We start from the raw sequence: 72,089 nt of genomic DNA, 5'->3' as shown, positions 1-72,089 counted from the left end.
ACATGCTTACAAGTCAATCACAAAATAAATACACATATCATACATATATATATATTTTTTAAACTTATACTTACAAAATTTGTAACAAATAACCAAGGTGTTTACTTACCTTTGTTCAAATAAATGACAAATAAATTCTTACCTGATCTATAGTTTTTTTTACACATTCGTTCTCATTATACCTCTGCCTGATGAACCATTCGGAATTGGATAGGACACTCAGATAATTACACAAGTCGTACACTGCCAACGTCCCAGACGTGGTCTTACATGTAGCCACATACCGATGTCACTGTCCCAGACAGGGTCTTACTCGTAAACACATATCGGAACCACATATCGATGCCATGGTCTTACTCGCACACATATATCAGAATCCTATGTCATGAAATATGTATCCTAACTATTCCTAAGGTTCATACGGGGCTTTTGGATTTCGTATCTCGGTCGAATTGAACTCGAAAGTGTGGTAGCCATATTTATACATATTCAGCCATAGCACAATTAAATTCTAACATTCCATAACAGCATATAATTATAACATTAATTTACTAATAAACACGTCCATTTGCTTATAAACTTAGCTCGGACGGTACAAAACAGAATCGGGCGGCTAGTCGACAACTTTCGTTTTTCCCTGACCAAATCCGATTTCTTTAGTTCTTGATCTAAAAATATTCAAATTAAGCTCATTCAAACATATTTTCATTCAATTTAGTCCAAAAACACATAAATAGGCAAATTACCATTTTACCCCTAACATTTATAATTTTTACAATTTAGTCCCTATTGCACAAAACACAAAATACACAAAATTTCCAATTACCCATGTTTAGTCGAATCTTACCCATTACCATACGAGTCCATATATTTCATTAATTTCACATTTTAGTCCCTCAAATTATTATTTTTGCAATTAAGTCCTAATTACTCAAAATTATCAAAAATTCCAATACAAAATATGTTAAGCTAAAACATATCTTTCATTTTTCATCATCAAACCACAAAAATCACAAGCTATCAACAATGGCACAACTCAAAATATTCATCAAAATAAAAAATTTAAGCATGGGTTTTGTAGTACTCGAAGCAACGATCTCAAAAACGTAAAAATTATCAAAAACCGAGCTTAACACTTACCTTAATCTAGCTTGAATAAGGTCGAACCCTACTTTGTTTTCTTTCTTTTTCTTTGTTTTAGTTTTGGTGCAAGGATGAAGAAATAACATGAATATGGCTTTTATTTTATAATATACTAACATACATTAACTTATTATTATTTTACCTTTTTTTTCTTTTTAACTTTAGTTAATATATTATAAAATCATCCATTACCGTCCAACATTTTATATATAATGGGATAATTTCACCATAAATACCCCCACTTAGAAAGCCATTAACAAATAAGCCCTTTATAAAATAAACTACCCACTTTTCAATTTACGCGATTAAGTCATTTTATTTAATCGGATACCTAAACGACAAAATTAAATCACAAAAATTTCAAAGATATAAATTCACACAAAATAAACATAGAAAATAATTTTTAAATATTTTTTTGACTCGGATTCGTGGTCCCGAAACCACCGTTTCTATTAGGGTCTAAATCGGGCTATTACAACTCTCCCCCCTTAGGGATTTTCGTCCTCGAAAATCTTACCAGTGAATAGGTTTGGACAATGTTCTTTCATTGTATCTTCTGGCTCCCATGTTGCTTCCTCAACTCCATGCTTATGCCATAATATTTTAACTAACGAGATCTTTTTATTCCGTAACTCTTTAGTCTCATGAGTCAAAATACGAATCGGTTCTTCTTCGTAGGTCATAGCAGGCTGAATTTCAATCTCAGATAGACTGATCACATGAGAAGGATCAGGTCGATACCTCCAAAGCATCGAAACGTGGAATACATTGTGGATCTTTTCTAACTCAGGTGGCAACGATAATCTGTAAGCAACTGGTCCAATACGCTCTAGTACCTCATACAGCCCAATAAATCTAAGACTCAATTTGCCTTCACGACCGAATCTGAGTATTTTCTTCCACGGTGAGACTTCCAAGAAAACTTTATCTCCAATTTGAAACTCTATATCTTTACATTTCAAGTCCGCGTAAGATTTCTGAAAATCTGACGCTGCTTTCAAATTTTCACGGATCACTTTCACTTTCTGTTCAGTTTCTCTAATCAAGTCAACCCCGTATATCTTATTTTCACTGAGCTCAGTCCAGTACAATGGCGTACGACATTTTCGACCATACAAAGATTTATAAGGTGCCATTTTCATACTCGATTGATAGCTATTATTGTACGCAAATTCAATCAGAGGCAAGTATCGTTCTCAGATACTTTTGAACTCGAGAATGCAACATCTCAACATATCCTCAAGTATCTGTATGATTCGCTCAGATTGGCTATCTGTTTATGGATGGAAAGCAGTACTGAAATGTAATTTCGTACCTAGTGCATCTTGCAATTTCTTCCAAAATCGCGATGTAAATCTCGGATCTCTATCCGAAACAATAGATATAGGCACACCATGTAGTCTCACAATCTGAGAAACATACAATTCAGCCAGCTTATCAAGTGAATAGTGTGTACGTTGGGACAAAATGAGCCAATTTGGTCAATCTATCAACAACAACCCAGATTGTATCTTTCTTGCTCAGTGTTAATGGTAAACCAGATACAAAATCCATCGTAACTCTATCCCATTTCCACTCAGGTATCATGATCGGCTGAAGTAATCCTGAAGGTCCCTGATGCTTGGCTTTTACTTGTTGACAGACTAAACATCTTGCAACAAAGTCAGAGATGTCTTGTTTCATGCCAGGCCACCAATAGAGCTGTTTCAGATCATTATACATCTTTGTACTACCTGGGTGAACAGATAACCAACTGCTGTGAGCTTCATTCAAAATCACCTGAATTAATTCTGAATTCCTAGGGATGCATATTCGGTCTCTAAACCTCAAACAGTCATCAGTATCAACTCTGAACTCTGAATCAGCATCCGTCACACACTGAGCTCATTTCGCAACCAATTCATTAGCAACTTTCTGGGCATTACATATTTGTTGAACAAACAACGGTCTAGCTTTCAATTCAGCCACTATCGAACCATCATCAGACATAGCCAAATACGTATTCATTGCACGTAAAGCAAACAGTGATTTTTAGCTTAAAGCATTAGCAACAACGTTAGCCTTTCCCGGGTGATAGTCAATCACAAACTCGTAGTCTTTTAGCAGTTCTAACCATCGGCGTTGTCTCAAATTCAGATCTTTCTAAGTCATCAAGTATTTCAGGCTTTTATGATCAGAATAAATATGACAATTCTCACTAAACAGATAGTGACGCCAAATTTTTAACGCAAACACAATGACTGCCAGTTCCAGGTCGTGTGTCGGATAATTCTTTTCATGTGGCTTCAACTGTCTCGAGACATAAGCTATCACTCTGCCTTCCTGCATCAGAACACAACCCAAACCATTTAACGATGCATCACTATAAATAAAAAATTCTTTACCCGATTCTGGCTGAACTAGCACTGGAGCTTCTGTCAAAAGGGCTTTCAACTGATCGAAGCTTTTCTGACACTTCTCTGACCACTCAAACTTAACATCTTTTCGCAATAGCTTTGTCATCGGGGCTGCAATCATAGAGAAACTTTTCACGAACCGTCTATAATAACCAGCAAGTCTCAGAAAGCTTCGGACTTCAAAAACATTCTTCGGAGGTTTCCAATCTAGTATAGCTGAAATTTTGCTCGGATCAACTCGAATACCCGATGCTGATACTACATGATCCAGAAAACTAACTTCACTTAACCAGAACTCGCATTTACTAAATTTTGCATACAACTGCTTATCTCGCAAGGTCTGCAACACAAGTCTCAAATGTTCGGCATGTTCAGCTTCATCACGAGAGTAGATCAAAATGTCATCTATAAATACAACCACAAATTGGTCCAGATACGGTCTAAAGATCCGATTCATCAAATCCATGAAAACAGCAGGTGTATTAGTGATTCCGAAAGGCATAACCAAAAATTCATAGTGTCCTTACCTCGTTCTGAAAGTAGTTTTTAGCACATTTGAATCTTTAACTTGCAACTGATAGTAGCCTGATCTCAAATCTATCTTCGAAAATACTGTGGCCCCTTTCAGTTGGTCAAACAGATCATCAATCTGTGGTAACAGATACTTATTCTTTATAGTCACCTTATTAAGCTGTCTGTAATTGATGTACATTCTCATAGTTTCATCTTTCTTTTTCACAAACAACACAGGTACACACCACGGAGAGAATCTCGGTCGCGCGAAACCTCTATCTGCCAATTCTTTTAATTGAGCTTTCAATTCTTTTAATTCTGTAGGTGCCATTCTGTACGGAGCTATGGATATCGGAGTCGTCCCAGGCATTAACTCAATACCAAACTCTACTTCCCGAATAGGTGGCAAACCCGGTAATTCTTCTGGAAACACATCCGGATACTCATATACAACAGGTATTGATTCAATGTTTCTTTCAGTCGTTTTACTGTCGAGCACATAGGAAAAATAAGCTTCACACCCTTTTCTCACATATTTCTGTGCTAACATCGAAGAAATCACTGCTGGTAACCCATACAAATCACTAGATTCAATCCGGATAATTTCATCCTTCTAGCTCCGTAGATCAATGGTCTTCCTTTTGCAGCTTACAACAGCATCATGTAAAGTCAGCCAATCTATACCCAGAATTATATCGAACTCATCAAATGGCAGCAACATCAAATCAGCCGGAAAGCACAGATCTCGAACCATCAAGGAACAATTCTTACACACTTTATCAACAATAACAAACTGGCCCAAGGGGTTTGACACTCTAATCACAAACTCAGTAGACTCAATAGGCAGAGTCTTGCTGAATACTAATGTCTCACATACATATGAATGAGTAGAACCAGGATCAATCAATGTAATTATATTAGTATCATAAAGAGTAAATGTACCAGTAATAACATCTGGGGATGAAGCCTCCTCCCGTGCACGTATAGCATAAGCTCTGGCAGGTGTACGAGCCTCAGATCTAATTGCCGTATCTTTAGTCCCTCTCTAACTGCCATTCATATTACCAACATTTCTGAGTGGTCTACCTAGAGCTGCAGTGTTACCTGATCTTGTATTCTGCACTGAATTTTCCTCGGCTAACATTGGGCAATCTTGAATATAATAATCTGTCGATCCGCATTCAAAATAGGCCCGATCATGTAACCTGCAACTGCTGAGATGTCGTTTACCATGGTGCTTACACTCGGGTTGATTTGATCTGACATTACCCACACTCGCTACTGAGGTAGCTCTCGAGCTCACTGGTGGTCTATTCTGATCCCGTCTGGAGTAACCTGAAGTGGCTTTAGAACAGCTAAAATCATCTCGGAACTTCTTTGATGCCGACTGGAATGACTTACCGGATGTTCTTTTGCGTACATCTCTAGCTTCAAAGTCAGCTTTCCTTTTCTCTTTCCCGAGCTCTTCAGCTTTGCAGGCTCGTTCAACTAGTACCACAAACTCTTTTATCTCAAGTATGCCAACTAACAGTTTGATATCTTCATTCAGCCCATCTTCAAATCTTTTGCACATTATAGCTTCAGTAGAAACACACTCTCGAGCATACCGACTGAGTCTCACGAACTTCCGTTCGTATTCCGTCACTGTCATCCTACCCTGTTTCAGCTCCAGAAATTCTTTATGCTTCTGGTCAATAAATCTATGACTGATATATTTCTTACGGAACTCAGTCTGAAAGAATTCCCATGTCACCTGCTCTCTCGGAACTACTGATACTAGGGTGTTCCACTAGTGGTATGCTGTGTCTCGAAGTAGGGATATAGCACATTATAAACATTCATCTGGAGTACAGGACAACTCATCAAACACACGGATGGTATTATCAAGCCAGAACTCAGCCTTCTCAGAGTCATCATCATCAGTGGCTTTAAACTCTTCAGCTCTATGTTTTCTGATTTAATCAACAGGTGGTCAATTCATTTGCAATGGATCACTTACTTGAGGTACAGCAGGCACGGAAGATGGATTAGTCGGGGGTGGAGATTGTTGTGCAGCCGAGTTAGTCCGGATATATTGAGTGAACCAGTCATTCATCATTTGATAGAAGGCTTATTCAGCCTCACCTTCTGGATTACTTGAAGTCGGTCGAGAATCAGCTTGCGCTGTCCCTTGCGCGGGAGCAGGCGCTACACTCTCGATATCATCAGCTACAGCTCTATCAGGACCCATTTACTATACGAAAACGCATTTCAAATGTCAGAAGTCATCACACTATCACAATATATAATTATGGCATGTATAGCTAATCTCACACACGCTACGTAGTCTTAGAACTGACTAAACCGTAGCTCTGATACCAATAAAATGTAACACCCTTGTCCTATACCCATCGTCGGATTAGGGTTATGAGGCATTACCGGTTAACACAAATCTCAGATCAACTTCTATCGTAATTTAACTAATAAAAATTTTAAATCAACTATCATGCTTCAATTTAATATTACATAAGAAATAAGAATTAAACTAATCAAATAATGCCAATAAGGAAACATGCAACATATATATATATATATATTAAACTTTTATAACCTTGAGCATTAAATGCGTAAAATGTTCTATAGTTATATAAACATCATTCGTACACCATGAATGAGCAACCACAAATTAGTTCCTTGCAAATAATTAAACTACTCAAGTAATCCATAAATATTTTAGTAATATATATATCGTGAGAGATCGGTACAAAATTTTGTTGGCCTTTCATCAAATTAACTAACAAAGTTTACCTTTGCCGAAACACAAGTAAAAATAAACCTAACACATGAATATATATATATATATATATATATATATATATATATTACTTGAAAACATATATATGCATATTACAATATCACATTATAAATCAAAACATTATCCCGGCAACTATCAAGTCACAAGCAAATCGTTTTATTATGAGCATAAATATTTATACAAACATGTGTCGAATCTCAATTTAACTAGACCATTTCATCCAAACATATCCTATAACCGAATATACCAAAACATTATTACAAAAGCCTTCTAGCCTAATTATGTAACAATTTTACCTCACCAGTATAAGTCTTTAACAACATCCATCACTTACCCTTTTAATAACTGCACATATCAAGCTAATATACAAATATCATCACTTTAACTAACATATTTAATAATTCCTTCATAACCTAACTATTATAACAAAAACAAATCACCTTTATTATCTATCATAGCCGAAATATATTATTTAAAACCACATACACACCCAAAATTTTCATCACCGAACTACTCAAGCCAAACACATCCAAAAATTATAATTAATAAAACATATAAGACTAAATCTAAGAAGTATAAGCAAGCCACTCTCCAGCACATAGTACTTATCACAAACTTTATATATATACATAACACATAGCCACGAACTAAGATAAACATAACCCATACCTAACATGACCGAATTTATATAATAAAATTTAGCCATCTTCGCATGGCTTTTATATATGCATTCATTTCCAAAGTATTTAACCTCAAAACCAGCCTATACATGCCATAATTCAAGTTCAGTTTAAAGGTACCAAAGATGTGGATAGTGTGACGAGCTTGGCTGACAATCCCCGAGCTTGTAGCTTGATTCCAAAATCTATAAAATAGAGTAAACACAACACACAGAATAAGCTATCACAGCTTAGTAAGTTTTAAACAATCAAACAATCAAATAAAATTAATTAATATAACTAAACAGAACCAAATTATTTTATCATACCACGTGTAGATCCAGTCGTTTATAAATACATATATTCATACTAAGTATGTATTTAAACATATAATAAATATTTCTCTTTTATTTATTATTTTTTTATATTATCACATTGACCTAATATTTATATCACCAAAATTCATATAAATTGCTTTTAATCTTCATAGCCGAATATATAATACATACTTAGTTTACACATACAAACACAGAACTCATGTGATTTATTATGCTCCCACTTGCATGTATTAACCATATAAGCGAATATGTACCTCATCACTTAATCACATACACATAAGAACTATTACAACATGCTTACTAGTCAATCAAAAAATAAATACACATATCATACATATATATATTTTAAACTTATACTTACAAAATTTGTAACAAATAACCAAGGTGTTTACTTACCTTTGTTTAAATAAATGACAAATAAATTCTTACCTGATCTATAGTTTGTTTTACACATTCGTTCTCATTATACCTCTGCCCGATGAACCATTCGGAATTGGATAGGACACTCAGATAATTACACAAGTCGTACACTGCCAACGTCCCAGACGTGGTCTTACATGTAGCCACATACCGATGCCACTGTCCTAGACAGGGTCTTACTCGTAAACACATATCGAAACCACATATCGATGCCATGGTATTACTCGCACACATATACCGGAATCCTATGTCATGAAATATGTATCCTAACTATTTCTAAGGTTCATACGGGGCTTTTGGACTTTGTATCTCAGTCGAATTGAACTCGAAAGTGTGGTAGCCACATTTATACATATTTGGCCATAGCACAATTAAATTCTAACATTTCATAACAGCATATAATTATAACATTAATTTACTAATAAACACGTCTATTTGCTTATAAACTTGCCTCGGATGGTACAAAACGAAATCGGGTGGCTAGTCGATAACTTTCGTTTTTCCTCGATCCAAATCCGATTTCTTTAGTTCTTGATCTAAAAATATTCAAATTAAGCTCATTCAAACATATTTTCATTCAAGTTAGTCCAAAAACACATAAATAGGCAAATTACCATTTTACCTCTAACATTTATAATTTTTACAATTTAGTCCCTATTGCACAAAACACAAAATACACAAAATTTCCAATTACCCATGTTTAGCCAAATCTTACCCATTACCATACGAGTCCATATATTTCATTAATTTCACATTTTAGTCCCTCAAATTATTATTTTTGCAATTAAGTCCTAATTACTCAAAATTATCAAAAATTCCAATACAAAATATGTTAAGCTAAAACATATCTTTCATTTTTCATCATCAAACCACAAAAATCACAAGCTATCAACAATGACACAACTCAAAATATTCATCAAAATAAAAAATTTAAGCATGAGTTTTGTAGTACTCGAAGCAACAATCTCAAAAACGTAAAAATTATCAAAAACCAAACTGAACATTTACCTTAATCTAGCTTCAATAAGGCTGAACCCTACTTTGTTTTCTTTCTTTTTCTTTGTTTTAGTTTCGGTGCAAGGATGAAGAAATAACATGGATATGGCTTTTTATTTTATAATATAATAACATACATTAACTTATTATTATTTTACCTTTTTTTTTTTAACTTTAGTTAATATATTATAAAAATCATCCACTGCCGTCTAACATTATATATATAATAGGATAATTTCACAATAAATACCCCACTTAGAAAGCCATTAACAAATAATCCCTTTACAAAATAAAATACCCACTTTTCAATTTACGCGATTAAGTCTTTTTATTTAATCGAACACCTAAACGACAAAATTAAATCATGAAAATTTCACAGATATAAATTCACATAAAATAAACATAGAAAATAATTTTTAAATATTTTTCTGACTCGAATTCGTGGTCCCGAAATTACCGTTCCGATTAGGGTCTAAATCGGGCTATTACAATGGTGCTAACAAAAACACTAAGTTTCAGTGGGTGTTTCTATGTCATGGTGTTAGTAGATGACTTCTCAAGGTATACTTGGGCGAAATTCTTAAAAGAGAAGAGTGAGGCTTTAAGAAAGTTTGTAAAATTCAGAGATGCTACAGAAAAAAATTTTGGGAAGAATATTAAGTGTCTTCGAAGTGATAATGGCGAATAATACATATTAGATGATTTTCTTCGATACTGCAATGATAATGGAATTTCAAGGCAGATGACATGTCCAAATATGTCTTAGCAGAATGACGTTTCAGAAAGGAAGTTGAAGCATCTTGTCTCTATGAGTCTTTAATGGCTGCTTGACAAAAATCTTCCTCGAAAGATGTGGGCTGAAGCTGTGCAGTGTGCATGCCATTTAATAAATTGCTTGCCTCCATGGCCAAGTAAAAAGACGTCTCCTTTTGAAATTTTACAAAATATCAAGCCAAATGTAAATTATTTTTGGGTATTTGGTTCAATTTTCTATATTCATAATCTAGAATCTAACGGGACCAAGCTTGGCCAAAAAGCAAAGAAGTGTATTTTTTATAGCTATGACCCTTGTAGGAAAGAATAGAGATGTGTAGATCCAAAAAACAAAGAAGTATGTCACTTCCAAAGATGTTATTTTCGATGAAGTATCATCCTAGTATCAAAAAGTTGTTCGTGATTATGATAAAAGTAGCTTACAACCACTACTTGAAAGCAACATGGAAGCTCCAAATAATGAAGATCCTTTAACATTTGATACCTCAAATGTGGAAGGTAGTAAGCAATAACCCCAAAAGAAATCTACAAGGGATAAGAGACAGCCACAATAACTAAAGGACTATGAGGTGTAGACCAACAATTGTTTCATTACTTTATGCTTCTTTATTAGAGCAATGGATGAAAAAAAACCAACAAGTTATGAGGAAGTTAAGGATCAACCAAAATGGCAAGCAACTATGCTAGAAGAAAATGAAGTTTTAAACAAGAATCAAACTTTGGAGTTGGTGCCAAAACCAAAGAATTGTGAGCCTATTACTTGCAAGTGGGTGTATGGTTTGAAAAGGAAATCGGATGGAACTGTTAATAAATGCAAAGCTCGACTTGTTGCACGATGATTTTCTCAAAGTTACGTGTTAAATTATAAGGAAACATTCAATTCAGTTGCAAAAATGGCAACATTAAGAACACTTTTTTTCTCTTGCAACCTTTAGGAGGTGCAAACTGTGACAACTTGATGTATAGAGTGCATTTCTTTATGGTGATCTAGATCGTGAAGTATTTATAGAACAGTCTAGAGGCTATGTTTCTATGCAGCATCCCCATCATGTCTGCAGGCTTAAGAAGGTGTTGTACGGCCTTAAGTAAGCATCACATGCTTAGTATGGTAATATGGCTTACTACTTCATATTTAGTGGTTTTAAAGTTTTAGATGCAGATTCTAGTTTGTTTGTTAAACTAGAATTAGATTTACACCTGAAAGATTCTGAGGTGCAGACCAACAAATGTTTCATTACTTCATGCTTTTTTATTGAAGTAATGGATGAAGAAAAACCAACAAGTTATGAAGAAGCTAAAGGTAAACCAGAAAGGCAAGCAACTATGCTAGAAGACATTGAAGCTTTAAACAAAAATCAAACTTGGGAGTTGGTGCCAAAACCAAAGAATTATGAGCCTATTACTTGCAAGTGGGTGCATTGCTTGAAGAGGAAATCGAATGGAACTGTTAATAATTGCAAAGCTCAACTTGTTGCATGATGATTTTTTCAAAACTACAGGTTAGATTATGAGGAAACATTCAGTCCGGTTGCAAAAATGGCAACATTAAGAAGACTTTTTTCTCTTGCAGCCTTTAGGAGGTGGAAACTATGGCAACTTGATGCAAAGCATGTGGTTCTTTACAACAATCTAGATCGTGAAGTATTTATAGAACAACCTAGAGGCTATGTTTCTATGCAGCATCCCCGCCATGTTTGTAGACTTAAGAAGGCGTTGTACGACCTTAAGCAAGCACCACATACTTGGTATGATAAAGTGGCTCAATACTTCATATTTTGTGGTTTTAAAGTTTCAGATGCAGATTCTAGTTTGTTTGTTAAATTAGAATCATATTTACACTTGTTTGTTTTGTTGTATGTGGATGATATGATAATTAATAGAGACAATGAAGCTGAAATTTCTAAGCTGAAAAGTGATTTATCTGTTCAATTTGATATGAAAAACTTGGGAAAAGTTGGCTGCTTTCTTGGTCTGGAAATAATAAAAAAAAATAGATGGTGGATACTTCATCTCCCAAAAGGCTTATGCGAAGAAACTCTTGCAGCGTTTTGGCATGAGGAAGTCAAAAGAAAAAGCAACACCAATTAAGCCACATCTCAAGCTGATGAACGATAATGGAAAGTTGTTGTAGGATGCTATAAAATTTCGGCAACTTGTCGGTAGTTTAATTTATTTAACTATCATAAGAATAGAAATTACTTATTTTGTTGGTGTAGTCTCACAATTTATGCAATGTCCAATTTGTACTCACTTAGATGCTGCAAAGAGAATCTTGCGCTACGTAAAAGGCTCTGTTGATTATGGTTTGATGTATGGAAGAAGTGAGAATTTTGTGCTAAAAGGCTTTATTGATGCAGATTAGGCGGAAGATGCAAATAACAAACATTCAACTTCTGGCTATTGTTTCAATACTGGTTTAGTTATGATATCTTAGTGTAGCAAGAAGCAGAATACGACTTCTCTATCTAACACTAAAGTTGAATATGTGGCAACAACCATTGTTGTTCAAGAACGCATGTGGTCGAGGAGTTTGATGGGAGATATGCTGTGTAAAGTTAAGCATGTTGTATAGATCCAATGTGATAATGAAAGTGCCATTAAACTTGCTTCCAATCCTATCTTTAATGCTCAAACAAAGCATAAAGAAGTTTTTCATCACTACATTTGAGAAAAAGTGTTGAATCAAGAAATTGAGTTGCAAGGGATCTCTACAAATAATCAAGTGGCAAACATTTTCACAAAAACACTGGAAAAGCCTGAATTTGAAGAGTTTAGAGTTGGAGTTGTTGATTGTAAGAATGCACGGAGGGAGAGTATAAAAAATTTAGTGCATCTTATATGATTTTTTGTTTTGATTTTTTTTTTTTATTTACAAAGTCAAATAATTTAGTTCTATGGAATTTTTTGAGTAGTTGAACCTTTTTAGGGGCAGTCGGTTAGTATTTTTAGCATGTACAATGCTTTACTATTTTTTTTTGCTAAGTTAAAAATCAATTCATTAATCTTTCTCCAGTTTGTTCATACTGCTATTTTATTCCATTTTTCAGCAGTGTTTTTTTCTCTTTTATTTCATCTCATAATTATAGGCTAAGAATTAAGAAAATATTTTGAAACACAATTAATTATCCTTGAAATTTCCATATATGTTCCTACTTTCTTTTATATAATATATATGATTCCTCGTTAGTTAGACATATTTATTAAACTCTTATTATAACATTTATTTGATTTATTCTCTACCTTAAATAATAATAAAAATGAAAATAAAGGGACATAACGAAAAAAGAAGAAGGCTATTTTCAGTTTTCTACTTTTGGAAGAAATGAAAACTTTTGTTTGTGTAAATTTTATTCCTCGACGAAAAATAATGGCCAAAATGCAATGGTGGGTCTTATTGAACATGTTAGGTCTCCAAATAAGTTTATCTTTCATAAAATAACATCAAATAAACTTGTTTTTGGTAGAAAATAAATTGAAAACATCTATAAAAGAAAACAGAAAACAAGCATATCAAATAAAATATTTTTACATAATCATGATTTAAGGTGATATTATATATCATCTTTCTTTTAATTGTGTGTTTGCTAGAGATATTGGACTTTTTATCTCGTGATTAAATTTTTTTTTTTTATCTTTAATGATCTAATTATCATGGTGATAAGTAGAAATGGCAAAAAAAATCACATTTGACGGGTTTCAACCCGATTCAATTTGTTAAAGTTTGATTATTTTTTTAAAAATTTAGATTCGAGTCAAGTGAATTTAGAAATATAGTCGGATTGGGGTCAGATTTAAGGTAAATCTGTCTTGTCTGGAAATATTTACAAAAATGTCATTGATATATATATTATTAAGTTTTAAGTCTAAACTCAAAAAATAATCTTAATTGTTTCCAAATAAAAATAAAATAATTCAAAAAATATAAATTTATTTATTTCAAAATATAAAACAAACCAATTAAATTAAATATGAATGGGGTTGGAATCAGATCTCCTGTTAAATTTCAGACTCAAAGATTTTTTTGTTTAAGAGTCAAAGCCGGGTTTTTTACCCTAATATTATAAAAAAAAAATTTATACACCAAAATGAGTTATCAGCCAGATTAATTACGAAAATAGTATACTTTTTGGGGTTGTGCCTACCTGACAGGCACAACCCATTATTTTATTATTAAATTTCTTTTTTTGTTTTAAAAAATTATTATTATATTATTTTTAATATTTATATTAATATATAGATAAAAATACGGGTTTTACACGGATAAAAAATACTTGAAACGGGTCAAGCCTATCAGGTAGGCACGACTAGTCGTGCTCGATGTGTAGGCACAACACCTGCACATTTCCTTTTTCTTTCTTTGCATTTTACAAAAAATTGTTCTTATATCACTTTTGGTCCTCTACTAGGCCTAAAATTAAAATTCAATCTTTATACTTGAATATCTACAATAATATTTGGTTCTATTTTTATAATTTTTTCCAAATAATTAACATTGTTAATTACTCGATAAAATTTTTGACGTGTTTTTTAAACAAAAATTAGTTTAACAAAACAATGATATGTTAAGTTAGAATAAGTTTTAAATAATAAAATTTCAAACAAAATTGTATTAAAATTTTTGTTAATTACTCTATAAAATTTTTGATTAGTTTAACAAAACAATGATATGTTAAGTTGGAATAAGTTTTAAATAATAAAATTTCTAACAAAATTGTCTTAAAATTTTTGTTAATTACTCGATAAAATTTTGATTTGTTTTTAAACAAAATATTAGTTTAACAAAACAATTATATGTTAAGTTGGAATACATTTTTGTTAGAAATTTTATTATTTAAAACTTATTACAACTTAACATATCATTGTTTTGTTAAACTAATATTTTGTTTAAAAAACACGTTAAAAACTTTAACAGTAATTAACAATATTAATTATTTGGAAAAAATTATAAAAATAGGACCAAATATTATTGTAGAAATTCAAGTATAAAGATTGAATTTTAATTTTAGGCCTAGTAGAGGGACCAAAAGTGATATAAGATCAATTTTTTGTAAAATGCAAATAAAGAAAAGGGAAATGTGCAGGGTGTTGTGCCTGCCTGTTAGGCACGACTAGTCGTGCCTACCGACAGTTCGAATTGCTTTATATTTTTATCCGTATAAAATCCGTATTTTTATCTATATATAAATATAAATATTAAAAATAATATAATAATAATTTTTTAAAACAAAAAAAAATTAATAATAAAATAATAGGTTGTGCCTGTCAGGTAGGCACGACCTCAAAAAGTATACCATTTTCGTAATTAATCTGACTGACAATCCATTTTGATTTATAATTTTTTTTTTTTAATATTGAGGTAAAAAACCCGTCAAAGCCAATTCAAAAACAGAGCAGGCAAAAATCCACCCCGCTTGACCCTCTTACCATCTCTACCGATAAGATTTTAGTTATATTGATAATGATAATTTTCTCTTTTTCCATGAACTTAGTATTTAAGTTGAGTTTATTTATTACAAATAATTGATTTTAAGTCTTATCCTTAATAATTTTATTAATTATGACATTTGTTATAAAATTAAAACAGATTATAGACATTCGCTTATGAAATATTTACATCAAGATTTGATGTTTATATAACTAATAATATTATGGAGGGCAAAATGCTTGAAATTACTCTTTTCTTAATAATAAGTTGTTTAAAAGGAAAATAATATATATTTTCGTTATTGAATGAATGCTTTACAGAAGTAATAACATTTTCTGTGTTTTTAATGGAACTCAGACCACGTCAATAATTAGAATATTTTAATAATTTCAAATTAGGATTAAATTAAATTGCTTAATTACATAAAACAAAGAGTTAAATATATAGAAGGTACTAAATTATTATCTAAATTTTAAATTAATTCTCAAACCTTAAAATATTTTAATTGAGTCCTTAAAGTATCAAATATTATATTAATTAAATTCTTTCATTAGCTTAGTGTTAATTTAGGTGTCAAACATTAACTCGGACTGTCATGGAGTGTATTTAAAACCTTTGGATTAAATTTTAAATATGTTTGTATATATCGCATTGACAATTTAAATACGATAAACTTTATTAAAAATAAAATAGTCCACCTAAATTTTAATAATATTATTTTTTAACACGTTAAATCTAAAGTTATTCATTTGGTAGGTATATACATATTTTAAATATAATTCATGTCATATCCGAATTACATTTAATGTCATATTTTAAAACATATATCTCATTAATTAACCCTAAAATAAATTGATTTTGAAAATTAAAGAAAATTTATTAAAATAACTCATTTTTATTTTTAAAATATAAAAACGATGATGTAAAGTCTTAATTTTAAAATCTAAATTATTGGACTATTCACTTGATAAGAATTGGACGAATGATAGCGACTATAGAAACATTCCAAAGGAAAACTACCCATAATAAGTACGTCATCATCTTATTCTTTCAAACATCCATCATTCTCCTATTTTCTAAAAGTTCTTTTTAAAAAAAAATATTGAAATCTTAAACTAATAGTCATTATAAATTTACAAGGCATGTTTTCCTTACTAAAGTTAAGTGTAATTTTATATGCATTGGCAAAATTGAATATTATTATAATTTTAAATACATCTACATTTTTTAAACTTTATCATCTTTTAAATTTCGACTAAATTCCAAATCGAATTAAATCAAACCATTTAACAATATCTTTTATATAAAAAAAATTAACCTGAAACTTCATTTGAGACACATCAAGTTTTTTGGATATCTTGGTTGTATTTTTTATTTTTTATTTAAAAAAAAAGATGGTATAGTATCTGTTAATAGCATAGTTACAAAATGCGGAACAAAACAAGCGTGTAATCCAAGCACTGTCGTTCTGTCTTCCCCACTGGCAATGGAAGCATTACGCACCCCCCAACTTTTTAAACTCCACGTAAGCTACCCGTGGATCCACAGGCACGCGGTGCTCTTTAATCTCGTCACGCTAACTTACGCTGCACTGAGTCTGAAACTCACTCTTTTGTTTTTCCTTTTTCTTTATATTATTTAATTTTAATAAATAAATAAATAAATAAAACAATTATAGTGTCATTGCTCTGCTTTTTTCCTTCTCTGTAACGGTTTTTCAAAACAGTAGATAAAAAATTCTCTCTCTTTTTTGATCTTCTAGTTTCATTTCGGTTATCAGTACCTAAAAATATGTTTAAAAAATGTATTTATTTTCTCTGGTTCAAATATTTTGTTTTCGTACTCGTTAGAAACCGCCGCATTTACTGCGCAATCAGAGGAGATTGAAACAAAATCACAAAATTCAATATGTTTTTAGATTTTTATTTTCTTGAAAATTCATTAAAGGTTCACTTTGTAGACGGCAATGAGGTGAATCATTTGTTGATTTCGGAGTTTTAGTTACTTGTTGAGCTTTTGTTTTTAAAACAGTGGGGTGATGGGCTGCGTTTACTCCAGAGCTTGCATCGGCGAGATTTGCGTGCCGAGAGATGCAAGAATCAAAGAGCCGCAAAGCGTAAGGCCAAACGCGGCGGAGCTTCCTGTTTTCTCACCCACATCTACAAATGAAGACGACGAAAACAGAGACCAAATCCACTCTCAGTTAAGCCTGAACCGACCTGGTGACCCCGAGCTTGGCATCACTCGCCTTTCTAGGGTTTCAGCTCAGTTCCTTCCGCCGGACGGCTCTCGAACAGTTACGGTGCCGTCTGGCAATTTCGAGCTTAAGTATTCTTACTTATCTCAAAGAGGTTATTATCCAGATGCCTTAGATAAAGCTAATCAAGACAGTTTTTGTATCCACACTCCCTTTGGAACAAATCCTGATGATCATTTCTTCGGCGTTTTCGACGGCCACGGTGAATTCGGAGCTGAGTGTTCGCAGTTCGTGAAAAGAAAATTATGCGAAAATTTATTAAGAAATAATAAATTCCACGTCGACGCCACCGAAGCTTGCGATGCTGCGTATTTGACGACAAACACACAGCTACACGCTGATAGTTTGGATGATAGCATGAGCGGAACGACGGCTATAACGGTTTTAGTTCGTGGTCGGACGATATACGTGGCGAATTCTGGTGATTCGAGAGCGGTTATAGCGCAAAAAAGAGGGAAAGAAATCCTGGCCGTTGATTTGTCAATTGATCAGACGCCGTTTCGAGTTGATGAGATGGAGAGAGTGAAGCTTTGCGGAGCGAGAGTGCTTACATTGGATCAAATTGAAGGGTTGAAGAATCCAGATGTACAGTGCTGGGGAACGGAAGAAGGCGATGATGGTGATCCTCCCAGGCTTTGGGTGCCGAATGGGATGTATCCTGGAACGGCTTTTACGAGGAGTATTGGAGATTCAATTGCTGAGACAATTGGTGTTGTAGCGAATCCGGAGATTGTTGTGTTGGAGCTTACTGAAGATCACCCTTTCTTTGTGCTTGCTAGTGATGGGGTTTTCGAGTTCCTTTCTAGTCAAACAGTGGTTGACATGGTAAGGGAATTATTTTAATATAAAATGTTGATTATTAGGAAATAACTTCAGCTCAGTAGTTGTTGTTACTATGATTACATGAGTTGTGTTAGTCATAATGTTCGTAGGTTGCTTAATTTTCGGTTGAACTGATGACTATTTAGGAGCTTCCTTCTGCTATGTTACCGTGCCAATCAAGTATGCATGTGCTAACAGATACTGGGATGAGAGAATGATGTATGATTCCCCAATGGTAAATATATGGAAAATTTTAGGGAAAAAATTAAGCTAACAGTGTTGGAGAGATACCTGTACGTGTATGACATTCACCCCTAAATCCAGTAACATAGTCCTTTTGTTGTTACAATTTAGTTAATGGGAATTGGTCTTCATTAGTTATATATATCTGGAAAACACTTTACTTAAGTACACTCCATGGATTTTTGGTTGTAAAAGGTTTGCTTTTTATTATCTTTTGCTACTTGTATAAACAATGATATTTCTTAATGCTTTTCATCATCTTTGTATTTAGAATGTTTTGTTTGTTCTTATTCTTAGATGCACCCTTTGCTGCAAATATTTAGATTTTCCTTGGTTCTTTTCTTTCTTCATCAGTAGCTGTCTTAATATTTTTCAGGTTGCAAAATACAAGGATCCTCGTGATGCTTGTGCTGCAATCGTTGCTGAATCTTATCGACTTTGGCTTCAGTACGAAACCCGTACTGATGATATTACTGTGATTGTTGTGCATATTAGTGGGCTATCTGGTGTAAGTGAGCAAGCTTTGTGCATCAAATGTATTTGTTGTCTTTGTATTATATTTGTTTCTCAATGGGCTCTCCCATCAGGTTAATTGTGAAACAGCTAAACCTGCTACAATTTTACGGCCTCCTGTTCCTCAAGTGTTAGAGGCAACAGGATCAGAATCTCCTTCAACCTTTAGCTGGAGCTCAAGGAACCACAAAGCAAGGCATGACTTATCACGGGCTCGTCTTCGTGCTATTGAGAGTTCATTGGAGAATGGGCAAGTCTGGGTGCCACCACCTCCATCTCACAGGAAAACTTGGGAAGAAGAAGTAAGCCATCTGTTATATTCTACTTGTTTTGTATACTCACTAAAGTGTTTCCTCGCCTAAGCTGTTCTGTATTTGTGTTACAGGCACATATAGAGCGGGCATTGCATGACCATTTCCTCTTCAGAAAATTAACGGCTTCACAGTGTCATGTTTTATTGGATTGCATGCAAAGAGTAGAGGTCCAACCAGGGGATATTGTCATTAAACAGGTTAGTTATTCTGTTTGCACTTAGTTTCATTTATTGCTACTATTTCATGTAATTCTGATGTTGCCAGTTGTTCTCTAACTGCATGAGCAATTTAATTGCTTCATTACTCTCCTGTAAGTTATTAATCCCAAACAAGATGTCTCTGTTGTTGTAATGGATAGCATAATTAAAGCTTGAAGAAGTCACCAGCAAAAAACTCCATGTACCCATTATAAATTGAATCATTATGTGTGTAAGGTTCAGAACTTCTTCCTTATAAGCATTCTGTGGCCAGTTTTGGTTTAAGTTCTCTTTCAGAAAGCTAAACCCTGGTTAAACTGCTTTGGCTTCACATACAAGGAATGAAGGAGCTGATATCTTAAATACGGTTCTAGAGGTAGTTTTGTCATAGTTACAAATAGATTTAGGACTCTGATTGTTGTTATACTTTTCAGGGTGGTGAAGGCGACTGCTTTTATGTTGTCGGAAGTGGAGAATTTGAAGTCTTAGCAGCCCAGGTTTTTTTTTTTTTTTTTTTTGTAATAGTTAAATATATATTGATTACAAGTTATCTATGTTTAAACCTATCAAATCTCTTGAGAGCCCAAGCTGTCTTATGAATTTAAACTTGTAGATTACTTACTGTGATTTGGCTCAGTCTAGTCATGTTCTATTTCTCAGTTCACACTTTTTTCTGCTATTTAATAACGAGTTCTTAGTTCATTGGTAATTGTTTATTTTCAGTTAAGTTTGTAACTAGAATCTATACTTGCAGGAAGATAAAAAAGGAGAGGTGCCAAGGGTTTTGCAGAAGTATACAGCTGAGAAGTTATCATCATTTGGGGAGCTGGCACTGATGTATAGTTTGTTCTTTTTCCTTTCTCACCTCTCTATTTTCTGAAGTTGACAAATTGTTTTGTTTAGTGAAAATTGAAGTGCACATTTAAAAGGCTTCTAGAGAATAAATGCTGAGTAGCAAACTGAAATTAGAATAACATGTTACCACCAGTTTTTTGAGGTAGCAAAAAAAGCACTAATTTGCTGAATTGGTTAGCACTTATCATTTATTATTTCGGTGAATATTTATATTTTCTTAGATATTTGCTAAACATGTTGGTTTGTTGAGGGCTGGGATATTTTACTGCTCTTTCTGGTGAAAAAAAAAATGTCATGCAACCTGCTGACCATGAAAATTTTGTTGTTGCTATACAGGTACAATAAGCCTCTCCAAGCCTCTGTGCGTTCTGTGACAAATGGAACTCTTTGGGCTCTAAAACGAGAAGATTTTCGTGGAATTTTGATGTCTGAGTTTTCTAATTTGTTATCCTTGAAGTTGCTTCGCTCTGTGGATCTTCTATCTAGATTGACAATTTTACAGCTGAGTCATGTTGCAGATTCTCTTTCTGAAATTTCCTTTTCTAATGGGCAGGCCTTAGTTAATAGGGTAGACATTCGTCCTTCCAATATTATTTTCCTTTGTTTCATTTTTCATAGTGCAATTTCTTTTTCTCTTGGTTCACATTCTTGTTTCTCATATTTCTCTTGCATGGCTACAGAATGAATGCCTCTCTGCATTGTGTATTATCCAGAAGGGGCAAGTGAGAATTACTTTTGATATGGATTTGTTAAGCTGTCCAAGCATATGTAGTCTCAAGTCTGATAACCCCAAAGAGGACAATGATCAACAGATTGGCAAGCAACTGTCTGTTGAAAAGACAGAAGGAAGCTATTTTGGAGAATGGACACTTCTTGGGGAACAGATTGGTTCTATAAGTGCCATTGCAGTGGGTGATGTAACTTGTGCTCTTTTGACGAAGGAGAAGTTTGATTCAGTTGTTGGTCCTTTGACAAAGCTTTCCCAAGATGACCATAAGTATGTCTTAGTCTCATGTACTGAATGTTGCATCTTTGAGTTCCTCCTTTTCTCTTGTTAGGATGCGTTTCATTTTATACTTCTCATCGACCTTCCATTTAAGGTTCTGTATGTAGGCTATTAGAGTTCTCTAGCCGGAAAAGAATTAACTTCTATTCTTTTCATTCTTATTTGAACTTTTAATACCTTAAATTGAGAATGGCATTATTGTTTTGTTGCTGTTCAGGTCTCGAGATTATTCTCCAGATGTGCATAAGGCTTCTCTCAAAGAAATTGATCTATCAACTCTTGCTAAAGTTAGCATCTCCCAGTTGGTAAGAAATGCTTAGTTCTGCCTTGTTAATTTTAGCAAAATGTTATCATCAATAGAGAAATCTCTTAAACTCATTTAATTTCATATGCAGGAGTGGAGAACATGTTTATATTCCACTGACTGTAGTGAGATTGGGCTTGTACTTCTAAGAGACACAGGTTGGTTTTTATTATATATCTGTATATTTGTTTTACACAGGAATGGTAATTAAAAGTTAGCCTTTTCTGTCTGTACCTTGTGATAAGTAGATCGATTGTGAATACTTACATGAAGAAACATCCCAGGGAGGTTTGGTGCAAAATGAGATTCTAGGAAAATAAGCTCGTTAAGTGCTTTGCAGTGATTTTAAAGGATGTCTTGGAACAAAAATTGATGAAATGTTCCTTTTTAATGAGTTTTTGTAGAAAATATGCTTAGTTTGAAGAGGTTTTCAAAGCAGAAGATAAAAAAACTAGGAAAAGAAGCACAAGTTTTAAAGGAGAAGGATCTGATGAAGAGTATGAGTTCTGCAGCTTGTGTGCCTGTGGTGCTATGCACTTGTGCTGATCAAATGCATGCTGCAATTCTATTGAAGACATGCCTTGCTTGCCCTTTGGCTTCAATACTTCACACACCTCTAGATGAACAATCGGCAAGGTTCTGTGCTGCCTCTATTGTTACTGCCTTAGAAGATCTACATGAGGTCAGATTTCTACAAGCAGCCCTGTTATTCGACTTCATTTCCTCATTTTTGGTGCATCTGTTATTTATTACAGTTTGTCTTTCTACATCCATTTTTCATTTGAATTTCAGAATGGCGTGCTTTACAGAGGTGTGTCTCCAGATGTTTTAATGTTGGACAAAACAGGCCATTTACAGGTCTTTGAACAGATATAATTTTATACTTGATGTCTTGATCAAAGCTAAATCATCATCATCATCTTCATCATCATTTTTTGCTTTGCTATGCTATGTTATAGCTAGTTGACTTCAGATTTGGAAAGAAGTTATCTAGTGAGAGAACATTTACAATTTGCGGAATGGCAGACTCTTTAGCACCAGAGGTAGTTCAGGGAAAGGGCCATGGTCTTCCTGCTGACTGGTAAAAACATGTACTATGTTCCTTCTGTCTATCTTGTCATAAACGTCTTCATGCTTTCTTTATCATGTAAAGGAATATAATTGAATAATACAAAGTTACAACATTACTAGCTTGTTAAAGAAGCAGAGTACTGTTTAAAAGGAGATCATTAACCAATATCATAAAGAAAAGAAATTTAATTCAACCAGGAGTTATTTAGTGCATTAGAATTGTCTTACAACAAAGGGGATGTTATATTGGCTTACTAAAGGGTAAAAACACAATTTATCTTTGGTACTATCTTTTACCTGTCAGGTAATACACCACAGGTTTCAATATTTGTTCTTGAAATCTTTTCTGCCTTTTAAAGAGGAATTTTCAACGCAGTAGACCTTTGGTTGGGTTTGTGGGGCCTTAATCTACTCTTTCTTACCATTGAGGTTAAATAGTTTCTGCAGTTTGATCAGATGTTCTCTTCTTCCTCTCTACCCCCTTAAATGACTTTAGTCTTTTGAAATATTTAACATGCAGGTGGGCCCTGGGAGTCCTGATCTATTTCTTGTTGCAAGGTGAAATGCCATTTGGGTCATGGAGACAAAGCGAGCTCGATACATTTGCAAAGATTGCAAGAGGATACTTTATTCTTTCACATAATTTAAGCCCTGAAGCTGTTGATCTAATAACTAAGGTCTTTTTATTACCATTTCTTCTTCATAACTTCCTCATAGGAATCATAGAATCCCTCACATGTTTGTACTAAAATAAAATTTCAGTTACTTGAAGTTGATGAAAAGACAAGACTGGGAAGCCATGGCTCCTCTTCTGTTAGAAGTCATCTGTGGTTTGAAGGTGTTGACTGGAAAGGGATCAGAGATCGGACTTGTCCTGTTCCACAAGAGTTAGCTTCTCGTGTAGCTCAACATTTGGAAATACATTCTGAGGATTGCCCTGTTGCTGTTGCTTCCCCACCTCAGGATATAGCAGAACTCAATGTTCCGGAGTGGCTTGATGATTGGTAGAAGAACGATTTATATGCATTTCCATCCTTTTTGCCGACAGTTTCCAAGTGGAGTTCTATTCCTTGTGGCGAGACTGACTACCAGTGCGTCAGAAACTAGGCAGAGATTTCATTGCAGTAATTCAAGTATAAAGTTGCCGGCCTTAGATTGCTTATAATTCTGTGATTCCTTTTTTCAATGCCATGAATTCAGAGTAGCATTGGAAGAATATCTCAGCTAGGTGATTGTTCTCTGTTTCCAAGTTGGCCATATAACCAATTCAGTGGATAGCTCCATTATCAGGCTTTTATTTTAAAATCTCCAATTTCTTTTTTTACATATTTCCCACTTTTTTAAATAGGTAAATATGTAAATGAGGGTTTCTTGTAAATCAAGCTATCTACATTGGTAGCAGTAGATAATTAATAGGCATTTCCCGTTTGGGGCATCATATTCGTAGATGTATGGAATATGATATGTTGTTTGAGAATTCTAATCTATGATTGACCTGTGTAATTTATATTGCAAAGATATTCCACCGTTGACTTTTTCTGCTGTGACATATGTTATTCAACTTTTTCATAAATTTGGAGGATATCTCCTAATTTATTATGTCTAAAAATGGGTCAAGAGATCAGGCACACGCTTTGGTTCAGGAACATTGGCACAGACTACGGGTTCATTGACAGATTAGCTTGGCAATTCTGCTTCAAGAAATTTAAGCAGCGTTTCTGGCAAGGAGGTATTACCTAGACCCTTCAACATGTTGATGCAAAAGTGAAGGTAGGGTTTTTTTATATTTTTCTTTTGCGGACAATAAAAGAAAAATAATCTTCATTTTGGGGTATTTTTGCCATCCATTAGTTTTACAGGTGAAATTTATCTCATATTTTGATGGTTGCATCAATTTCTTGAGATTTGACACAGTAGCTTATTATGGCTTTTATCTGAGATGTGTCATGAAAGTTTTAACTTCAGTTTCTGACATGGATGACATTATTTGGCTGAGGCTTCTCGCAAGGGAAACATGGTTACTCTTATCAAACCTCTTGGGGAAAATCCAGTTATTCTTGAAAGACAATATCAAGCATACCTCTGTTGAGACTTCTTCGAATGTAGCATCCTTCCATGGGCATGCTGATTTTAGAAGGTATATTCTCATCTCGAAACAATGATTTTCTGATATTGTAAAAATGAAAGGATACAGTCCCCTTGCATTTTGGTGCGGGACTCTAGTGGGTGGGTGGTCATTGCTTCTATTACATGGTCTTCCTTTACGGTATTCAAAATGACCACAGCCTCAGAAAATTTTCAAACAAACAGTGATAGCCCCGTTTCATGTTTATCTATAGCATTGTAAGTTTATCAGCCCTATGTTCAAGCTGGCCTTTGATAACGAGTGGCAAGATCCGGTTAAAGAAATTATGGACAAAGAAAATCCGATAATGCTAGCATTTAGATCCCAAGCAGAGGTACACCCCCATTGACCTTTTCTACAGTAACCTATGTTATTCGAATTTTTTCTAAAGTATTTTAATATATTTGAAGGATATATCTATAATTATTATGTCTAAATATTAGTCAGACACAGAGATATAAGATGGAAATGAATAGTTCAGGCATAGCTAAGCATACCCTTTAGTACAAGGGGCATTAATGATAGGTTCATTGACTGACTGACCTAGGAAATCGGCTTCAAGAAGCTACAAGTGCTTCATTTACCTACTCCATTGACATGCTCCTCCGATGCGAAGCAAAAGTAAGTTGTTTTTTCAAGACAATATGTAAAAGAAATATGATCTTTGGATTGGGATATATGTTGCCATCCAATTAGTTTCAGTCTTTTATATCCTGTTTTGATTGATTGCTTCAATTTGTTGAATTCTATCATGTTCTACTCTCAAAGTTCTATTCTCCAGTTTCCCAAATCAACGATATGCCATTTGAGTGTGGCTTCTTGCGTAGGACAGCTACTGCAATTAAACTTCTCGTGGAGACTCCTTTGAATGTGGTGTCCTGCATCCTCACATGGACATACCAATTCTGGAAGCTATTTTCTCAGCCAGAAACTAGGATTTGCTGAAGTTAAAAATGCCAAAGGCTAAACAGGTGATCATTGCTTCTATTCACATGGTCTTCCTCTATGGTATTCAAATGTCTGCTGCCTCGGAATATTTTCAAACGAGTAGTAATGGCCCCCTTTAATGTTTTCCTATGGTGTTGCGGGTTTATTAGCCCTGCGTTCAGGCTGGTCTTTGATAGCCGAGTGGTGCCAAACTGGTAAAGGGATTATGGACAAAGAAAAACACCATAGGAGCAAACATTTACATCCTTATCAATCAGCTGCAGTAAACTGAACCCCACTTTTTCAGGTACTTTCGGTGATATTTGGTCAAGTAACAATGAATTCTAAATGTTTATAGACTTATTGTATGGACAAGTTTTGCTTTCTTCCATTCAAAGAAACCTCAAGTTTACTCATTGGCATCATTTTCCGTCTTCACAAACCCTATACTTTAATGTAAATTTAAAAATGATGTTAGATATTATTATTGGTATATAAAAATCTAATCAAAATTATAATTTTATATATACAATTGTATATAAAATTAAAATTTATATAATGTTCATTTATAATTTTAAGATTTATGTTTGAATATAAATAGATGACATGCTAATAATAGCAGAGATTCCGCCAAAGCAGGACAAGAAAGAGGGACTCAGCACTTGCGTTAATACTACAACAGATGAAGTAATATCCAGATCCTATGGCAGAGATTTAGAGAGGGGAAACAATATTTTAAAAAAGGGTTTAATTTAAGAAACCGCCCGCCATTTAGATTTATTTGAATTATTTAATTTCCCTGTGAAATGATCCAAAGCAAAGGGACAAAGCATGGGTAGTGAAATCAGTTGGTGCGTAACATCTGATTTAACTTATAGCAAATTGAATTATAATCTTGTAATATAAGTTAATAAATAAAGAAGAAGATGTCTGCAGCCAAGTTGATTATTTAGATGCGAGTCAAATCTTTTGTTAATTATCTCTTATCTCATTGCTTTTTGTCTCTTTTTGTAGTTTGATTATTTTGCTCCATGTTCCCCATAATTACCACCCTACCACTACAGGTAAGCTTCCTTACACAATTTATTATTATTTTTTATTTTAAATACAAATGACTGTTTGAGAAAAACAAAAACAAATTTTGTTCTAATAATTATTATTATTCAATACATTGGATAGTGGGCGAAATTAAAAAAAATCATTTTTAAATTTTTTATTGATGTATTAAATAATTATCATTCATATATATTACATATTATCCCTTAAATGTTTTGTTTGAATTAGTTGGTTCCTAAACTCTATATGGATCAATATACAAATCACCAAATGAACATGGTTGTGAAGTTCAGTTATATATGTTTTGATAAGACCAATAAGTGTACACATTACATTCTTAAAGGGAAAACACATATTCGAACCTCAGAAGTATATTGTTAAAAGAGACAATTTCAAATCTCGAACATACATCATAAAACAAATATGGAAGATATAGGTAACTTCTCAACAAAACCAACTTTGTATCATGGGCAGATCATATGTGATCCTCTTAAATCAAGATTCCTTGGTTCAGCCAGCCACTAGAGCAATCTTTAATAAATTACATGTTTAATTCAGAAAACCAGGTTAGCAAGCAGGCTCTTTTTCATTTTTCTTTTCTAGAAGTAAAAACCAACAAACAAACAGCAATCTTAGTAAAATACTGAATTAAGAAGGAAAATGTTTTTTTGGAAATGTGTAGCTGTCTGCCTAGTGAAATTATGTACAAAATACAACTATTAGTCCATAAATCAAACATCTAAATGGTGTGTTGGACCCTGAATTTGTTGTTCACACGTTTCTCTATTGGCAAACCATTGCACTGTTCTTCTAGCTATTGGCAACCAAAGCAGCCTTCTCCTTTCCTCCTCTGTGTACCTTTCGGGCAATGAACACTCACTTGTTCTGTTCCTCCTACCATCGTCTCGAAACCTCGATAAAGCAGTGATATCCGACATTGATCTTTTCTCAACTTGGTTAGTAATCCTTGATGCAGCATGACTCGTACTAGCTGCTGAATCCGATGTGAAAGCCACATCAGGAGTTGAAACTGGCTTGTTTAACAGTCTCTTTATCTCCAATTCCCTTTTGATCTTTGTAATTCCTTCGTTTTCAATTGTCCTTGTTTTCGTACACTGCTCCTTGTTTATGTCCAGGGACACAAATCTGTTGCTCGACAAGTCGTTAAGCATCTCTGAGCTCAAGAACATCAGGTCGGATGAACTTACACTGCTCCACCGGTTTTGCAAAACTACATCAGATACAATGATCTTATGATTGACCTTATGGAATCCATCATCATCATCCTCTTGGATTAGAACTTCGGTTTCGATATTGCCCTTCTCGGATTTTCTGAAGCTGGCTCCGATGCTGAACCTTGATGAGCCATGATGCTCTTGCTCTCTCTGGACATACAGCTCTATGTTGGAGTCTCCTCTTAGCTCAGATTGGTTCCTTGAGAACCGCATGCTGTTTGTATATGTAAAAATTGTTGGGTCATTAGCGTTGACCTTCTGCCTGCAAAGGGGGCAACTTGAGTGCTTTTCTAGCCACTGATCAATACAATCAATGTGAAAGCCATGTTTGCATTGAGGCAGCAACCTTAGGATCTCAATATCTTCGAATTTTGATAAGCAGACTGCGCATTCAAGCCCTTGTTTCGATCCTTTAAGTGAAGAGAACTTAAAGAAAGGAAGCGATTCCACAACTTTCTTGTCGATCCCCGAGGACCGAGACCTTGTTCGGTTGAGTATTCGATGATTATGGTCAGCATGAACCGTTGCTGCACTGTGACAGAATTTGGCATAGACAAGCAGGAAAAACGTCAAGGCAAACATGACACAGAGTATACCTATGACAACCGCCAGGCTCGGTTGGAAATTTGAGACAGCGTCTCCTGAAATTGCATCAGTCTCACTTGAATCGGATTGTGCATCAACAACAACAAAAAAAAGGAAAATAAGAACTAAACTGATCAACGTAGATCGAATCATCGAAGAACACGTTTCTCAGAACCCAGAATTCTATTGCTTCCCTGCTAGCATTTAAGCTGAAACATGTACATATATATATACATATAAAATAGACCATGTGGGGGTAGTTTGACATTGGCTTGTTAAGCATGGTCCCAATCCTGACTAACATGTCACTCCCCCAAAAGAGCGTCCTTTTAAATGTTTGGCAGCTTCCTTTATTTTTATTTCATATTGCAATGCATGCCTTTTTGAAAATGTTAAAATTTCAGAAGTGATGACATAGTGGAGAGACTTTTTGATTGCATACAAAATTTGGACTCAGCCCTGGTGGCGTTCTCTGAGACAGCCAATATACGGTACCAAACTTGTGGTCTTATGCTGTCATAAAAAAACCAATCATGCTATAAATAAACATGGCTGCCATTAAAATTCCTCAACTGCCTGTATTATATGTATATATATATAAAAAACACGTATTGCATTCTAAAGGAGAATCATAAAACCAAAGTGGTGGGGAAGTCTCCTTTACTATAAAAGCATGTCAGAAATGATGTTTCAGATTACAATTAGACAAGGAAATGATGCTACAAATATTATTACATACAAATGCAGTATTTTACTGCAGCAGTGATACAACTGAGAAAGGAAACAAATAACTATATTCAGTGAGGAAAGCAAGATTTCAATGTCACACTCGATTGCATGTCCATTTTACGCTTCAGGTCTGGGCAGAGGCAGCAGGATTGGTACTAGGGAATATTGGCAAACGGTTTTTATTATCTGGATCAGTGCACTCTTCGCTGGCATGCCGAACAAACTCTTCAGGGGACATGTGGTTACCATGGCAAGCACAAACAATCTTTATCTGGTTTGCGCTGAACCTGTAAGTGACACCAGAAATTGTTCTACCGTGTGCGCCAGTACCTGTGGTTGAAACCCATGGTAAATTTGGAAGAGAACCAGATCCCCCAAATTTCAGGTCTGCGGCAATACCGGGCTTTATGGTTGAAAAATCAAGAGTTACTACGCCTTCTGCTGTAGGTTGATCCAATGGAGCATTTGCTCTGAGACTCATGCTGCTGCTTCCTTCTACATCTTCGTCTACCAGAGTACAGGAGCTTTCCTCTGTGGCATGCTGTTTACCTTCGCCTTTGACTTGCTCAAATGTTCCACCCTTAGATTGTGCAGCCTCAGAGGAATTGCGCACAATTGTATGCACAGAAGCTACATTTGACAAAGGGAAAGTTCATTAACAAGTAGCAGCCTTGATGATACACAAAGGTAAAATAGTATTCAAAAATTATTACAGCAGAAATGAAAAAATAATAAATTCTTAGAATAAAATGCTGAAATAAGTTTCATATAGAATTCATTCATACATTTATGTACTAGATTATTCAACACATACTAATAAGTGATTTTCCTTTTGCTTCAAGAATATTTTGATAGCCCTTAATTAATCTGACTTTCTTGTCTGGGCAAAAAGGTTTCAAAATGCATAAAAGTATATACTTGATGCTTTTAATATATGATAACTCGGAGCTCTCAATGAAGTGTAGAAAAAACAGATCAGTAGGCATATATTACAAATCTCATCCATCTATTAATCCCATCATATTGCTCTTTTTCTTTTTCTTTTCCTATCCTCAAGCTAAGGGAGAAAGAGATACCTTGTGATATTTTCAATCCATCGCTATGCTTATCAGGATTAGGTGGACCTTTTCCAACGGACAACGGGTGGGACTGTGGTGAGTGAGAGACCGTACCCCAGGGATTATCCTTATCTAACAGTGGAAGTTGAACAGGTGAATAGCCAAACATAACTGGCAAGTTTCCAGGATTCACTGACCGTTCACCATTTCCAGAAGGCCTACTATGTATCATGCCAGGTAGTGTATGACCTGATGAACTGGGGGTTCCAGGAGAGTTAGAATCATTCATTGTTAATGAAAATGGCACATTCAGGACATTTACTGATTGAACTGGGTATGGGTTGCCGTAATTCAAGTTTCCAAGCTTAACCTCCTTCGGCACTTCAGAAGAACCACTAACTCCAATAAACCGCTTGGAACCATCATCATGACGTGAAACTAGCCTCAAGGGTGAACCCTCAACTTCAGATTCAGCTACGTCTTCATTCTCCGCAGTAGAGCCATCTTCTGTTGCCATGGAGATATGTGATGTTTTGGCTTTTTCAGATAAATCAACATGGTGAGCTTCTCTCTCAAGCTTCTTTGGATTGTTTATCTCATCAAACAAAATTTACGCTTACCATTCAAGTTCACAGAGGCTTCTGCATCACCAGCAGCCTTGGAAAGATCGTTAAAGAAGTTTTCTAAAGGTTTCACTGGATCACTTCTCTGAGAACTGACACCAAGGTCCTGTTTCTGGGTTCCGGTTTGAAGAAAGTTTTTAAAGTCATCCACAATTTCGATGCCTTTATCGCCTTCTTCTGTCCTAGTATCTGAAGAACTACTAATTTTGCCTTTAGATTGGGCAGACAACGCACTGTAAGATAGACCCAAGCTAAGCTCTAGCCCATTTTCATCCTCCATTCTATATCAATTCACAGTATATTCACGAAGTTCCAGATATAACCTCTACCGATCCTCCCTACAGAACATCTATTATAGAATACATAATACAACTTCAATACATGCTAGAACCATCTTGAACTTGCATGCCTGCACAAAAGCCAGATAGGAAATACAAGATGGTTAAAAGAAGAACACTTACTTCCAAACAGTTTTACAATGAAACAACAACTTATTTTTCTTCAGCGATGGCGTCTAAAAAGAGGAACTTTAGGTTTAATCTGAATTCAATCTGCCAAAATGTAACAAACCCATTTTCATATTAGTCTTACCAAATCATAATGTTAGGGAAAAAAGGGTTAAAGGAAATTAATTTAAAAAATCATACACACGAAAACAAAAACACAATGGAAGTGCCAATGGTTACCCTGCAAAGTAAAGCTAAACAAAAATTAAAGTTCTCATTTTTTTTAGTGGAGGGGCAGGGGTTTAAAGAACAAGAACAAGCATCGCAATTGGCAGCAAGAATATGTATTTTAATTTATTTTCTACATTCATTTATCAGCAAAAAGAAGAACATTCCAGATCTATTCCCAGAAATAAAGATATTTAAGAAAATAAAATCAAACCCGAATCAGTTTGAACTAAAATTCATAATTAGATCCAAACAAAACCAGAAACCCATTTTGTAAAAATCATTGAACTTTGTCAAAACCCTGCACAGATTCAATAAAGAACCCCCAAAAGAATTGAAAAAAAAAAACGTAAGAAAAATGAGGAAAGAGAAAGCCACCTGAATGAAGACAGAAAAAATCCAAGGTTGTCTTTGCTCTATCACATGCTCACTTAAACAAAACACAACACTGAAAAATGTGAGAAAATGTTGTGAATTTACCTAATAGTATTCAACAAATATATATATACACCATGTGACTATATATATATATATTCTTATTGCTGCTCACCATACCACACTTATGTACATATATTATCTGTCCATCTCCAAAATCTTTTCTAATTTTCATTTTTACCCCTATTTTTTTGAGTTTGTTCTCACTTTGATCATGTCCAAAGATGTTTTAGGATTAACTTTTGTTGTTTGTTTAACAAATTAAACACCATGCATGTGAAAAAAAACTTGCTCTAATTTTATATATCATCTTTGGCTGTATAGTTTCTTTACATGCATATATTTTTAATGCAAAATTGCAAGTAAGCAATGTTCAGTTCTTTTGGTCTGTCTTTACAAGGATTGGGCTAATTATGATTTTCATCTCTATACTTTACAAAAAATTTACAAGTTAATTCTTTTACTTTAATTTGTCAAAATTTGATCCTCCGTAGGTTGTGAAAAATAAGAAATTAGTCTAGTTAGGTAAATAACTAGCCTGAAAATCAACAAGTTAACAATTTATATACAAAAAGTTAGAACAAATCAAGAATTTAACAATTTATATGCATCAAAAATGCAAACAAAGCAGTTAAATAGAATTGAAGTGGTAGTTGAACAATATTTTATTGATAAAGGAACATGCAAAATCTGGTTCAGTAACTTACTGAGAGAATGATCATGTCATGTCACCAATCATTACTCTGTTAAGTTGTTAATCATTATGAGATTAATATATGAGATTTCAGCCTCTATCTGCAGATTCATTCAACAAGAGTATAAACAACTAAGTGAAATGTATGACAAACAAGCATCAAAACAAAACTAGCTACTTTCATTGATATTTAGAACTTCCAAAAAGGATATTATTCCCTATATCATCTTTTCTCCTATTATTTCCAACATCTAATATACTTTATATAAGATAGAATACTCCATCCCTTTCTACTTTCTAATCCTAATATATGTAATATTAATAGCATTATTGATGTGTCTTAACTCTATCAAGAGCTTTACGAGTTCACAAGTCGAAGGGTGTATCAAGAAGTTCATTATTGTCCTGATCGGTCCTAGAGGGTTCATAGAGTGGTAATACCCCGAAGCTTAAATGGGCAAAACCATAATAAAATTAAAGAGTCTATGCATGGCCTGACTCAACCTCATGACCTATATATGACATATAGGTCATTGATGGGGATGCCATAGGTCATAGCGTCCTCATGACCTATATATGACATATAGGTCATTGATGGGGATGCCATAGGTCATAGCGTTAGGTAAGATCATGTGCAAACACTTTAGTTTATTTTGTGAACCTGATAGAACTTTTGATAGAGTAAGAAGACAAAATCTCGAATGGAAATAATACTGAATTTATCGATATACCCCTCTAACCGTGAACCATAAGACTCTCGACAGAACATAGATGCATGGTGAGCTGAAATTCAGGCATTGAGCCTTCTCTTCTTAATAAGTTGAAACTCTTGCAATCTTCTTGAAGTGATGAAAAAGCAAAGATCCTCTGTGTGGAGGTTCCTAAACACCCAGAGTTTAAGAAAATCTTGATGCGCAAGTAAAGCATGATCAGTGCAAAACCCAATCCAACCTTCTTTGAGGACATGAAGTTTATGTGCCCAAAGCTTGAAAGTCATGGGGAACTCTTTCCCGTTGGCATCATAAACTTTGACCCGAATCCCTTTCTCAACATTCTCCTCTTCCTTCAACAACGGCATCACAGCATTCTCCACATCAACCTTATTGATTGAAAGCCTGCATTGCTTGGAATTCACATCAGTTTCAGTGAGCTGCTTCTCAAAGGGCTGGCTGCACCTTCCGATAAGGCCATTAAGACTCGGCACCCGAGGAATGTCAATGGTGGCCTGCAATGATGCTTGCAAATTCATTGCATTTTCAGGGCTTAATATCAAATGCTTGAACGAACTAATACATAAGGCAGCCCCATATATTTCTTTATATTCCTCATGATCAATCTTCTTAGCCTTTTTCTGCTCCATTCTACCAAATTTAGGTCTAAACTCTGGCTACTTTAACTCAATATCACCCTTCTTCTTTCTCTCAACACATCTTTACATTTCTTTATTCCTACATTATTATACGAAGGTAAAAATACAATTACTTGTGCTAAAAGCAAAACAATAAAATAAAATAACAAGTCCTATTTAACCCAAAATCATGTTTCCTTTTCTTGATTCGTCCTTAAATTTCTTTGATGTGTATGATTTTGTTTACTTTTGCTAAACAAGAAAAATATTTTAAAATAACATCCAAATTTCATGTTTAATCAGTTTTCTTTTCTAAAGTCATCCTTAAATTTCTTTATTCTCTATAATTAAACTCTCCCTTTATTAGGGTTTTATTTTTCAGTTTTAAAGGTCTAATTATGAATTTTATACATTACTTCATGAAAATTGAGAAGTTAATCCTTCTGTTTTATTTTGTCAAAATTTGATGCTCGTAGTTTATAAAAACTAAGAAGTTATTCTATTTGTTAATGAACTGTCAAGGTTTAACATTACTGCTCAATTAGACAAACTTTGTAGTTTTTATAAAATATAAAGTAAAGTAAGAGGATGGAATTCACAATTAAACCAAAATTTAAATTTATTATGATTATCTATATATTTATTACACAATATGTATGTATATACTGATACCAATAAATATATATTTTAAAACACTTAGATCTTATGTTTTACATTTTTAAATGCTTAAATCTTAAAAAAAACAAAAACCAATTAAATTTACAATCGCGGGCTTAACCAACTATCTTAAATAGATACATAGATATCTAATCAAATCTTCAAAAGTAGTACATAAGCATAATAATAAGATATACAATATAATTAACCAACCATTTCTTAAGAATTGCGCAAACTGCCACAAATATTTTTTATATTAATTTAATGTAACTATTGAAATTTTTTTTTAATAAAAATGAATAGTTAAAAATTTTAATTTATGCTAAACTTGACATACATGATTTATATGAGTAAAGTATGAAATATAATGATTGGACTGTTAAAATTATTAAACATATAAAAGTTATGAATGAATATAAAATTACTCTAATTTTACATTAGTATAAATAAATTCCTCCTTAATATATATTTATATATATAATATGGAATTTGAACTCAAGATTATAGTGTTTTTTTGTCTAAATTTTGTATTTTTAACCAAAACAACATTTATTTTTTATGAATAATTTTATAAATTTATTATATAAAATCAATATATTTTATAAAAAAGTTAAATTAGTATCTAATATTAAATAATTATTTAATTTTGATTAGCAAAATTCAAATAGATATTTATTATTAAGTAAATAAATAATAATAATGAAAAATTCTGAAAACTCTTAACGAAGCGGGGGAGATATACCACTAGTGTAGTTATGAAGATAAAAAGAAGAACGCAGTTAATTAGCCTAGAACTTGAATCACCCTAATAAAATTAAAGGAACACGACATTCAAGAGGACTGGTTTTGGGGTTTTATTCGATTGAATTGAATAAAAAGATTTTGAGTTAATTGAATTGATAAGTTTTATTTATTATTTTGACTAGTTTGAAATTTTTTGAATCGAGTTGAATTGAGTGAAATTAAAAAATTAAACATATTAAATTAAAATTTTATTATAATATAACTAATTTCATGTTAGAGCACATAAATTTAAAACCATATATATTTGATTTTTTTTCAAAGCAACGTATTAATAAAATTAAGATACTCTATTATGATAGACTTGAACCATTAATTAACTTATTTATACCTAAAATTATTATTTTAATTTTTTATTTTTATTTTGTTTATAAAAGAAAAGGAAACCATAATTAGTTGGCACTCAGGCCGACAACTCTCTTTGTTACAAATAAATCATAGACAATAACAAGAGGAATATCAAATCTAACTAGCCCATTAGCCACTTTGTTAAGTTCTTGTGGCACAAAATTAATCAGAACTAACCAAAATCGTGATATGAATCTTTGAATTATTCTGGAAATTGGCAAACTCCCCTCTTCACCTCCTTTGAGAGTGTCGACTACTTCCTTGCAATCCATTTGTAGCACCCCAAACCCGACCCAGAAGTTATGGCCGGATCCGGCATGCCACATCAAAAACGTAAAAAAAAATTTCCTTTCTAAGTCCAGAAAATCGTACTTGATGTTCAAAAGATTAATTCATTAAGGGTTAAAGTGAATGGAAGCTATGCACCGTAGGAAACCGGAAAAGAGGTGGTGAGTCCATCGGATTGCTAAGTACCAAGCTCCTTCGGATCCAATCCTAGACATGCATACCGCCATTGCCACACCTTAATGTCATGGATATTTCTAGGAAAACCGATTTGATTAAGTCATTTTAGGAAAAGTGATTAATTTTGGAAAAATACTTTCATTGCGGAAGCTTTGCTTGTTGTCGTGTTATTTTGAAATCAACTGTTGTTTTTGAAAACACGCCTAAAGCTATCCAGTTTCAACGATTAAATATAAGTATTACCTATCTTAGTAATACATATTAAAACCATCAAAAATAATTAAGCGGCCTTATTACATTTAAAAGCCCAAAACTTCAAATGTAAATAAAAGGATGTCCATTCACCGAAGAAAATCAAACTTTCGAGCGGGTGGCCACTCAATTCCTCACAACTCCAAGCCCACTATGGTTGGGGATTTCTGCGTGGATGAAAATAAAAGGGTGAGTTTGGGGAAACTCAGTGTAAGGAAAACCCTTCAAAGCCCAAGTCACTCAAGCCTATTGGGCCTAAGCCTATTCGGTAATAGTGGTATGGGCGAGCCCTTTTCAGATTATAATAAACTGGGCCTTAGCCCCTTATTCAGATAACAGTATGGCCCATAGGCCCATTTCAAAATACATGCAACATCAATAAACATATGCAAGCCCATTTGGGGAGACTACTCAACCCACCAACCACTACACTCCACCCGTACCAGCCATACACTCCATGTGGGGAATAGCTCAACCCACCCATTTAACACTCCACATTGCAAGATTGCTTGCTCGATTATCATAAATTGAGGCAAAGCCTCCAGTACGTGGACAAGCCACTTTCAGTACTTCCTCCGTCAATATCTCAGTCCCATGCATCAGATAATAACAACATGGCATGCAGTAAATAACAACAGTCAAACATGCATTTAGGTCAATTTAACCCTAGGGGTATTTCGGTAATTTATCTACTAGGGTAAAACTGTAAATTTTCCACTTTTAAAGGTATTTCAGTAATTTATCTATTTTAGGGTTTTCATGCATATTCCTACTTTTCACGTACTAACGTAATCACGTCATCGAGGGTTCTTATCGAATTGGGCCGTTGGCCCATCATTCCAATTTTGGCCCATTAAGCCCAAAAATATCGAGGGCACGAAATCATGTACTTTGCGGTCCAAACATTGCAGCTTACCAAAACATTAATCGATTTACCTCACGAGCATTCGCTTTTTCATAAATCTACAAAATACGGTTTTCGGCATTTTGGCTTTTCGACTTTTGCCGATCTAGACTAAGAAAGAGGTGTTAGTTACACACTGCTTGCGACGATATCTTGTGAGATCCACACGAACCGCCTACAATTGGATTACTAACACGTTAATCTAACTATTCAAATACAAACTACGATTAACCCCTTACAATATTCGGTCAACCACACCTACAGATCATAGTAAGCTTATAAGAAATCAATAAGCAACTCATTAACAAATTTTTGTCAATGTTTACCACATAATCATAATTTCACTGCAAGCTGTCTTTCTGAGCAACAATCACTAAATCATTTATAACTAGAGCTACGAAACTCCAAATCAAGTGCCGTTAATTTTCCCTAAAAATTGACTCATATATCTTCTATCCATAAAATTTTCAGAATTTTTGGTTTAGCCAATCAATACCAGAATTTTCTCAAAGTTTCCCATGTTTCACTGTTTGACTAATCTGACCACTCTTCATTACGAATCAAATTTCTCATTGTACAGAATTGAAATATGTTCTTGTTTATTTCATTAGAAACTAGACTCAATAAGATTTAATTACATAATTTATTCAGCTTCTAATTCATCTCCCACAATTTATGGTGATTTTCCAAAGTCACGTTACTGCTGCTGTCCCAAGCAGATTTATTACCAAATCACTCTTTCATACACCTATCTTGCATGCATGTTATTTAAACATGTATATCACCAATCAATCATCACATATCTATGATTTTTACTTAAGCATAATCTCTATTTCATCATTTTAAAGCACAACATGTTAGCCGATTTTTCCCTTTAGCATCTAAGGCACATGCATGCTCATTTGTTTGGCTCAACTTCACCTATCTTCCATTTTTCATCAAAAGAACATCAAACAACAACCATTTCCTTCATTTTAATTCATGACTAAATGCTCACAACACAACTAAAAATCAAAATATGCTTCAAGAGTTAAGATAGAATCAAGAAGAACTCATGAACATCAAGATAGAAGCAAACTACCATGAACTTACCTTCAATTTTCTTCCCCAAGTGACCGAACATTTAAGAGCTTTCTCCTCTCCTTTCTCTTCTCTAACTTTAGGCTAGGATGAATAAAGATGGACAAAACTTTGTTCTTTTCACCCCTTTTTCTTTTAATAAAACTTCATATTTCATCCATTTAATTCTTTAATACAAAAGACATGAATTTCTTATCATGAAACATTTACCTAAACCATTATCATGAAACATTTACCTAACCCATTATCATGGAATATTTACCTAATCCATTATCATGAAACATTTACCTAACCCATTATCATGGAACATTTACCTAACCTATTATCAATTTGTATCAATTTGTACCATAAATTATGGATATCAAGTGTACATTTTGTCTACAACAACATGATGGTTGGCCACTTCATGTAAAATGGGAGGTTTGTCATGCAAATCCTCCTATTTTGCACTCCTATTTATTTGGCCACTTCAATTTAGCCTATAGCATTTTCAAACATTTTCACATAGGTCCTATTTCATAATTTCACCCCCTTTTTCTTATGGAACAAAAATTAACTAAAATTGACGAGTTCTATCTTAAGCTTGGGCTTTCTAGAGGCCCACTAACATAATTAAACCTATTCCAACATTCACAGGATTCCCGAAAATTGGGGCGTTACACCATTTCCATCACAACTTTCTTAGCACCCTTTTCCCATGCGATCGAAAGTCCCTCATAGGATCCCCATAATTTTGCCTTCAATATGGAGCATGACCTAATCCTTTTGCTAAAATCCCCAAATCCAACAACAATAATGAATTTTAAAAAATTTATATATTTTTTAGAAAAAAAATTTAAAATTTTTCATAATTTCTTAAAAAATATAAATTTTAGAATTTTTATAAATATTTTAAATTTTGAAAATTATTTTAATTTTTTTATTTTTGTTGAGAAAGACCAATTTACTCATTTTCAAAATTGATAGGGACCAAAGGGTAGTTACACCATTCTATTATTCGAATTATAAAATTCAACTCAACTCAAACTCGAAACTTGAATTACTTATTCGATTTAACTCAAATAACTCAGATAAGTTGAATAACTCGATTATATTAACTCGAAAGTCAATTTTTTTTAATTTTTTAATCGAATTGAGTTTTATTTACCTTTAATCACTTATGCCAATGAGGACTTGGCTTCGTTGATAAAGGTGGAGATTTTAAATCTTGAGAACCCAAGTTTGAGATTCATTATACTAATCATTAAAATGAATCTCTAAAATCCACAAGGTGTGATCGCCATATATAAATTTTAATTCCTATTTTAAAGTTTATTTTACCTTTTATTAAATTAATTTTGTGAGTTAAAACATTTTAATTTTTTAATATTTAACTGCTAATTTAATATAAAATAAATATAAAATAAAATTAATAATTAAAATAAACTATATAGATAATCACTTAACCATAAACAATTTTTATTTTAAGTATTTAAAATAAAATAAAATAAAATTTAATTTAAGTATTCATATTATATAGTTAAGTCATTTTAATCACTATGATTTAAATTATAAATAATAGTTAAAAATTAATATACTGATAATTTTTTTTCATACTTGTATGTATTATATCAATTTAGTTATAATTTTAGGTGATTAAGGCGTGGTTCGACAGTCTCAATTGCAAACCTAATTGCATGGTTGGCGGTCTGAAACTCTGATCAGATAAGTCATGCATGGCGCTCTTTTCCAAGATAATTTTCCTTACTCTTTTAGCAAATACTGCTTGTAAGCTAAACAACTGGTTTCAACGTTGGAACTTCTGTGTTTTTAACTCCGAATAGAATCTGATTCCATTACTGTTGGAAAAAGCCTGAAATCTCCAAGAACACCGTCATTGTTGAATTTGATTTCATAATGAAAGAACAAACAGAGGGTAACTAAATAGTAATACTCCCACTCTTCCAGTTGAAAAAAGCATTCGCTTAACAAAGATCAATTATTCTCCTTAGCTTTGAAGAATCTCAGGTGCTGTATTTCATTGCCTTGTTTTCCTCAAACTTATTACAATAACGTATCATGTCTTTGTCGGTATCTGCTGTTTCGAATGGTCTTTAGTAACAAGTTCTTGCCAGGGTTTCATTTGCTTTTCACCAGGTTCAAGTGGTTGCTCTTTCTCCCATACCTGGCTCCGAACTATACGTAAAAAACCAGAAAACATTGAAACTTTTTATTTAATATTTAAACATTGGGTGGGGAGGGAAGGTGATGAGGGAGGTTGGGTGGGAGGAGGAGAGAAGGAGAGGGACGGGGTGGGGTGGGGAAGATTTTTATTTATTTATTTAATATTAATATAATTATTTTTATTTAATATTAATATTAATATAAAATTTAAATTTATTATTATTACTATTACTTTTAAATATTTATGTATTTTTATATATTTTTAAAATTATAAATAAATCAATATTAATACTGATTTTTTAATTTCTAATTTAGATTGTGACTTATGATTTTAATGGAAGTGACCAAAATAATCAAATAATATATCGTGGATGTTGGTATAAATTATAATTTTATTTAACTTGGAGGACCTTACCAAATCAACCAGACTTATCCATTAAAAACATCTTAATTACAAAATATTTCACTTTGTAGGTTATTAACACATATCTCTTATACGCTCTACATGTAAACCTCACCCGATCACATAATACTTACCAAGAAAACCTAACGTAACAAATCTCTTACATAATGAAACAGTTCATGAAATCCGCATAAAAACCTGTAAATACCTTCCATCAACATTCACTCCAAAGATATTATACCATGACTTTGTAAAATAAAAAATAAAAAAACTCTCAACCCTCTTTTCTTATATAAATAATAATTTTATCAATTTCCTTCCAATTTTTATTAATTGAATCCATCTTTCAACACTCGCTCCATTTTTACGTGTTCCTGAGTACCAATTAAGTCATCAAATTCAAATGATCCAATAAACAGTTTTTTTTTTTTTTTAATTTCATGAAAATATGGTACTATTAGGAAGAAAAAAAAAACAAATTACATAGAAAGTAGTAGTAGTAGCACAAGGTCTTTGTCAACACACGCAATTTGTAGAAATTATGGGACGCAGTTGCAATTTGAGAACAACTGTATATTTGACAAAAGGCAAGTGGATATTTGTCAAACCACATATCTGTAGTAGACAGTTTGACATTATCTAATCAACTTTGTCAGTGAAACTATTGTTAATTCAGCTCACCTTCATCATATTAAATTTTATGAAGAAAATTTGGTCCAACTTTTTTATATTCATTAAATTATTAAATTATGCTCCATCATGTGCATGTAAACTTTGATCCTGACCTTGCTTATATATTTTCATGGGCTTTCAATAAATGGAAAATCAATTACAAAGGGATAACTACTCATTTTTTTCTTTAAAAAAAAATTGTTTTTAAGAAGAAAAAGTCAATGCTTGAAAGCTAGGTCCTCATCAATCCCATCTTATCCAAGTTTTTCTTTGAGAAATTTAAGTGGATTTATATAAATCTTAACCAAATGATTTGATATGTTTTTTTGCTCAAGATTGTCATTGACAGGCTGCTATCCTTTTTATTTTATTCATGCCATAGGCGGCTTTCCTAGGCATTCAATCTTACATTTCCAAATATTTCTATCAAGGGATGTTAACGAAAATGAGCTGTAAAAATTATATCAGATAAACACTAAAATGATATTTAAATAGATTTGGAAAAAAAAGTTCAACTAGTCAGATTCAATATATTATATATACAGCTACTATGTGCCTTTTTTCCCCGTTGATTAGTAGTCCGTCATCATGTAAAGTCCTCCTCACCCATCTTTCATTCACAGTTTTGTCTTTTATTCAATACTGAACTACCTACTAATTCAAGTATTTTCTTCCCACAAGCATTGGCACTCTCTCTCTCATCTGCTTCACATCCGTTACCTTTCTCTATATATATCACTTTCTGGACTGATCTGTTTGTCTTCTGCAAAACCCAGAGTTTTTTTTTTTTTCATTTGTTTTCAGAGATTGTCCACCATGGCTGGTGGAGGGTTTGGTAATGAAGGAGGGAATTTGAAGAGAGCTCATCTCTATGAATACAAGATTACCAATTATTTTATATTTGCTTGCCTTGTTGCTGCTACAGGGGGATCTCTTTTTGGATATGATCTTGGTGTTTCTGGTCAGATTTCTTTTCTATGATTCACTGTTGTTTTCCTTTTTTTCATTGTTTTTTTTTTTCAGCCTGTTTATGAATTCTGTTCATTTATATTAAGTATTAGCAATTGCTGAAATCTTTTTAGATTTGTATCCTATCTTCCAGATTTACTGATTTGCTTTTCAATCAAAATGATGTCTTGAGAAGAACCCTCTCTACACAATTTCTTTAATCATCAAAATATAATCTTCATATATTATTTGGTATTTGGGATTATCAATGATTCCTAAGCTACTTGCATTATAGATTATGTGTTTGTTTCTGTTTGTTAGAAGATTTATGTTATTTGATTCAAAAGAGCTTAATAAGATGCTTATTTCAAGATGATGACACTGTTTACCTTTTAATATTGATTGCAGGTGGAGTGACTTCCATGGATGATTTCTTGAAGGAATTCTTCCCAAAAATATATAGAAGGAAACAAGCACATCTTCATGAAACTGACTACTGCAAATATGACAACCAGCTCCTCACACTTTTTACGTCTTCACTCTACTTCGCAGGCCTTGTTTCTACATTTGGAGCCTCCTATGTTACTAGAAACAAAGGGCGTCGAGCCAGCATCCTTGTTGGTGCAGTCAGCTTCTTCCTAGGAGGAGCTATCAATGCAGGTGCGGTGAATATCACAATGTTGATAATAGGACGCATTCTTCTTGGTGCAGGCATTGGATTTGGAAACCAAGTAAGACCAAAGCTCCTTAAACCTGAAAATATTTGGATGGTAGTTTCTCAAGTCACCAACTCTTTTCTTATGCTATAATGGTACAGGCAGTTCCCTTGTATCTTTCGGAGATGGCTCCGGCAAAGCATCGAGGAGCTGTGAACCAGCTGTTCCAATTCACAACCTGCATGGGAATCCTTATAGCAAACCTGATCAACTACAAAACAGATAAGATCCATAAATGGGGTTGGAGATTATCTCTAGGCTTAGCTACAGTCCCAGCAACACTGATGTTTGTCGGTGGCCTTGCCCTACCAGAGACCCCTAACAGTCTCGTAGAACAAGGAAGACTAGAAGAGGCAAAAAGGGTGTTGGTAAAAGTTCGAGGTACCCCCAATGTTGATGCTGAATTTGCCGACCTTATCGAGGCCAGCGATGCAGCACGGGCCATAAAGCACCCATTCAGGAACCTTCTGCAGAGGAAGAATCGTCCCCAGTTGGTATTAGGGGCTTTGGGGATCCCAGCTTTCCAACAGCTCACCGGCATGAACTCCATTCTCTTCTATGCTCCTATCCTGTTCCAGACCTTGGGGTTTGGCTCAGGGGCATCCCTAATATCCTCTGTCTTAACTAGTGGAATGCTTGTTCTTGCTACACTAGTATCAATGGCTTTAGTGGACAGATTTGGTAGGAGAGCATTCTTTTTGGAAGCTGGTTTCGAGATGTTCTGCTACATGGTAAGTTATAAAGACATTTTGCGGCATACTTTTTTTTTGCAACTAATTGGCAGGCTCCATTGTTATGTACCTGGATGTAATAATTTGAGTATCTGTTGCAGATTGCTGTAGCCATAACTCTGGCCTTTAAGTTTGGAGAAGGAGAAACTCTTCCAAAAGCCATTGGTTGGTTCCTTGTGGTTATCATCTGTTTATTCGTCTTTGCTTATGGAAGGTCTTGGGGTCCTCTCGGGTGGCTAGTTCCTAGTGAGCTGTTCCCGTTGGAGACTAGGTCAGCTGGCCAAAGCATGGTGGTCTGTGTCAACCTTCTCTTCACAGCTTTGATAGCACAATGCTTCTTGGTCTCACTTTGTCATCTCAAGTATGGAATTTTCTTGCTTTTTGCTGGCTTGATATTCATAATGAGCAGCTTTATTTTCTTCCTCTTGCCGGAAACTAAGAGAGTTCCGATCGAGGAAGTCTATCTTCTCTGGAAGGATCATTGGTTCTGGAAGAAATATGTTGAAGATGATGACGAGAAGGATATCAAAAAGCCAACCACGTAATATTATCTAAAATAGGAAAAACCTTTCTTCACATTCTTTACTTTCAAGATGTTAATGCTCTTTGGATTTTCCAATAAATAATTGCTGTAATTTTTAAGGTAGAAGTGAAGAACAAATACGCATCTTATTTTCTCACAACCTATCTTCTTTGTCTCTTTATTTCAAACATAAAAAGTTGTAATTAATTTTGTATGAGATTTACAGCATATATATATATATATCTAGAGAGAGAGAGAGAGAGAGAGACAGCAATGACTGAGAGAAGCTCATTTTTCTCTAAACTGTTAATTTGGAAACACCTTAGCATTTCATAGAAACATGTAAAAGGCTCTCACTAAGGGAAAATGACAAAATCCTAGAGAAAGATGGACCAAATGCAATAAAGCAGGGGAAGATCTCAGACTATAAAGTATGCCTGGTAAAATTTTGGAAGTATTAATGTGGATTAAGCTAATAGCTTAGCAAGCTCGTCAACCCTCAGGCTTCCTTTCGGTACAACTTCTGGATGATGTTCAGCTATATTTTTAAATCTTCGAGGTTTAGAAGCTTGCTTTTCATTTCCTCTCTTATGGGGAACTGCTGTGACTTCCTTCACTTCCAAATTCCCAGGTTCTAGCTCTTTGTTCTTTTGGATAGACATTTTACGAGGCTGTCGCCTAAAAACTGGCCCAGGTGGTGCAGACCGGGCAAAGGCAACCGATCTTTGATATATTCCGTCAGCATCCAAAGTAGGATCATCTAATATAACTGCACTCCCACTCTCAACAGCTTGTTTCATCAGATGCAAAACCCTCTCAGTGCAAGGTGCACTCATTCTTGCTGGCCGATTAATATCTAGTGAAGCTTCAGCAACAATTTCCAGCTGGTCATGATTGATCAAATCAGTAACAGAAGACTCCAAATGGCTTTGACTACTTCCAGGACTCATGGGTCCAACATGACTTTCCATTAGCATCGCTGATGGCCCTTCATTTGCTCTGCCAGGATTATCCAAAATATGCTCAAGACCATAGGTCATGGTCCAGGTTTCAGATTCAGCATCAGCAGATTTGATATCATCAGCAATTGCACTTCCAGAGGTATTCACTTCGCTTCCGGACTCATGACCGACATAATCCATCCCATCTAATGTTGTTTGACTAGCCTCCATTATACCTGATTTTGCAGTGGGAGATACATTTTTCTGGTCATTTTCAACAGATTCCCTTTGCTCAATGCTATTATCTTGAGAACTACTGAGAGGTGAGCCTGTACCAGCTGTTTGAACATATGTCAGTGATAATTCTTGTCCTTCCAACTGTCCAGTAATGGAAACTCTGTCTGCATTGGTTTTCTCTATGCCTGAATTTGATGATGGTTTTGAGAAAGACGACTTCCAATTGTTTCCTCGCCACATTAGTATGTGCTCATCTTCAAATGAGATTAGCACACATGGGACCAGCTCCTGCAAATAAAGAATTACAGAAATCGAATTTAATTTCTCTAGATTAAAAAAGAAAATCATTTACATGTGCAAGTGTTATGATAGAATATATAAACTATATAAATATACTAAACCTTTAATTTGGCACCAATTTTCTTATAGTCACTTCCCTTAATCCCTTGACAACTAATCCGGACAAGTTCACACTCTTCAAATGCCTCCCTAACATTTTTGACAAGGTCAGCATACACACCGTTCTTCGCTGCAAAATATGCAAAACATTACTTTTAGATTTCCAGAATGGGAAAATTTGAAGCATTCTTAATATGTTTTACTGTCCACCAGCAGCATACCAAGTTTACGTATTGGCATTAATTTCCTCCCCTTCTTTCTCATTTCAGTTGCTTCTTGTAGTGTTAGACCCTCAGGAACACGTGGAATCAGCCGTGGATACACAGGGGTAACAGGTTTCCACAGCATAAGAGGGAAGCGAGGACGAGTTTTGTAATTGTAATTTCTACCTCGAAAAAGGAATAGAACCCCCCCTCTTCTGAAAATAACTTTCCCTCCTGTTCTTTCCTGCCAAATCATATGTAAACCAAACACAATACACAAATCAAACGAGTCTAGCCAACCATGATTTCTATATTCTCTCGTAAACCAAACCAGTTTAACATAAACCAATCTTAAAAAGAGTAATAGCAGAAGTACAAACCTCTAGTTGCTCACAAATATTGTTCATATCGACTGTACAAACTCCCTTGCATTTAATCTTACAAACTCTTCGTCTTTTCCAGTGAGCGTGTATATTATCTAACATGTTGTGTGTTAAACCATCCCTACCTAAACATAAAAGGGCAATGCAGTATAATTCAAATTATCGAATAAATTTCATAATCGATTATAATTTACTTAAACTTGGAATATGGAAAGTGCATATAAATGTGAACGAAAATTTCAGTTTAATGAAGAAAGTGCAGATAAAAAGTAGTAAAATAATAGGATTATTACCCATATTCAACTGTCGTTGTGACTTCAAACAACTGTTTACTAGCTCCTTAACCTCCTCTGCAGTCAATGGCTCTCCCAAAATCTCCTCTCTCGACTGGACGTACCTTGGACCGGTCCCAGGTAAATATGGACCAGGTTTCTGTATGGACTTCACCCCTTTCTTTTCAGGCGGAGGCAATACGAAAGAATCGAATTCCTTCATCTTTTTCTTACTGGGCGGAAGTGGAGCCCGGCCTGTCCACGGCCTAGGCATGGTCGTAGGTCCAAACGGCGAGTAGGGTGGTTCCCTTAGCTTTACCGGCTTCACTTTTGGCGTCTCAGTGTAACTGTATTTGAACTCGAACGGTGCACCGTCGATGACGAACGATACGCCGTCCTCGCCGATGGCGACATTTGCAGGTTTCTTGTCGAGTGGAGACGGTGGCGGAGGATTTGCGGCTTTGGAGAATTTGCGAAAAGCTGGGTGGTTTGGGGGCTTGGAGTACTTGGATTTCTTGCCTGGAATTGAAGGACTGGAGGGAGAGGAAGGGGAGCCAAAGGATTTGTAGGTTTCCGTCGGTTTTGGTGTGGAGGAAGAGGAGGATTCTACGGTGGTGGCAATTTTGGTGGCGGAATCGAAGCGGCGGTAACGGCGAATATCATCTTCGATTTCTTGTTGGGCGCGTCGGCGTTGGTTGAATTTCTCGGCGTTGGCGTTGTTCCAGTGGGAGAATCGGATCTCCGTTGGCGGTCGATGGCCGGGCTCGTTAGTGTTAGTATAAGGGTTTGGCGACGGTGGCGAGAAAATAGGGAATGAGATAGGCAATTTCAGCGCCATCACTTTCAGCTTTCAGTGAAGAAAGCAGAAGCTAAAACTAAGCACCCAAAAGAAAATTTCTTATCGATTCATGAAGGATGACCTTAACGATGTCGTATAGCCATGCTTTAGTGGAAACTGAAAATAAAAATTAACTGAACCGAGCTTTTTCGGTAAATTAGGTTAACCGAATGGATTAATCAAAATTTATATATATTTTTTATTTTTGGTTAAAATAAGTATAAAACATATCAAAAATTAACTGTCTTAACCGGCCAATTAATTTATATTTCTAAAAAATTAAGTGAACCTACCGAATACTTATATATTATAATATTATTTATTAAATTCGGTTAATTCGGTTAATCGATTAATTTCAAATCGAATTAACTGTTAACCGAACTTTTAAAAAATTATTAATCGACCCCGACCGAATTAATTTAGTTAACCGACTGATTAACCGAATTCGGTCAATTAACCGAATTAATTTAATTTTACCCGAAATTTACACACCCCTAATCTTATTTTTATTTTACTTGGCTTGGTTTTTCGTTTCCCTAACTCACGAAATGATACATAAATTATGTGATTTTTCTCAAATTGATATTTATTTTTTATTTTTATTTTGCTTTATGGTCTTTGTTTCAATTGCTAATTAAGCCCTTTAACATTTCTTTCATCAAATCTCGTTTGTGATATTACTTTCAATTTAATCCCTATACTATAATTAACAACCAATTTAATTTAATTCCACTTAATAATTTGACCCTATAATTTTCGTATGGGACACGTATTTATTCAAATTTTATTTCTGACTAACTCAATTTAAGAAATTCGACCTCAAAACTAAATTTTCTAACATCATAGAAAACAGAAGAACAATTTCAACAAAAGCAACTCTAATGGGAGGCAGAGAAACGAAGTTGATAACCGAAAATTTATAAAGTATTCAAAGACATCATATATATATTATTAGTAGAAGTTGTGATAACTAAAATTTTAATGTATTTTTTAACTTGGCTTATGGATTCATGAACTTGATAGTTGGATATAGATATCTTGTTTACTAATTTCTTTTGATAATTCTAAAGTTAAGGACTTATTTATGAAAATAGTAAAATTCAAGGAAAATATAGTGAAATGATGAAAATAATGGACTGTATTGGACCTCTAAAAAAATATGCTAGAAGGGTTTTGTCTTGAAAAATGGTGAATTTGCAAGTTTCGGGTTTAGGGACTAAATTGCATAAAAGTTAAAATGTTAAGGGTAAATTTATAAATTTACATTAAGTTGGGTTGGGTTGTAATCTTGAATTAATTATTTTAAGCTATTTGAATTGTTTAATTGAATGGAATTACTATCTAGATAAAGAAATGAATCAACCAGACTTGAATCGAGGAAAAGCTAAGGTGTCGGGTTAGTCATCGGCTTTACGTTTGCAACCGTGTTAGTTGATGTAAGTTCATTCGGTTTAATTTAGTATATTTTGAAATGTATTGAATAAGAAATTAGTTGTTGAATGTTCAATTAATTGTTCAATGTTAATTCATGTGAATTGAAGTAGTAACTTCCTTGGGACATTGTTCAGTAATGATATTTCTTAAGCTAGATAAACGTAGGATAAAGTACAATTGTCATGCCAATAAGTTATAGTGCACATTGTACGAGATTGACTTGTGACGAGGTGATGATTCCTGATTTGTGTTTATATACTGAGTATACTGAGATTCAGTATTTGTTGCGAACTATCGAATTATATTACAGTGATTTGGTGTGTTACCAGGGGCGGATGTAAAGCCTTCAGGCTTGGCACTTGGTGCCTAAGTGTGTTTTTGGAGGGATGTTAGCCTACGGGTTAGAAACTTGGTGCCAAGGTGTGTTTTCAGTTGGATTAGCTCAATTGAACTTATGGCGTGTTTCAGATGGATAACTGTGTACTCATATTCGTATATCGTTCATCGGGTAATAACTCTAGTGTTAAATGACTTGTTATTGAATTGTTTGAAAGTTGTTTATGAATTACCTGATAGCATTGGGGCTTAATATTGAATGATCTCGTATGATTATATTAAAATGTAACTCGTACTTGAATATATGTATATACTCACCTATTAGTGGTTATGGTTGACAGGAAACATTGCTTATTACCCTTGTTATTATAAATGCTAAGTTTAATTCAATAAACTTTGTCGTTTTAACCGTTGAACTTACTAAGCTCTATAGAGGCTTATTTCCTTGTAGATAACTTTTTGTGGAATCAGGCAATTGGATCAACTTGAGGATCACATTATCCAGTCACATTTTGGTAGTTTTTGAAGTTAAGTTTTAGGTTATATGGCATGTAATAGGTGAAATATGTAGATGTTTGATTGTAAATTATGTGATAATTATGGAAATGATGAATGATGCCTATGTTTAGTATTAACTTGTATGTGTTTATGTTCATGTCATGCTATTTAGTCATTTAGTATAAGTCTTATATAGGTGTTTGAAATTATGGTATGAATGTATATGTTTGAATGATAAAAGAAATGGTAAGTTTTAGTATGAGATGATTGTGATTTGAGAGTTTGAATGAACATTTGTTAATGTGATTAGTGCATGGGTGTGATATGGAGTGTAGCTTTGAATTTGGCTAGTTTTGGAATATGATGAGATGCCAAATGATGGTATATTGGTTAGAGATAGGTTGAGTGAATTTGACATGTTTTTTAGTGTGTTTGAATGTGGTTTAGTCATATGAATGCATATGGGATTGGGTTGGCTTGGTGTGTAAGCAAATGGGTAGAAAATAGCTTGTTTTAGGGGAAATTTTTGAAGTACACAGCCTGGGACATGGGTTGTCATACGGCCACCCTACACGACCGTGTGTCATTATTATTTTAGGTACAGGTTTCACATGGCCTAGCACTCGGCACAGAGAGTTACACAGCCTGACGACACAACCGTGTGGCCAAACTTCGAATGCACGCACGGTTTGGCACACAGTCTGCTATACGACGATGTACAATTATTTCTAATGAATATCCCGTGGTGAGTTCATAAATTGGCTAACTTTATTTACACTATAGGTAATATCAAGTCGAGTAAGGCAGATATATTAGAGTGCACCTGCAGCTTGTCCATATAAGTGAACATCGATGAAAGAGTGCCCATCTATAGCAATAAGTTTGGGAGTAAGAACCATAAGAGTTGGTACTGAGGTAACATTATCCATAGACATCCTATGTAACAACTCACCAATATACTTCTTTTGACTAAAAAACACACCTTGGCGAAGTTGAATGATTTCCATGCCAAGAAAAAAATGAGTTGATTCCAGATCTTTCAAGGAGAATTGATGGTTTAGTTAAGAGACTACCTCATCAATTTTAGTGGTAGGAGGACCCAGTAATAATGATATTGTCAACATATATCATAAGTATTGTTTATGATGTAGATGTGTTGAAGATATATAATGAACTATCAACCTGTGAAGAGACAAAGTAAATATGATTAGTAAGAAAGCAACGTAATTATTAAACTATGCTCGAGGGGCCTATCGAAGGCCATACAGTGCCATCTTTTCCTCTAGTGACCATGGGATAAGTGTTTTGTGGAGGTTGGGGGAGTATGAGTGTAACACCCCTTACCCGAGTCCGAGGCCAGGACTGGGCATGAGGTATTACCATACTTAACCACATGCATACAATCATTTCTGAGTCATCAAGACTTGATCAAATTTAAAACTTTTTCTAACCTTGGTTAAACTCCTTAATGTGGGCTTACGAGGCCTCAAACTCTTATTGGAAACCATTCAGAACCAACTCAGGTCCTTAAACCGACTTAATAAAAATGACCTTTGAGATAGGGCATGCGCCCGTGTAGAAGGGTAACACGCTCGTGTGGTCGTTATAACATGGTCCTGCTGATGGCGTATGTGACACACATGGCCTAGGAATCTAGGGACACGTCCGTGTCTCATACCCGTGTAAATTAAATTTTAAATTCGAACCTCCAGGGGGTTTTCACACGGCCTAACATATGCCCGTGTCTCTCACACGGCCATGACACGCCCGTGTATAAAAATATTGACATTCTGTTTCTAACATCAGCAATCCTTAAGGGTCATACGGCCAAGGAACACGCCCGTGTACTAGGCCGTGTCCTTCACACGGCTGAGACACACGGTCGTGTCTCTACCCGTGTGTTTACTACCATGCATACTAACTTGAAATTTTTACGTGCAGGGGACACACAACCGGAAAACACGCCCATATGGATAGCCGTGCGTGAGACACACACGTGTGTCTACCAGTGTGGACAACATGGGGCTATTTACTAAGCCCTTTGCCACCCTAAAACACAAAATAACAACATTCATCATGCTAAAGATCATCATAATATGATTCCTCAAGCCAACAACCACATCTAAGGCCTTTACACATTCCAAATTTACTAAAACAACCAACAAATTACCCATTCATGAAATAACTCATTATTTTCATATACCAACTTTTAACTTTATCCATTTCCATGGCCTTATACAAAATGAATCAAAATGCTAAAGTAAGCCAACACATTTGGCCAATTAAAAATTACACAAAATCCTAAAGTCAGGGTCTTATACATGCCATAATCAAAATAAATAGATCTAAATATATCAAGTGCTTCGATTGATAGTGTGACCGATGCCTTCAACGTCCGCTGATCTATGAGCTAATTAAGCGGCACTATAAGAAGATGGAAAGAAATAGGGTAAGCATAAAGCTTAGTAAGTTGCATGCAATAAATATAACATCATCATCATGCTCATAGTACTTAAGTAGGCATAAGCACAACTTACTCATCATTAGCCAATACATTTCACATAGCATATATTGAGCTCACATCTCAATACATTTCAAATAGGTACTTGTACCACTCACAACATGGTTATACTTTCCTTGTTTAACTTAAATTGTGACTCTCACCGTTGAACCATTTGGAATGCTATCGGATATTCATTAAGCCTCAAACATAGGGTGTAATATCGATGCCATGTCTCAGACATGGTCTTACACTAGCTCATCCATCAAGTCGATGCCATGTCCCAGACATGGTCTTACACTGACTATCGAAATTGAGGCTGATGCCATGTCCTAGACATGGTCTTACACTGGCTCTCACATCTCTGTGTCGATGCCATGTCTTAGACATGGTCTTACACTGACACATCTCATAGTCGATGCGTGTCCCAGACATGTCTTACACTAGCTCTCGTCTCAATGCCATGTCATGTCCCCAGACATAGTATTACACTGGCTCTCATAATGTGGCCGATGCATGTCCCAGACATGTCTTACACTAGCGCATAAATGACCCAAATGTCATGGCACGAATATCTGATTTGTTCCTAAGGTTCACCTGGGAGTTCTATTATCTCAATTATCATCATGTATTTTCATTTCCACAATTAATCAATTTATGTTATATCAATTCAAACACATATAATAACAATGAAGTTGTATTATTTACATATTACTAACTTCGGAACTCAAAATGTGGCGACTAGTTCAGCTTAGTCCACTTGCTTCGCTTTTCCCCGGTCTAGGCTCGAATTTTGTAATTCTTGATCTAGAATGATAAAAATTTATGAATTTAATCATTTTATTAATCTAGATACTCAAAAATTTAAAATTTGATAAAATGACCATTTTGCCCCTAGACTTTTACAAAATGACCATTTTACCCCTAGGTCTGAAAATCAATTTTTATCAAATTTTTTCATATCTTAAGCCTGTTTGATTACTTTTTACACTAGAATCAGTCCAAAATTTTCAATATTTCACACCTTTATCACCTATTTTACAACTTATGCAAAATGGTCCTTTTTAGGGTTTTCATGAGAAATCTCTTCACAAAAGTTGTTTATTTCACAACCATGGTTCATTTTCTTCCATAAAATTTCAGAAAAAAACATGTTTACTATCATGAAAAAACCCTATACTTTCAACCATTTTACAAAATAGTCCCCTCATTTGAAAGCTCATGATACAAGGATCTCAAAAGTACAAAAATATTCAAGAAAAGCCCTCAAAATCACTTACTTGTAGAGAGACTACGTGGCTAAAATTTCAAGCTTCAAAAACTCCTCTAATGGCTGATATTTTCGGGGGAAGAAGGAAAGGTAAGAAGAGATGACAACATTTTTCTTTTATTTTATTTCTAGACAACATTAAGTTATCAATTTACCTAACCCTTTGACTAGATGAATTTTCTTGTCTCATGGCCGGCCAAGCTAAAATAAAAGGGTCTATTTTCCCTTTAAAGACACCCAATTTAAGTTTCATGGCAATTTAACACCCTTAGCTATCAATTCAAGACTTTTGCACTTTATGCGATTTAGTCTTTTTTCGCAATTAAGCTCACAAACGCTAAAATTACTTCACCAAATTTTTCATGCACTAGCATAAATATGATATAGCTGTAAATTAATAATATAATACTTTATCTAAATTCGGATTGGTGGTCTCAAAACCACTGTTCTGACTAAGCTTAAAATAGGCCTATTACAATGAGAGGTGAGTTTTGTGACTGAAAAGAGGGATTGGTAGATTGAGCCGATGTGGATGACGGATTATCAGATGTTGAGATGTCATAATTGGAGGTATTGGTATCTTTATTTGAGGGTGATGAAGGTGGAGGGGATGGATTTGATGATGGGGGCAGGTGATTAGGGTAAGTGAGGGAATTTGAGGTTTGGTAATGTGTTCAGGATTGAAGTATGGTGTGGGTAGGAATGGGGATTATGGTTGATTGAAGGGAAAGACACGTTCTTCAGATTGAACATGTCGTGAAACATATATATGACTAGTGGCATCTTGGCATCTATAACCCTTGTGCTTTGGAGAATAACCTAGGAACACATACAAAGCATAACGAAATTGCAATTTGTAAGCATGATATCGCCTCAAAAATGGGAAACGTAGGCACCCAAATGTGTTCTACTGTTACTGGTGATTGCCAAGTTATATGTTTCTGAGGTTCTCTCATATTCTTGGTGATGCACTATCGCTTCCTCTTCCTTGTCGGATGATGATATTACTAAACTTTGGCATATGCGCCTAGGGCATATGAGTGAGAATGGCATGGCGAATTAAGCAAAGAGGACTTCTTAATGGGCAAGGAATTTGCAAACCGAATTTCTGAGCACCGTGTTTTTTGGAAAGCAAAGAGAGTTCGATTCACTAGAGGAATCCATAACACGAAGGAAGCGTTGGAGTATATCCATTACGATCCGTGGGGCCGTCGAGTGCCTTGAGAGGTGGAGCTAATTATATGCTAACCTTTATTGATGATTTTTCCGGAAAAGTTTGGGCGTTCTTCCGAAGCGAAGCGATGTGTTTTCCGCATTTAAGTCTTGGAAAATTATGATTGAAAAAGCAGACGGAAAAGCAGATAAAATACCTCGCATGCAGACAATGGCTTAGAGTTACGTTACGATGAGTTTAATAGATTGTGCAAGTCGAAGGATCATGAGACACTTGACGATTCGTCATACTCCACAACAAAAGCGGCGTTGCGAAGCGAATGAACGAGCGATCATGGAGAAGGTTCGATATATGTTGTCAAATGCCAACTTACGAAGTCATTTTGGGCGAAGCGACCTCTCGCATGTTTTTGATCAACCGATCTCCATCCGTTGCCATTGAGAAAAAGACGCCACAAGAGGTATGGTCCGGTAATCCCGCTAATTATTACGATTTAAAGATTTTTGGGTGTCTGCGTATGCTCATGTTGATAATGGAAAATTGGAACCAAGATCCATTAAATGCGTTTTCTTGGTTATAAAGTGGTGTAAAAGGCTATAAGTTATGGTGTCCTGAAAATAGAAAAGTTGTGATTAGCGAGAGATGTTGTTTTTGATGAAACGCTATGCTACCTAACTTATCTCTTAAAGACTCTTCCAATAAAGAAAACCAAAAGCGGTGGAGCATCGATTAATCTGAGAATCAACTCCTCAAGCGGTACAAAATTGAGAATAGAGTTGCTTCTTCACCGCAATACTCTATCGCCAAAAACAGGACAAGAAGAGAAATTAAACCTCCAAAGAAGTATGCGAGGTTGATCTAGTTTCTTATGCTTTAAATGTGGTGAAGATATAGATGCGAATCAAGAGCCATTTAATTATTACGAGGCGATTAGTGTGAAGACTCGAAAAAGTGGATGTTTGCTATGCAAGAGGAGATGGAATCACTCCACAAAAACAAAACATGGGATCTTGTAAAACTTCCTAAAGGTAAAAAGGTCATTCGTTGTAAATGGGTGTTTAAAAAGAAAGAAGGGACTCAGGGAGTTGAAGAACCAGGATATAAAGCAAGGCTTGTTGCAAAGGGTTACTGATCAAATTCGAGTGGACTTCACAGATGTGTTCTCTCGGTTGTTAAGCATAGTTCGATTCGAGCTTTGCTTGGTATTGTAACCATGCATGATTTGGAGCTTGAGCGGTTAGATGTAAAAGCGCATTTTTGCATGGAGAACTTGAGGAAGATATTTACATGCAACAACGAGAGGGTTTTATAGTCTCGAAAAAGAGGACTATGTTTGCTTCTTGAAAAAGTCCCTTTACGGTTTGAAACAGTCACCAAGACAAGTGGTACAAGAGGTTTGATTCCTTTATGACTTCTCATGATTTCAAAAGAAGTAGTTTTGACAGTTGTGTCTACTTTAAGAAAAACGGTGATGGTTCTTTTGTGTATCTACTTCTTTATGTTGATGACATGTTGATAGCGACAAAAGATAAAGAGAGATAAGAAAGGTTAAAGCCCAACTAAGTGAAGAATTTGAGATGAAAGATTTAGGACCAGCAAAGAAGATACTTGGTATGGAGATTCTCGGAGATAGAAAAGCAAGTAAATTGTACCTAAGTCGGAAGGGTACATTGAGAAAGTTCTTTGCAGAGTTCAATATGCAGAGTGCTAAGCTTGTTAGTACTTCTTTAGCGACCCATTTCGGACTTTCATCGGCCTTATCTCCTCAATCGATAATGAGATTGAGTACATGTCACATGTTCCATACTCTAGTGCGATGGGATCTCTCATGTATGCTATGGTTTGTTCACGTCGGTTTATCATATCGATCGGTCAGATTAGCGAGATACATGGCGAATCTCGGTAAAGAACAACCGGAAAGCGATTCGGTGGATTTTAAGATACTTACGAGGCACTACTAATGTTTGCTTATAGTTTGGAAGAACTAAAGATGGAGTTATAGGGTATGTTGATGCTGATTTTCTTGGAGACCTTGATAGAAGAAGATCTCTCACGAGTTACGTCTTTACAATCGGAGGTTGTGCAATTAGTTGGAAAGCCACTTTGCAAACTACGATCGCTTTGTCTACCACTGAAGCCGAGTACATGGCGATTCTTGAGGCTTGTAAAGAAGCTATTTGGTTGAAGGGACTATTTAGTGAACTCAATGAAGACCTTCAAATCAGCCACGATATTTTGTGACGATCAGTGCCATCTTTCTTACAAAAGATCAAATGTTTCATGAGAGAACAAAACACATTGATATTCGGTATCATTTTGTTCGTGATATTATTGCTCGTGGTGATATTGTTGTGAGCAAAATTAGCACTCATGAAAATCCTGCAGATATGATGACTAAGTCACTTCCTATAACCAAGTTTGAGCATTGCTTAGACTTGGTTGGTGTTCATTGTTGAAGTTAAACCCTTAAGGGTTTTTGGAAGAGGTGAAGAACTTGTTTATTGAAAGTTCGCGATGAAGAACTTGTTCATTGAGAATTTGTGTCAAGGTGGAGATTGTTAGAATTAAGTGACCCAAATTCTTATTTAAATAAAATACGATGGAAAATAAAATAAAAGTAAAATCCATATAGAACTAGACTTCTTTTATTTTTTTTTAGAATAAGGTTTTTAAACCTTATTAAACTCCATCTATTTTATATTGATTAGGATAAGGTGTTTCAATCCTACTAGAATATGGCTTTGCAAGCTTATAAATAGACATAGTCTATTCCTCTTGTATTTGAGTAAAAATTTTTCGACATAGTGAATTTTCTTCTCCTCTGCCCGTGGTTTTTTTCCCGAAAGGGTTTCCACGTAAAATTTATGTGTTCTTTATTTTTATTTATTTTATTCTATTTTATTTTTCACAAGATGTAAATAAAAACAAATCAAAAGATGTAATCTTTTTATGTGTTGCAATTGCATCCCCACAGATAGATCAATAACATTTTCTAGAACAAAACAAGTAGCATCAACATCCTTATCAAGCTACAAACATAACTAAAATGAGAAATCCAACAAGTTTCTCCAGCTCTTTTCACAGTGTTAATTTGGTTAAATACTTTACCAGTTTCAAGTTCATCAATTGCCAACATATTTACAATTTCAATTGCTTGGCAGCTCGTAACTGACCATAGTGTTTGAAAGAGACACTAATTATTAGGGGTAAGCAAAATCTGATTCGATTCAAAAAAATCAATAAAATATTCAAATTTTTAATTAAATAGTTTGAGTTATTTGAGTTAATCAAGTTATTCGGATCAACTCGAATAAAAAAAATTAAGTTTTTTGGTGTAACAACCCGATTTAGATCCTAGTCAGAACGGTGGTTTCGGGACCACGAATCCTAGTTAGAAAAATATTTAAAAATTATTTTCTATGTTTATTATGTGTGAATTATCATGTGTAAAATTTTTGTGATTTAATTTTGTCGTTTGAGTGTCCGATTAAATAAAAGGACCTAATCGCATAAAATGCAAAATTTGATTGCTAATTGTTGAAGTGTCTAATTGCTTTGTTCTTTTAATGCGGGGTATTTATAATGCAATTATACCATTTTTTTATAAGTGGACAGTTTTGGATATGTTAAATATGGTTTTCTAATTAAATTTAAAAGGTTAAATTTGTAAACTAAGTAATAACTTATATATAATATATTATATCATAATTAAAAAGCCATGGTTCATACTTTTTTATTATGACCGAATATGAAAACAAAAAAGAAAAGAAAATGAAGCTTAGGTTTCGGCCATGGTTGATCTTGATTAAGGTATGTAACTAGCCCGGTTTTTAATAATTTTTACGTTTTTGAGATCGTTGCTAAGTTATCTACAAGACCCATGTTTGAATTTTTTATTTTGGTGAATAGTTTGAGTTATGCCATTATTGAAAGCTTGTGATTTTTGTTATTTGATGATGAAATATGAAAGATATGTTTTGGATTAACATGTTTTGTATTGGAGTTTTTGATGATTTTGAGTAATTAGAACTAAATTGAAAAAATAATAATTTGAGGGACTAAAATGTGAAATAAATGGACTTGTATGAATATGGGTAAAATTTGGCCCAACATGGGTACAATGAAATTTTCCATATTTTGTGTTTTGTGCAATAAGGATTAAATTGTAACAAGTGGAAAATGTCAGGGGTAAAATGGTAATTTTCCTGTTTATGTTTTTTTTGGACTAAATTGAAGGAAAATATGTTTGAATGATTTTAATTTGAATATGTTTAGATCAAGAACCAAAGAAATCGGATTTGGATCGGGGAAAAACTAAAGTTGTCGACTAGTCGTCCCGTTCCATTTTACACCGTCCGATGTAAGTTTATAAGTAAATAGACGTACTTAATTTTAATTAAATGCAAATTATATATGCTAAAATGAAATATATGAATTTATATATGCAATTGTCGAATGTGTATAAGCTCCCATATGAACCTTAGGAATAGCTAGGATACATATTTTATGACATAAGATTCCGATATGTGATGTGCGAGGAAGACCATGGCATCGATATATATGTGTACTAGTAAACCCTATCTGCGATAGTGGCATCGATATGTGAATATATGTAAGACCACGTCTAGGACGCTGGCATTGTACGATATGTGTGATTATCCTAGTGTCCTATCCAATTCCGAATGGTTCATCGGGAAATGATAAGTTGTGAACGAATATGTAAAACGACCTGAATGACCAGGTATGAATTAGTTTGTTATCTATTTGAAATAAGGTAAGTAAGTAACTTGATATTTGCTACAAATCATGTGTGGTGCAAATGAAGAATAAATGTGAATATGGTAATTGTATTCGACCTTGTGAATAAATAATTTGGGTATTATTGAGATGATTCTTAACTATGTGTACACATGATTAGGTATATCTGGCCATATAACTAGTATAAGTATATGAAGTTATATTTTGATACATGAGCTTATGTACCATAGTGTATGTGGATTAGGTTTTATAATGACTATTTGGCTTTGAAAATTGAATGATAAATTGTTAATTTAACTATACGAGCATTCGACCAAGGTAACCCTTATGTATGATAAAGATATTTTGCCTATATATATATGTATGTGTATTCGGCCATATAATATAAATATGTATGTGGTTATTATCCTTTGATTTATGAATTTATGTAAATGTTCATTCAGCCATAAATAATCTATATGCAAAAATACATATAAAATGCATGAAATTGTAAGCTTAAGTTTTAAGTAACTCTGATAGTATAATTTGGTTTAGTTTAAATGATTTGATTATGTCATTTAGTTGTTTATTTGCTTATGACTTACTAAGCTACGAAAGTTTACTCATTTGTGTTCATGTTTACCTCCGTTTTATAGATTTTGGATTCAAGTTACGAGCTCAGGAATCATCAGAAAAGCTTATCATACTATCGACTATCTTCGGTATTTTTTTAGCTGAATTCTCAAACCTATGGCATGTATAGGCTAGATTATAGTTGGAAATATTGGATTATGGTTTTGTATAATTTAAGCCATGCGAAGATGGCCTAACTTCATCGTTTGAATTCGATTTTGTTTGTTTATGGCTTAAGTTCATTTTGGTTATCATGCTACGTATCATGGATGAATAATATGTGTGATATCTATTTTGTGTAGTGAAGTTGGTTGGTGATTTTAGATGTGTGCATTTGGTTGATTCAGTTATGATATATATAGAAGGATAAACATGTATGTGAATTCGGTTGACATGCTTAATTAAGGTATTATATATGATTTAGCATCAATGAGTATAGGATTATGTCTGAACAAGGTAAAAGATTATTGTGATATATTTATTACTTGGTATATAAGTTTTGTGTTTGAGTAAATATATTTGAAATTGGTTAGGTGATAAAATATAAGTGATGGATATTAACTAGTTGTGATTCGGCATTTATGCTCATGAAATATGATGAATAATTTTGTATATGGATTATCGAACATGAGAAGTAACATATGAAATGGATATGCCATGTGTTTAGAGCGTGATTAGTGTCTTGGTTATGTGTTTGCATTTTAAATATGGAAATTCTTAACTTGTGAATTAGATATGAAATGAGTTGTTATTTGTACTCAAAATGGTTTAACTTATTATGGTTATAGGCGCATAAATTGTAATAATAGAAGAGATACATTTTGGTCATGTTATAATGTTGCTAAGGTACCTATGTTTTAATTGGTTCAATATGTGCATAGTCGAGTGACTAGAAAAGGGGTATGTTTAGTCCTTAATGATATTTTTTTAAGTGAAATATATGTAAATGATTGATTAATGCCATGTGGATGTTTTAATCTAAAATAATGTGCAAGCATGTTAGTTCATATTGACTATTACCTATGCCGTATTGTATTTATCGATCTTATTATTTTATTATTTTTATTCCTAATTTTTATAATTATTAAGTATTTTAAGTTTTTAGGAAACAAGAATGTTGGTTTAAAACTACTTATTGTTTAGGTTAATTAGAGTTTTAGTATACTTAAGAGTTTTATTTATATTATTTAGTTAGCCTATATAAAGGCTTTTATATTGTACACAAAAATTAATTATTATTCAACTTTTCGTTTGAGTTAGTAAATTCTCTTTTAGTTTTTATTTTCAAGAAATTTTTTTGAGGTTTTTTTTTAAAGAGTTTTAACAATCTTTTCAGATTATAGGGATTATCTTCAAACTTTTTATTGCTAAGTTTTCTTTTTTGAAGGGAAAATTCGAATTGTATAAAAGGGGTTGTGGATTCTTTTTGTTTTCATACTCCTTAGGACTTCTTCACATCATCTTCATTTTTTCCATCTATCTTTTTTATTTTCTCCTTTATAATTTTAATATTTGATTTATTCAATTGCTTTTTATCTCATTTTTATTTTAATATTTGATTTATTCAATTGCTTTTTATCTTAATTATTCTTTAATTTTTTTTATCTATCTTGGATTCGTTTACGTTTCAGGTTGTGTTAAAATTTAAGTTTCTTTCCGAATGTTTAGAGTCCTAAGTTAAATCCGCGACTTGAACAAACTTATGATCCTCTTCCGCTATCATCTGCTCATTCGTATCATTCGGTATTAGTTTTTTGGGCATTTTAGGTGTTTTTTGTGTTCTTATAAACTGATTTCCAGCAAACAGTCTTAAAATGAATTTTTTTACCCAGAAAGTTCTCGAGAAAAAATATTTTTCAATGGGTAAACATTTTTCAAACAATCTGAAATTTTACCTATTGATTCTTGGAACTTTTTAGAATATTAAAAAAATATTTCCCACAAAAAAGTGATCAAAAAAGTGCAAAAACAGAAAAATATGAAAAAAAGAAAAAAATTAAAAAATATTATGTGGGTTGAATTTCGTGCCGAAACTTTCTAGATTAGATATTCATTATTTGAGGAGGCTTCAATTTTAATTATGTCATTTTGGAAATTGAAAACACCTTAAACGAAGTTTGTCAAGTTGCTTCGCAATTTTTTGAGTTTTCGGGTTTCAGGGATTTTCGTTTACTCTTAACCTTAAATTTTCATTTGTTTTTGCTTTTTATTGTTCTTTTACTTATTCTAATACAATTGTTTCTTATTTAGTAGGTTAAAGCACGTTGCACATTCCTTCCTCCATGCAACATAATTCTTTGGTGTCTAGCCGATTTTGGACTCCTAGTGCTACTAGACTTGTTTTGCTAGTATAATTCTAATACAATCTGATTAGTTTATATAAACACTTTTAAAAGCCTCACAAGATTAATTCTTACCTCATTGAGAATTTTATTTTTATTTCTGAGTGCATAATAGTGACATTTGTTTAATTTTTTTATTGAGTGTTATGTTCTTTTCAAGCGTTCATAATGATTCGTAATACTATGAGCAAAAAGTTGAAAATGGATCAAGAGGTTCAAGATCAGCAATGGGAAACTATTCTGGACACGATCAACAAAAATTTGGAATGTCTAAGTACCAAAATTGAGTGTCGGAATCATGATTAAGGAGATAAGGTTGACCAGCCTCGTCTTTGTGCAAATAATATTAGACGTGCACCTCACACAAATGATGGGACTTTCATCAATAATGATCATGTACAACCTTTTTTTGGCTAAACCAAAGTTCACAATTCTACAAATTTGTGCAAAGAATGATCTCGAAGAATATTGTGAGTGGGAATCAAAAATTGAAATTATGTAACACCCATAACCCGAATCCGTCGTTGAAATAGGGTTTCAGAGTATTACTGAAGTTATCAATTAAACAATCATACAATTCTCATATTCAAACAAACATCATTCAAATACAATCATATAGTCCCTAATATGAGCCATCGAGGCCAAAAACAAGCATTAGAAGTGGTTCAGGACTAAATCGAGAACTCAGGGAAATTTTGGGAAAACAGAGAAAATTTTCAAAGTACAGGGAACACATGCCCGTGTGGCCCGACCATGTGTCTCACACGGCCAAAGACACACCCGTGTCACAAGCAGTGTGGACATTTGAAATGGAATCACATGGCTGTGTCCCAGCCCGTGTCCTATTCCGTGTAACTCATTGAATTGGGTCATACGACCAACCACACGCCCGTGTGACTAGCCCGTGTACCCTTCGAAATGGCCTCACATGCCCGTGTGCCAGGCCTTGTGCTAGGCTATGTGAAAACTGGAGGGTATACTGACTTATGCCACACGGCCAAGTCACACGTTCGTGTGCTGGGCCATGTAGAGCTACTGACTTCATTTCTAAATAAGTACCAGGGGATACACGACCGTCTCACCTAGTCATGTGTCCCACACGGCTGAGACACATGCCCGTGTCTCTGCCCGTGTGGAAAAAAATTGGCTATGTTTCAAGCCACATTTCTCACCCAGAATGATGTCAACCTAGGTTCAACAATGCACAAACAACCAATGCATAAATAGGCACTTATAACCAACCAATTTCAAGCCAAAATCATATACTACCAATAACAACAACCAAAATGCTCATAAGCATCCCAAATAGCCATTGAAATTCATGCCAATTTCATATCCAAAAACCACCTAAATGATCAAACTCACCTATTAGACTTTGTGCCTAAATCAACATGCATACCACATTCTCAAATTCAATCATTTTGTACCCAAAATACCAATTCACAACAAGGTATTCATATAGAAATTATAAACTAAATATCAAAAGCCATTTACACATATATACATAATGAAGTATACCAAAATAAGCCAAATTACATGGCCATACACATAACCAAAACATACATCATTTACAAGCCAAATCAATTGTCTATATACATTACAAACATATAGGCCATATTAACCACAACACCTATACATGCCATATAACCAAGTACAAAAGTTCAAAAGTACCAAAACAATAGTTAGATAGTGTGATGGGATCTCCGATAACTCCTAATCCAAGCAAGCTTTGAAATCACTATAAAACACGGAAAAGTAAACAGAGTAAGTGTAACACCCCTCGCCCGTATCCAATGCCGGAATAGGGTTTGAGGTGCTACCTAACTTAAACTCAATCAATCTTAGGAAATCAGGTCATAAAATCTTGATCAAACTAAAACTTTTTGTTTTATAAGCAATCTGTCCCTTAAATGACGAGGCCCAAAACATACATCCAAGATGGTTCGGGACCAAATCGAGAATTTAAGATAAACTTGGAAAAACTTTATGCTCTAGGCTCTACACGCCCATGTAGCTTGGGCATGCCCTTATCTTTAGCCTGTGTGCAACATTAACTTCAACGCACGGCCATGGCTCACGCCCGTGTGACTTGTCCATGTACGATACTGACTTTAAGACACGGCTATGGCATACTCCTATGTGGCCTGCCCATGTACAACAATGACTTAAAATTTGAAGTTCAGGGGACGCACGGCCATAACACACACCCGTGGGAGTGAGTCGTGTGTCACACACGGCCTAGACACACGCCCATGTGTCCTGCCCGTATGGACAAAAGAGGTCATTTCCAAGCCACTTTGTCACCCATTTTACTCAACCTACACAAAATCATTTCAATATACTAATTTCACCACAATGAACGCCAACTCATCCATAGAAAGAACATTATATGCATTTACCAAAATGAATAACAGCCACTATTCTAGGCTTGATACAAAATAAAAGGCTTTTGACTTTGCCAAAATACATAACTAATTTCTCATTAAATCAAACAATCTAGTCTAGCCCTACACATGCCATTATAACCAAATAAAAGCTTTCACATATACCCAAAACATGATTATATCGATAGTATCACCAACGCTCCAACCGTCTTCCAATCCTCAAGAGTCTACGAGTACTACAAAACAGAGGTAAATAAAAAGAAGGTAAGCATTAACATGCTTAGTAAGTTCGGATAACGGGAAAGTAAACTTACCGATTATTTAACATGTAACCATAATAAATACTCCATCCAAACAAGTATAGAATAGATTCCCTATCACATTCACTCAACCACTAAGTTAGTCTTATGGCATGACAAGATAATAGTATATCTAGATGAGCTCATCTCATCTTTATTCCCAATTTACATCTGATGTTATTCCCATTGAATTTCTCGGTTCTCCGATGGATATCTCATTTCCCGTCAATTCGTACAAGTGATCATTTTGAGTATGCACTCCCGCGAACCTCGCATCTTACGACAGAATTGCCAAATCAAGCTAAATTCCCCATAATACAAACTCATTGAGTAAATGTCGGGATTACTAGTCTAGACTAAATCCCCTTACAAAGACATATACTCTAATGAGTTCGGATCTGAATTACCAGTCCAGGCTAAATTCAAATCCTACTTTGGATTACCCGTCCGGGCTGAATCTTTAAGGCACATATATTCTTCGAGAGGCTAGACCACTTTCGGATCACCCGTTCGGGATAGATCCTTTTCACCGTCAATATATTTTCGAGATGTTCCATCGAATAGCCCTATTCATTCAACCGGGACATTCTTATATGCATTTTACTTGCTTTATCAAATCTCATAAATTATCATGTAATAGGCAATTACCACATTTATACAATCAAGAATATACATTTTAAGTACATTAGAGTCTACTTTGAGTTATTCGAACTTACTTGGTGATCGTTTCGGATTTGGGCTTTGATCACTTTGAAACCTTCCGTTTCCCTCGGTCAACTTTCGGATTTGGTTTATCGAGGTCTAAATCAGCAAAATAACTATATCAATACATCATTTAATTCATTTTCAATCCCTATCTCATCCTAGGAAAAAATGACCAATTTGCCCCTGAACCTTGCTAAAATTATGATTTTGCCCTCAGGCTCGTAATTCGATTTTGATCGCATTTTCTAATCATTCAAGCCTAGCCTAATAATATTTATGCTTATGGCATCTTACAATTCCATCTATATCATACATTTCTTACCCATTTCACAAACTTTGCAAAATGGTTCAATTAGGTGTTTTCATGCTAACACCTTTCATAAAAGTTGTTTGTCTAACAACTAAAACTCATATTCTTCCACCAAAACTCAGCAAAGCTCATGAACCCTTTCATGGCAACTTCCTAGAACATTTACCATTTTGTAACATAGTCCCCTTAAAAGAAAGCTCATGGAAAGGGATTCTAAAAGTACAAAAATTATCAAGGAAATCACTTACTTGTGTGAGTAATGAGTTGCTGAAATTTAAAGCGTCAAAAAACCTTCTCTTTGTTGAAATTTTCGGTGGAACAATGGAGAAGATGAAGTATGATATCATCTTTTCTTTATTATAATATTTCAAGTCAAATAGGCCCACCTAACTCACCTAAACCAAAATTTTTGTCTCCTATATTACTATGGCCGGCTACCATTGTTTTTAAAGGGTTAATTGTCCTTTACAAGCCTCCAAAAAATTAGTCCATGACAAATTAACACTCTTTTTCTATCTAATTTGGACTTTTACACTTAATGCGATTTAGTCATTTTTCACTATTAGACTCAAAATCGCTAAAATTAATTCATCAAAATTTTCATGTATCTATATAATCATGCTAGTACACCAAAAATATAAATAAAATAATTTTCTTAGCCTCAAATCCGTGGTCTCGAAACCACTGTTCCGACTAGGCCCTATATTAGGATGTTACAATTCTTCCCTCATTTAGGGACTTTCGTCCCCGAAAGTCTTACCAGAAAACAAATTCGGGTATTGTCTCCTCATGACTTCTTCAGGCTCCCAAGTGGTTTCTTGCAATCCATGCCTATACCATAACACTTTCACCAAAGCTATATCCTTGTTCCTCAACTGTTTAACTTCCCGAGCCAAAATCTTGACTGGTTCCTCACCATAGGTCATATCCGGTCTAATCTTGACTTCCGTCGGTGAAATCACGTGAGAGGGGTCTGATCGATATCTATGCAACATGGAGACATGAAATACATTATGGACCTTTTCCAATTCAGGTGGCAATGCTAAACGGTAGGCTAATGGTCCAACTCTTTCATTGATCTCATAAGGTCCAATAAACCGTGGACTCAATTTGCCTTTCCGGCCAAATCTCAATACTTTTTCCCATAGAGATACCTTAAGAATACTTTATCCCCAACGTGAAATTTAATTTCTTTTCTTTTCAAATTGACATACGATTTTTGTCTGTCCGATGCCTCTTTCAAGCAGGCACGGATCACCTTAACTTTTTCTTCCGTTTCCTTGATTAAATCTACCCCGTGAATCTGGTTTTCCTTGAGTTCCATCCAATACAATGGAGTTCGACACTTCCGGCCATACAATGCTTCATACTGAGCCATCTTTAAACTTTTTTGAAAGCTGTAGTTGTAGGCGAATTCCACAAATGATAAATATTTTTCCCAACTGCCTTGAAATTCAAGGACGCAACATCATAACATGTCCTCAAGAGTTTGAATCATCCGTTCAGACTGACCGTCCATCTGAGGGTGGAATGCCGTACTAAAATTCAATTTAGTACCCAAAGCTTCTTGTAGCTTCTTCCAAAATCTTGAAGTGAATCTTGGATCTCTATCCGAAATAATTGATAACGGTACTCCATGTAACCTTACGATCTCGAATATGTACAAGTCAGCCAACTTGTCCAGAGAGTAATCGGTTCGCACTGGGATGAAGTGTGACGACTTTGTTAGCCTGTTAACTATAACCCAAATAGCTTTTTTCTTTTTCGGAGTCAATGGTAATCCGGTCACGAAGCCCATGGTAATCTTGTCCCATTTCCATTCGAGAACCAACACAAGCTGTAACAAACTCGAAGGTACTTGGTGTTTAGCCTTGACCTGTTGACATATCAAGCATTTCGATACGAATTCTGAGATGTCTCTTTTCATATCCGACCATCAATACATTTTCTTAGGGTTGTTGTACATTTTTACACTATCCGGGTGGATGGACAAACAACCACCATGTGCCTCACTCAGAATCTTCTGAATTAGCTCATCGTTCTTTGGTACACAAATTCTGTCTTTGAACATTATACAACCATCGGTACTAATACGAAGATCTGAATCAATCTCTAACTCACATTGAGTTCTCTTGGCTTGCAGTTTCTCATCATCTTTCTGAGCTTCACGAATTTCATGAAGAAAAGTCGGTCTGGCCCTCAACTCTGCTAGGATCGAACCATTATTAGATATAGTTAACTGAGTGTTCATGGCTCTCAAAGCAAACAGCGACTTCCTGCTCAAGGCGTCGATGACTACATTCGCCTTTCCCAGATGGTAATCAATGATTAGTCCATAATCTTTAATCAGCTCTAACCATCTCCTTTGCCTCAGGTTCAATTCTTTCTGAGTCATTAGATACTTTAAACTCTTGTGGTTGGTGAATATATGACACGTCTCACCATACAAATAGTGCCTCCAAATCTTCAAAGCCAAGACGATTGCAACAAGCTCTAAATCGTGTGTTAGGTAGTTCTTCTCGTGAGGTTTTAGTTGCCTCGAAGCATAGGCGATCACTTTGCCCTCTTGCATAAGTATACAACTCAGTCCATTTAGGGATGCATCACTATAGACCACAAACTCTTTTCTTGACTCGGGTAATACCAAAAACTGGAGCCTCGATCAACAACATCTTTAAGTTTTCAAAACTCTGCTGGCATTCCTTGGACCATTTGAACTTAACATCCTTTTGTAGCAATCTCGTTAATGGATTTGCAATCATGGAAAATCCTTTTACAAAGAGTCTATAGTAACCGGCTAAGCCTAAAAAGCTTCTAACCTCGGTTACATTCTTCGATGGTTTCCAATAGATGATAGCAGAGATCTTGTTTGGATCAACCCAGATACCCTCACTTGAAATGATGTGACCCAAAAACCCCACCTCGCGAAGCCAGAACTCACTCTTGAGCGTAAAGTTGCTTATCCCGTAGAGTCTGTAATACAGTCCTCAAGTGTTCCATATGCTCCAACTCATCCTTGGAATAAATGAGGATATCGTCAATAAACACTACAACGAACTTGTCCAAGTGCGGCCAAAACACCCTATTCATTAAATCCATGAATACAGCTGGGGAATTCGTTAGACCAAATGGCATGAATAAGAATTCATAGTGACCGTATCTTGTCCTAAAGGCAGTCTTGGGCACATCCAACTCTTTAACTCGCAATTGGTAGTAACCGGACCTCAAGTCTATTTTGGAAAACACAGTGGCCCCTTTCAACTGATCGAACAAATCATCAATCCTTGGCAATGGCTACTTGTTCTTAATGGTCACTTTGTTGAGTTGTCTGTAATCTATGCATAACCTCATCGATCCATCCTTCTTTCTAACAAACAAAACAGGAGCACCCCAAGGCGAAAAACTCAGCCTTGTAAAGCCTTTGTCAGTCAATTCTTGCAACTGTACCTTTAACTCTTTCAATTCAGTCGGTGTCATTCTAAAAGGGGCAATAGAAATAGGCACTATTCCGGGTGCTAGCTCAATACCAAACTCTACCTTTCTAATAGGGGTAATCTGTAATACCAAAAATTTTCTGATAAAATATTATCCGTGATATAGTAAAATAAGGAAATAAAGTGACAAAAGGAATTTTTGAGTGATGTCAATATTGAGAAGTATATTATGATATATTAATTCAAGAAAGGACTAAATTGCAAAGATGAGAAAAGTCTTGTTGCACAAGAGTAAATACTCAAAATTTAAGGGGTTGAAGTGTAAATATAAAAAGTTGAAGGACTAATGGTGCAAACATTTTAAGGGTGGAATGATCTAGAAACCAAGAAAATTGATGAATTAGGACCAAATTGAATAGGTAAAAAATTATGAGGACTAAATCGCAATTTTACCAAATTAAGTGATGACTCAAGGATGGAATTCTAAAAGATCATGAAGGGCAAAATGGTCAATTAGTAAGAGAGAGAATTCTAGAATGTAATGATTATGTTGATGATATTTTAAATTAATTAATTAGATAAATATTATTTTATTAATATTTTATTAATATTTAGTATAAAAGGAAGGAAAGATGAAGAATTATCAACACATTTCCTTTCCCATGCAAACTAACATAAGATAAGAAGAAGAAAAGAAGTTTGCTTTCTTTACAATTTAGTCCTTCCACCAAAAATTCATTATTTTCACCTAAAAATTGAAAGAATTTCCATAGCCATCAAGAGAGAAAGATAGCAAGGAGATGATGGGGAGCAATAATATCAAGTTGGATTCAAGAAATCGAAGCTGGAGGAGAGAGAAAAATCAAGTTAAAGATTGAAGTCAATAAGAAAAGGTAAGTACATCAAGATTTCAATATGTTTTTAAGTTTGTTATTATTGATAAAGCATGGAAATAATGTTATAGTAGAGTTTTCTTATATAAGGTCCTATGTTCTTGATATGTTAGTGAAGAAAAAATAAGAGAAAGTGATGAGAAATGGTGTAGAAAAAGAAAATAAGGATGTTATAACATGGTAATTAATATCTTGTACTAAAACAGTTTTGGACAGCAACAGTAGTCTAACTTTGAAAAATCATCAAAAATTGTAGAAATCTAATTATAGGATGAATAAAATATTAAATTAAATATTATTAAGTCTAGTTTATTATAGAAGAAATTATGTAAGCAATGGAATTTTAAATCATGAGATATGATGAATTTTGTGAGACAAGGTCAGAATGATTTCGGGTTCCCCTGTTCTGAATTTGTAAAATCATAAAAAAATTGGATAAAAATAATTAGGGCTTAAATTTATATGTTTAGAATCCTGAATGAGTCTATTTTCAATAGAAACAAATATGAACATCATTCGAATTCTGTATAAGGAGATAATTAGTTTTTAGTGAAGAAGGGTCACAACTGTCAGACAGCAGAATAGGGGTAACTTTAAAAAATAAACTGTACTTATTTACTGAACAAAAAATTCTGAAAATTTTATGGTAATAATATATATGAGTCTAGTTTCAGG

The 72,089-nt window shown here is 34.4% G+C and overlaps 6 protein-coding genes across 7 annotated transcripts; 2 read left to right on the top strand and 4 right to left on the bottom strand.

Annotated features, from left to right (window-relative positions):
• The first annotated feature begins 16,900 nt into the window (after positions 1-16,900).
• On the top strand, positions 16,901-24,587 carry LOC108483961 (protein phosphatase 2C and cyclic nucleotide-binding/kinase domain-containing protein). Its single transcript, XM_017787528.2, has 16 exons — positions 16,901-17,053; positions 17,490-18,540; positions 19,157-19,288; positions 19,368-19,595; positions 19,679-19,804; positions 20,239-20,301; positions 20,559-20,641; positions 20,996-21,227; positions 21,340-21,656; positions 21,883-21,970; positions 22,061-22,127; positions 22,374-22,651; positions 22,762-22,827; positions 22,929-23,050; positions 23,561-23,717; positions 23,803-24,587. Exons 2-16 carry the CDS (start codon positions 17,497-17,499, stop codon positions 24,046-24,048), a joined length of 3,249 nt encoding a protein of 1,082 aa, XP_017643017.1. The 5' UTR covers positions 16,901-17,053; positions 17,490-17,496; the 3' UTR covers positions 24,049-24,587.
• A 3,128-nt stretch (positions 24,588-27,715) lies between these two features.
• On the bottom strand, positions 27,716-29,318 carry LOC108485832 (E3 ubiquitin-protein ligase ATL42-like). Its single transcript, XM_017789678.2, has one exon. It carries the CDS (start codon positions 29,119-29,121, stop codon positions 27,880-27,882), a length of 1,242 nt encoding a protein of 413 aa, XP_017645167.1. The 5' UTR covers positions 29,122-29,318; the 3' UTR covers positions 27,716-27,879.
• A 214-nt stretch (positions 29,319-29,532) lies between these two features.
• On the bottom strand, positions 29,533-32,578 carry LOC108484232 (ninja-family protein mc410). Its single transcript, XM_053029197.1, is given in 4 exon segments — positions 29,533-30,327; positions 30,774-31,364; positions 31,367-31,787; positions 32,431-32,578. Coding segments are annotated over 3 exon segments (1,389 nt in total). The 5' UTR covers positions 31,659-31,787; positions 32,431-32,578; the 3' UTR covers positions 29,533-29,821.
• Positions 32,579-33,971: 1,393 nt separating this feature from the next.
• LOC108484761 (putative B3 domain-containing protein At4g03170) lies at positions 33,972-34,541 on the bottom strand. The gene has a single exon (XM_017788663.1). It carries the CDS (start codon positions 34,539-34,541, stop codon positions 33,972-33,974), a length of 570 nt encoding a protein of 189 aa, XP_017644152.1.
• An 8,129-nt stretch (positions 34,542-42,670) lies between these two features.
• On the top strand, positions 42,671-45,352 carry LOC108486177 (sugar transport protein 14). Its single transcript, XM_017790069.2, has 4 exons — positions 42,671-43,235; positions 43,631-43,953; positions 44,040-44,669; positions 44,771-45,352. Exons 1-4 carry the CDS (start codon positions 43,091-43,093, stop codon positions 45,212-45,214), a joined length of 1,542 nt encoding a protein of 513 aa, XP_017645558.1. The 5' UTR covers positions 42,671-43,090; the 3' UTR covers positions 45,215-45,352.
• Positions 45,084-48,582, bottom strand: LOC108486176 (CRS2-associated factor 1, chloroplastic). 2 transcript variants are annotated; one of them, XM_017790068.2, is made up of 6 exons: positions 47,649-48,582; positions 47,353-47,480; positions 46,991-47,216; positions 46,772-46,899; positions 46,469-46,658; positions 45,484-46,369 (listed from the first exon to the last, which is right to left on the bottom strand). In XM_017790068.2, exons 1-6 carry the CDS (start codon positions 48,463-48,465, stop codon positions 45,660-45,662), a joined length of 2,199 nt encoding a protein of 732 aa, XP_017645557.1. In that variant the 5' UTR covers positions 48,466-48,582; the 3' UTR covers positions 45,484-45,659. The 2 variants fall into 2 exon arrangements, with proteins under 2 accessions (XP_017645556.1, XP_017645557.1); XM_017790067.2 differs by having other exon boundaries at positions 45,084-46,658.
• Between the last annotated feature and the right edge of the window lie 23,507 nt (positions 48,583-72,089).

The sequence above is a fragment of the Gossypium arboreum genome, chromosome 6 (assembly GCF_025698485.1).
Source record: "Gossypium arboreum isolate Shixiya-1 chromosome 6, ASM2569848v2, whole genome shotgun sequence".
Lineage (NCBI taxonomy): Eukaryota > Viridiplantae > Streptophyta > Magnoliopsida > Malvales > Malvaceae > Gossypium > Gossypium arboreum.
This window is presented reverse-complemented; position numbering and strand designations above follow the sequence as displayed.

What these genes read in the sequence shown, in the direction of transcription:
- LOC108484761 (XM_017788663.1), bottom strand. Translation starts at nt 34,541, where the DNA reads ATGGAGCAGAAAAAGGCTAAGAAGATTGATCATGAGGAATATAAAGAA.
- LOC108485832 (XM_017789678.2), bottom strand. Translation starts at nt 29,121, where the DNA reads ATGATTCGATCTACGTTGATCAGTTTAGTTCTTATTTTCCTTTTTTTT.
- LOC108486177 (XM_017790069.2), top strand. Translation starts at nt 43,091, where the DNA reads ATGGCTGGTGGAGGGTTTGGTAATGAAGGAGGGAATTTGAAGAGAGCT. An exon ending in ATATGATCTTGGTGTTTCTG is followed by an intron (nt 43,236 to 43,630) that starts GTCAGATTTCTT and finishes TATTGATTGCAG; the next exon opens with GTGGAGTGACTTCCATGGAT. An exon ending in TCGAGATGTTCTGCTACATG is followed by an intron (nt 44,670 to 44,770) that starts GTAAGTTATAAA and finishes TATCTGTTGCAG; the next exon opens with ATTGCTGTAGCCATAACTCT.
- LOC108483961 (XM_017787528.2), top strand. Translation starts at nt 17,497, where the DNA reads ATGGGCTGCGTTTACTCCAGAGCTTGCATCGGCGAGATTTGCGTGCCG. An exon ending in GTCAAACAGTGGTTGACATG is followed by an intron (nt 18,541 to 19,156) that starts GTAAGGGAATTA and finishes AATATTTTTCAG; the next exon opens with GTTGCAAAATACAAGGATCC. An exon ending in CTTTCCCAAGATGACCATAA is followed by an intron (nt 21,657 to 21,882) that starts GTATGTCTTAGT and finishes GTTGCTGTTCAG; the next exon opens with GTCTCGAGATTATTCTCCAG.
- LOC108486176 (XM_017790067.2), bottom strand. Translation starts at nt 48,465, where the DNA reads ATGGCGCTGAAATTGCCTATCTCATTCCCTATTTTCTCGCCACCGTCG. An exon ending in ATATTTGTGAGCAACTAGAG is followed by an intron (nt 47,217 to 47,352) that starts GTTTGTACTTCT and finishes ATGATTTGGCAG; the next exon opens with GAAAGAACAGGAGGGAAAGT. An exon ending in AATGCCAATACGTAAACTTG is followed by an intron (nt 46,900 to 46,990) that starts GTATGCTGCTGG and finishes CATATTTTGCAG; the next exon opens with CGAAGAACGGTGTGTATGCT.